At 36.2% G+C, this 52,711-nt stretch overlaps 9 protein-coding genes across 15 annotated transcripts; 6 read left to right on the top strand and 3 right to left on the bottom strand.

Moving 5' to 3' along the window:
- The first annotated feature begins 2,451 nt into the window (after positions 1–2,451).
- On the top strand, positions 2,452–7,117 carry LOC130728983 (ribulose bisphosphate carboxylase small subunit, chloroplastic 3-like). Of its 2 annotated transcripts, XM_057580575.1 has the most exons (5): positions 2,470–2,710; positions 2,957–2,982; positions 5,872–6,064; positions 6,324–6,458; positions 6,727–7,117. In XM_057580575.1, exons 1-5 carry the CDS (start codon positions 2,531–2,533, stop codon positions 6,955–6,957), a joined length of 765 nt encoding a protein of 254 aa, XP_057436558.1. In that variant the 5' UTR covers positions 2,470–2,530; the 3' UTR covers positions 6,958–7,117. The 2 variants fall into 2 exon arrangements, with proteins under 2 accessions (XP_057436557.1, XP_057436558.1); XM_057580574.1 differs by lacking the exons at positions 5,872–6,064; positions 6,324–6,458; positions 6,727–7,117 and adding an exon at positions 3,673–4,052 and having other exon boundaries at positions 2,452–2,710; positions 2,957–3,091.
- A 2,594-nt stretch (positions 7,118–9,711) lies between these two features.
- LOC130728981 (uncharacterized) lies at positions 9,712–12,005 on the bottom strand. Its single transcript, XM_057580572.1, has 4 exons — positions 11,886–12,005; positions 11,088–11,282; positions 10,925–10,988; positions 9,712–10,432 (listed from the first exon to the last, which is right to left on the bottom strand). Exons 2-4 carry the CDS (start codon positions 11,246–11,248, stop codon positions 10,139–10,141), a joined length of 519 nt encoding a protein of 172 aa, XP_057436555.1. The 5' UTR covers positions 11,249–11,282; positions 11,886–12,005; the 3' UTR covers positions 9,712–10,138.
- Positions 12,006–15,857: 3,852 nt separating this feature from the next.
- LOC130728980 (caffeoylshikimate esterase-like) lies at positions 15,858–19,665 on the top strand. 2 transcript variants are annotated; one of them, XM_057580570.1, is made up of 9 exons: positions 15,858–16,030; positions 16,167–16,360; positions 17,062–17,091; positions 17,284–17,410; positions 17,506–17,652; positions 17,995–18,125; positions 18,208–18,345; positions 18,544–18,642; positions 19,132–19,665. In XM_057580570.1, exons 1-9 carry the CDS (start codon positions 15,979–15,981, stop codon positions 19,363–19,365), a joined length of 1,152 nt encoding a protein of 383 aa, XP_057436553.1. In that variant the 5' UTR covers positions 15,858–15,978; the 3' UTR covers positions 19,366–19,665. The 2 variants fall into 2 exon arrangements, with proteins under 2 accessions (XP_057436553.1, XP_057436554.1); XM_057580571.1 differs by having other exon boundaries at positions 15,871–16,030; positions 16,162–16,360.
- An 815-nt stretch (positions 19,666–20,480) lies between these two features.
- Positions 20,481–24,034, top strand: LOC130728979 (protein ABA DEFICIENT 4, chloroplastic-like). The gene is made up of 6 exons (XM_057580569.1): positions 20,481–20,846; positions 21,428–21,638; positions 22,640–22,740; positions 22,921–23,049; positions 23,145–23,233; positions 23,663–24,034. The coding sequence occupies exons 1-6, from the start codon at positions 20,802–20,804 to the stop codon at positions 23,808–23,810; spliced, it is 723 nt and encodes a 240-aa protein (XP_057436552.1). The 5' UTR covers positions 20,481–20,801; the 3' UTR covers positions 23,811–24,034.
- A 642-nt stretch (positions 24,035–24,676) lies between these two features.
- On the bottom strand, positions 24,677–26,643 carry LOC130728978 (uncharacterized). Of its 3 annotated transcripts, none has more exons than XM_057580568.1 (3): positions 26,524–26,643; positions 25,413–25,679; positions 24,677–24,960 (listed from the first exon to the last, which is right to left on the bottom strand). In XM_057580568.1, exons 2-3 carry the CDS (start codon positions 25,675–25,677, stop codon positions 24,950–24,952), a joined length of 276 nt encoding a protein of 91 aa, XP_057436551.1. In that variant the 5' UTR covers positions 25,678–25,679; positions 26,524–26,643; the 3' UTR covers positions 24,677–24,949. The 3 variants fall into 3 exon arrangements, with proteins under 3 accessions (XP_057436551.1, XP_057436550.1, XP_057436549.1); XM_057580567.1 differs by lacking the exon at positions 24,677–24,960 and adding an exon at positions 25,023–25,057; XM_057580566.1 differs by lacking the exon at positions 24,677–24,960 and adding an exon at positions 25,142–25,308.
- A 3,154-nt stretch (positions 26,644–29,797) lies between these two features.
- Positions 29,798–33,693, top strand: LOC130728977 (uncharacterized). Its single transcript, XM_057580565.1, has 8 exons — positions 29,798–30,218; positions 30,926–30,970; positions 31,100–31,229; positions 31,759–31,822; positions 31,927–31,975; positions 32,067–32,164; positions 32,709–32,847; positions 33,163–33,693. Exons 1-8 carry the CDS (start codon positions 29,889–29,891, stop codon positions 33,307–33,309), a joined length of 1,002 nt encoding a protein of 333 aa, XP_057436548.1. The 5' UTR covers positions 29,798–29,888; the 3' UTR covers positions 33,310–33,693.
- Positions 33,694–34,831: 1,138 nt separating this feature from the next.
- Positions 34,832–36,870, top strand: LOC130728976 (40S ribosomal protein S7-like). The gene is made up of 6 exons (XM_057580564.1): positions 34,832–34,980; positions 35,339–35,423; positions 35,517–35,590; positions 35,680–35,803; positions 36,254–36,436; positions 36,527–36,870. Exons 2-6 carry the CDS (start codon positions 35,349–35,351, stop codon positions 36,644–36,646), a joined length of 576 nt encoding a protein of 191 aa, XP_057436547.1. The 5' UTR covers positions 34,832–34,980; positions 35,339–35,348; the 3' UTR covers positions 36,647–36,870.
- Positions 36,871–37,859: 989 nt separating this feature from the next.
- On the bottom strand, positions 37,860–42,877 carry LOC130728975 (mannose-6-phosphate isomerase 1-like). The gene is made up of 5 exons (XM_057580563.1): positions 42,064–42,877; positions 41,552–41,719; positions 40,019–40,231; positions 39,162–39,428; positions 37,860–38,447 (listed from the first exon to the last, which is right to left on the bottom strand). Exons 1-5 carry the CDS (start codon positions 42,379–42,381, stop codon positions 38,127–38,129), a joined length of 1,287 nt encoding a protein of 428 aa, XP_057436546.1. The 5' UTR covers positions 42,382–42,877; the 3' UTR covers positions 37,860–38,126.
- Positions 42,878–45,290: 2,413 nt separating this feature from the next.
- LOC130728974 (uncharacterized) lies at positions 45,291–49,059 on the top strand. Of its 3 annotated transcripts, XM_057580562.1 has the most exons (6): positions 45,764–46,108; positions 46,199–46,238; positions 46,325–46,462; positions 47,000–47,071; positions 48,115–48,195; positions 48,309–49,054. In XM_057580562.1, the coding sequence occupies exons 1-5, from the start codon at positions 46,046–46,048 to the stop codon at positions 48,129–48,131; spliced, it is 330 nt and encodes a 109-aa protein (XP_057436545.1). In that variant the 5' UTR covers positions 45,764–46,045; the 3' UTR covers positions 48,132–48,195; positions 48,309–49,054. The 3 variants fall into 3 exon arrangements, 1 of the variants encoding a protein (XP_057436545.1); XR_009015845.1 differs by adding an exon at positions 45,291–45,743 and having other exon boundaries at positions 45,988–46,108; positions 46,199–47,071; positions 48,309–49,059; XR_009015844.1 differs by having other exon boundaries at positions 45,774–46,108; positions 46,199–46,462; positions 46,941–47,071; positions 48,309–49,048.
- The last annotated feature ends 3,652 nt before the right edge of the window (positions 49,060–52,711 follow it).

The following is a 52,711-nucleotide window of genomic DNA, read 5'->3' as shown; positions in this document are numbered from 1 at the left end:
AAAAGTTTAAGACACATCAGCAGCTGGCACACTTTGCCCTTAATTGAATTAAAAAAAATTTCTTAGGGACCCAATTTGATGCAAAAATTTTACAGGTCCTGGAACTGATTCCCTTTACAATTTCAGGGACCTTCTGATGTATTAAGCCTATTATTAATTTATGTTGTATGGTGGGACACGGGTCCCACCCTTCAAATAGTAATTTAAGAAACCATGGGTTGGAGCAAAATCTGCTTCAGTTTCTTAGGAGTTTCTTAAGTCTGATGTGGCAGACAGGGCCCACAGGAATAGTGCTGAATAGTGCTGAATAGTGTGTTAAGAAACCAGATAAGAAATTGTGGGTTGGAGTTGCTCTAAGAATTTATAAGTCCAAGAAAATGGAGCAAAATGCTTAGAAATGAGGACATATAAGTTCACATAGTTTCTTATCTATCTTTGAAGTGATGGTTACTAGCTAGTGCTACTACTATTGACCAGTTGATAGGCTTTTTTAACCCAATATGAAGTAGACTTCAACTGCACTTCTGTTTTGCCATGAATCTACTGAAGTTTCAATACCAAATAGAAATTCACGGTATCCTTGGAAACAAATATATTTGCAGAGCTTCTGTAACAAATAATTTTTACAACTTTTGCACTCTATATTTGCCTGACCAATTTGCTATACCTTTTATTGACTCATTAGCAAAGCTGCAAAGATAATTAACTAAACATTTGCTACATACCAGTATAGGTTTTTTGTTTGAGGCTTTTCTTCACTGTCCTTTCTGCTACTCACAAGTCATAATTGTAGTTCTGAAATGGCTAATGAATCCAAAGTCGACATAAAGCCAAATATAATTAATTGGACAGAAAGCCTGAACAAATCAACAATGATTATTATCTTAATTCTTAACATGTAATATCAAACAACCAATTATCCCAAAAGCTTAAGTTGTTGGGTAATTATCATATGAATGGTTTTATTATATTCTAACACGCCCCTTCACGCAAGAGCCCTTTGGGCTTAAAGCGTGGACAGTGCACAAGCTCACCTACCATGTTCTTTTTAATTCAACTTTTTATTAGAATAATTGGAGCGGCAGGGATCGAACTCTGAACCGCTTGATCAAAGAGACTCTGATACCATGTTAGAATTAGGGACACCTAACATGTACCTTTACTTTTTTTAACATGTACCTTTACTTGATAAAGATATTTATGATTAATTGGCATGATATGCTGAGGGAGTTTGAAGACTTGAAGGTCAAAGAGCCTTACTCATTTTGGGACATATGGTTTTCATCCGTAAAGGTCTTAGACAAGGACCTGACTTTCCCGAGGACATCAGGTTGAAGGAGGCAGCATGCATCAAGCCGCTCAGGTGGCCACCGAGTACGGCATGAGGGCAACCATAATGCTCGATAAGCCGTTGTCTTAGAAGGTGATCTGCAAAAGAGGCTCGAGAGTGTGAACCAAATAAAATCTCATTGTGAACCTTAAGAGACCAAGATAAAGCCAACACGACTCAAACCTTAATCTCTCATAATACAAGTGAGCATGTCCCATTTCATTTCCTAGGCCACTTCTTATAGACCGAAGTGTGTGATTACATAATAAAGTCTCTTTAATTCCCTTTTCACAATCACAGTCTCCATCATGATCCTTGGTCTCGTCCCTCTATGGCATAGACGCGGCCGACTTCAAGGAAATGGAGACACAATCTCACCAATCTCGAGCAGACGCTTTTATTAGGCTGACCTTCAAATGAGTCTTTTTTATGAGAGAAGTTAACGATTCCTTTAATCTGATCGATGTAGGGTTGGGCTTAGCTATTGGTTGGGCCGGTCTAGTCCAATGACTTTGCTTTTCGGTTTGAAAAGTCTTACTGTGACTAGTGACTTTTGGGGTAAAATTAGGCTCACCTCAAATTGTTATCTCATGTAACAGTAGAAACGAAAGCACATTCTCAACTACGACCCAACAAAAGGGATAGCATCCAAAGCATGTTAACTGAGAAGTTTTTTTTGAATTTTTTTTTTTTGAATTTAACTGAGAAGTTACATATTGAAGCTTATGGATAAATGTGATTTCGGGGATTGAAATTACATATGGGACGTGCAAGAGACTGTCACTTGAGAGGGCTCTTTGGATTGACATTTTTCTAGCCTGAAATTCTTTTACATTTAACTTCTGTCCTTCACCTCCCTGAACAGCCAAAGCCTGAACATAGCAACAAAATTCTGTACCTTTACCTGAAAGATATTTATGGAGGCATGGTCACAAAATTCCATCAGGCCAGCATACAAATAGGACCGCAAGGAAAACACCAACCTCACCACCATCACACAAGTGCTCTCTTAGGAGGAGATAAGATTATGGCACTTCATCCACGTGGCAATATCATAGTGACTCCGATAGTAAAGGCTAACATTCAAAAGTTTACCACTCTCGTGAGGTTCATATGCTGCAATGTTTATCACTTTGGCAATATATATGCCCTGTTTGAGTATAAGCCTTGCAAGTATTTCTGACTAAGAAAGCAGAAGAAATGGCTTCCTCTATGATGACGTCCTCCGCTGTCACCACCATTAACGGTGCCTCTCCGGCACAGGCCAGCATGGTGGCTCCATTCACTGGCCTCAAGTCCATGGCTGGCTTCCCAGTTAGAAAGACAAACAATGACATTACCTCCATTGCAAACAACGGTGGAAGAGTACAATGCATGCAGGTAAGAAGCATCAAGATGATTACAATGATAATGCTACATGTTTTTGTACTATATAAAATAATAACATTTGATTAAGACAGTATTTCATCATAATCCATTCTGACACTTGAAGTTACTCACAAAAACTTCCAATAATTGAATGTGGGATAGTTTCCAAAGATGTACTAAATGACATTAAAGTCATTAGCAAATGTGAACAAGTACAAATTTATTAACCACTTTACTCAATCTTATGCATACTACTAGGTGTGGCCTCCTGTTGGCAAGAAGAAGTTCGAGACTCTTTCATACCTGCCACCACTCACCACAGAGCAACTGTTAAAGGAAGTTGAATACCTTCTTAGGAAGGGGTGGGTTCCTTGCTTGGAATTTGAGACAGAGGTCAATTCTCTTCCAACCCTTTGGTTCTTTACTTTGTACTTTGTAGTTTTTCATTATAAGCGTGTTTGGTTCTGCGGTAATAAGTCACATAATCACTTCTTGGGAGAAGCTGCAAGTAGCAGGTATGGCTAAGTGATGGCATACAATCCAAAACATGATACGTTAAGAAGCTGCATTTTGTAGCTTCTCACTATAAATGATTAGGATACTTCTCAACACAGAACCAAACACGCTAAAAGTATCGTGATTTAAACTTGTGTCACCACCGATTTAAACATGATATACATATATTATGAGCTTTGATGGTTGATTCCTTTCTTGGAATTTGAGTCGGAGATAAATTTACCTCCAGTAGGCCAACCTTTGGTTCTTTACATTCTAGATTTTCATTATGAGTTTGTTTGGTTCTGCGGCGGGAAGCCCCATAATCAATTTCTGGCAGAAGCTGCAAAGCTACAAATTGCAGCTTCTAGAGTTACCATACTTTAAATTGTGTGCCAGAACCAAACCAATCTAAACTTGCTAATATAACTTTTAGCTTTGATAGTTGATGATCTGTTTGCTGCATTTTGTATGTGCAGAAAGGCTTTGTTTACCGTGAGAACCACAAGTCACCTGGATACTATGACGGACGGTACTGGACCATGTGGAAGCTGCCCATGTTTGGCTGCAGTGATGCTGCTCAGGTGTTGAAGGAGCTTGATGAGGCTGTGAAGGCATACCCCAATGCTTTCGTTCGCATCATCGGATTCGACAACGTTCGCCAAGTGCAGTGCATCAGCTTCATTGCTCACAGGCCTGCAGGCTACTAAGTTTGAAATCTTCATACAAAAAGGCCTTGTGTTCAGTTTTTTCTTTTTCTTTGCCATCCTATATTTTGGCATCTTTTGTTCAGTTTCACATTTGCATATGCAAATGAATGTATAAGAGCTCATGAATGAATAATTTTCTTGTTTCCAAATTTCTTAAGAACACATTATCTGTGGTTTTCCTTCTAGTGGGTTTGCAATGATTACGAACAAAGGAAATAACAGTATGATATTAAGGCAAAGTATCAGATATATAAAACAGCCTCACACAAATGGATGTTCTGAATAGGTGTGTTTATAAATGTCATTGTTAAGTCAAAATGTCTATGACCAATTACACAATTGAACTATGATGTGTCAAGTTATCTGTTTGCATTAGTGGAAACAGATCCTAGTTTTTTTTTTTTTTGATAAGCACAGATCCTCGCTCGTACTTCTAGATAAAAAATAAATAGAACTCTTCTTACTGTCCGAAAAAAAGTCTGTTCACATTGCAATGAATGTTTGAGGTGTTTATTCTTCATGCCTACTACAAAGGTAAAATGGAGTTTTGTTAAAGAACATAAGAAGTTATAAGCCAAACACAATGAGCAAAATGCTTAGATAAATGGACATTTAAGTTCACATAGTTTCTGTCTATCTTTTGAAGTGTTGGTTGCTAGCTAGTACCTAATAGCTATAACTTTTGACCCTTTTATAGGATTTTAACCAGACATGAAGCATACTTCAACTGTACTTCTGTTGGCCATGTAGCTACTGAACTTTCAATACCAAATAGAAATTCACGGTATCCTTGGAAACAAATATATTTGCAGAGCTTCTGTTACAAAAAAATTACAACTTTTGCACTCAACATTTGCCTGACCAATTTGCTATACCTTTGATTGATTCATGCAAAGCTGCAAAGATAACTAAACACATGCTAATCCAGTATAGCACTTTGTTGGAGGCTTTTCTTCACTGACCTTTCTGCTACTTACAAACCATAATTGTTGTTCTGTAACGGCTAAATGAATCTCAATTCAACATAGAGCCAAATATAATTAGTTGGATTTTAACAAGTTATCTTACTATCAAAATAAAACAAATTTACCAACAGGGTGTTAGAGTAGTCGTAGGCAAGGTAGGCTCCTGTAAGGGTGATGACACAAATTCAAACTCCAAGAAAGTCATCCGTTGTGAGGGACTGTCACAGCTTCCTAAGCGAAATTAGTCTTGTTCTCGAAGAGGGTGTGGACACCTATCAAAGACCAAAAGTAAGAAATAAAACAAACTTTTTTTAAACATCAAAATTCCAATCTTGGTTAGAATCTGATTATTGGCTGATAACTAGTCTAGAGTCCATTATGTGATTTTGTTTGGAGCTTATTCCTGCTGGTAGTCATGGATTACTAATTGGCTAATCATTTAGTGGTTGTGGGGTTTGTGAATACCGGACCCTTCTGATAGCTACACTTGTGGGAAACGTTGCACTGAGATAAAGAAAAAGATAAGAGGTTCATTTAGCTACATGACTTGTACTTTTGAAAATGGAAATCCAACAAACAAAAGGGGAAGAATTGAGAAAATAAAATGTAATCATTTCAGAAAGAATAAAATATATCGTTTCCACTCTTTTTTATTTTCTCTACACTATTTTACAACTTATTTTTCTACTTATCTTTTTCCATTATATCACTTTATCAGAAGTTGCACAAATGTTGAGTAAGAATAAAATGACTCCAAAGAAGAAAAAAAATAGTGGTGTTTATGGTGATGATTTTCAAGTGTAAATTTTACAATAAAAACCCCCCATTCTCGTGTGGTTTATATGCTGCAATGTTTATCATTTCACAATCCAATGGTTGAAATTAGGCAGCATCCAAATCCACTCAATTTCAGACCACTTCATCAGAAATTATCAAAACTAAACCATTATATATACCCTGTTTGAGTGCAAGACTTGCAAGTATTTCTGACTAGAGAACTAAGAAAGGAGAAAGAAATGGCTTCCTCTATGATCACTTCCTCCGCCGTCACCACCATTAATGGTGCCTCCCCGGCACAGGCCAACATGGTGGCTCCATTCACTGGCCTCAAGTCCATGGCTGGCTTCCCAGTTAGAAAGACCAACACTGACATTACCTCCATTGCAAGCAACGGTGGAAGAGTACAATGCATGCAGGTAAGATGCCTCAAAATGATTACAATGCATCTTACATATTTTTTGTACCATAATAAGGTTACTTAAATTAATACCAAGTTTGGATCAGCTTCTATCTCCTCATAATCAATTTTGACACATAAAAGCTACTTGCAAAAGCTTCTCCCAAGAATTGATTATGGGTTTAGAATCAATTGTGGAAATGACATTAAAGTCATTGGCAAATGTAAACAAGTACAAATTTGCTTACCTCTTTACTCAATCTTATGCATACTACTAGGTGTGGCCTCCTGTTGGCAAGAAGAAGTTTGAGACTCTTTCATACCTGCCACCACTCACCACAGAGCAACTATTAAAGGAAGTGGAATACCTTCTTAGGAAGGGGTGGGTTCCTTGCTTGGAATTTGAGACGGAGGTCAATTCTCTTCAAACCCTTTGGTTCTTTACTTTGTTATTTTTCATTATTAGCATTTTTGGTTCTGCCGTAGAAAGTTTCATAATCACTTGAGAAAAACTACAAATAGCAGGTTGGATTGATGTTACACACAATCCAAAGCATGATATGTTCAGAAACAACACTTTGTAGCTTCTCTCTATAATTGATTACGAGACTTCTCACCACAGAATCAAACACGCTAAAAGTATCGTGATGATGATCTGTTTGCTGCATTTTGTATGTGCAGAAAGGCTTTGTCTACCGTGAGAACCACAAGTCACCTGGATACTATGACGGACGCTACTGGACCATGTGGAAGCTCCCCATGTTTGGGTGCAGTGATGCTGCCCAGGTGTTGAAGGAACTTGATGAGGCTGTGAAGGCATACCCGACCGCTTTTGTGCGCATCATTGGATTCGACAATGTTCGCCAAGTGCAGTGCATCAGCTTCATTGCACACAGGCCAGCAGGCTACTAAGTTTGAAATCTTTCTTCAAAAAGCATTTATGTTCAGTTTTTTCTGTTTCCAAGAGAAATGCCATCCTCTATTTTGGCATTTTTTGTTTCAGTTTCAAATTTGCATCTGCAAATGATTGGATAAGAAGAGCTCATGAATGAATAATTGCTTTGTTCCCGAATTTCTTAAGAACACATTATTGGTGGTTTATATTTCTAGTGGGCTGCAAAGTTTTACTAACAAAGCAACTAACAGTGTGGTATTAAGGCAGAGTGACAGATATATAAAACAGCATTACACCTCTATAAATAATTGGAAACAGATCTTCACATGAACATCAAAAAGTAAACAGAACTTTTCTTACTCGAAGTCTGCTCACGAATTCACGTTGCAATGAATGTTTGAGGTGTATATTCTTCATGCCTACTTCAAAGATAAAATGGAGCTTTGTTAAAGAATATAAGTCCAACACAATGGAGCAAAATGCAAATAGAGTTTTGCCTGACCAACTTGCTGAACCTTTAATTGATTTATTAGCAAAGCTGCAAAGATAACTAAACACATGCTACAGTCCAGTATAGCCTTTTGTTGGAGGCATTTCTTCACTGTCTTTCTGCTACTTACAAATCCTCATTGCAGTTCTTAAAAGGCTAATGGATTTTATCAAGTTCTCTGACTATTAAAAAAAATTACCAACAAGTGGTTGGCAAACTATACTCTCATAAGGGTGACGGCACAAGTTCAAACCCTGAAAAGATCAGCTATTGGGAGGGACTACAACGGTTTCCCGAACGGTTTGCCCTCAAATGGATGGGGACACCCGTCAAAGAAAAAAATAGGCTAAAAAAAATACAAATTTTCTTTAACCATCAAAATCCCAATCTTGGTTAAAATCTGACTATTGGCTGATAATCAGTCTGAAGTCCATTCTGTGATTTTGTTTGGAGCTTATTCTGGCTGGTAGTCATGGATTACAAGTCGGTTAATCATTTAGAGGTTGTGGGGTTTGTGAATCATGATAAATAACAGCTCAACTTGAAGCCTTTAAGGTTGTATTAAATACTGGTCCCTTTTGATAGCAACATTTGTGGAAAAGACTGCAGTGAGATAAAGAAGCAGATAAGGGGTTCATGTAGCTACTTGACTAATACTTTTGTAGTGAGAAAATCTAATTAAGAAAAATTGGAGAAGAAATGTGAAAATAAACAATAGTCATTCCAAGAAAAGTTTTGTTTATCTAAGTTACATTGTTTCTACTCTTTTTTCCTCTGCACCATTTTACAACATATTTTTCTATTTATCTTTCTCTATAACATCACTTTATCTTATTTCACTTTTCACTTTTTTTTTTCCAACCTATTTCTCAGTTCTCACCTACTTGTAGAAGAAGTTCTACTAGTGTTGAGTAAGAATAGAATGACTCCAAAGAAAGTGGTGTCTGTGGTGATGATTTTCAAATGTAATATTTACAATAAAAGCTTAAAATATGCCATATGAATAGAACTTTTCTCTGAATCTGAACAAAGACTAGTTGCTCTACTTTCTTTTTCAAATTTTAAAATTGGGGTCCATTAACATATCCTCATGAGTTTTTCCCCATACAATTTTTCCGGAGAAGAATATTTTAAATTGTTATTCAAGGAGGATTAAATTTTTGTGGACTGCACTGGCTGGCTGGCTGCTGAGTCAAGCTCTTATCATCTTACCTATAAAAGGGGGTGTTTATCATATCACCATACCTGAGGTTGAGGAAAAGGTCATGTGATATGATTTCTTTCGTTTATAATCTTAAGCTTATAATTTGTTATATAATAAAGAAGGGAAATGGCCTAAAGAGGTTAAAATAAAATAAAATCTAGATAATGCAAGTGAACAAATAACTATTTAGGATGGATTTCTGCAGATCCGGCAAGGCTTGAAGAAGCAACATCAAATTTTCGCTTTTGTATGCAGTAGATCATGTTTTGACTTTGGAGGTTGTTTCTGTTATGGGTTTAAGTGTGTGGTTTTTCCTTCTCTGGTTGTGTTTTGTTCAAGTGGATTAGAGCTTGCTAGCTATGGTTCTGCAATGAGTATCTGTGATGCTATGTTGTAATGTTCTCTAGGGTTTGATTCTCTTTACTTGTAAGTACCATTTTCCTAGCTATAGTTCTGCAAAAGACTAGTGGATTATTTAAAGCAAAAAATGTTTTTATCATTTTTATGCAGCAGGTGAACAAATAACTTGTAATCATGCCAATTCTGAAAAAACACAAAAATCAAGAATGGAATCAAACAAAAAGAAGGAGATTTTACTCCTGTGACAAAAAAAACAAAAAGAAAGAGAATGACCTACATGCTAATGAAAATGAGAAAACACACATCTCAATGCATTAATGGAGCAGCAAGGTTTTGCCGTGTGGACTCAAATATGGATCAGGGTTGAACTCAAAATATTTTCAATTAAGCATAAGTCTCAACTGACATGAACATATTACAAATGACCCAACATTATTCTCAAAGTCAACTTGTTAAACTCCCGATGCAAGAAACTTCATCTTAAAAGTTTTGAAATGTTTAGCTCAGAGTGATTATTCTATTCATAGCTCATTCTTCCTAATGAAAAAGTTCGATAAATACACTTAAAAACATAAACCTTACACAAGCAGTGTAGTCTTTTTAGAAAGAAAAAAAAGAGAGAACATATCTTCAGTAATAACATACATGGGACTGGGAGTAACAGCACCAGTAAATTAGCTTTACTCCACAAAACAGGAAAATTGATAAAGATAGGTGTAAAGTGAACACAAAACCTTGCATTTAGGATCAGATAAACAAGTCTAATAAATAGACTCTCAAAGTAACGGAAATATATTTACAGGGACAATAACCAAAATCACCAATTCTATACAGAACATTCTTGTGGTGATCACCTAAAATATTTTAAGACACTCAAACATCCGCATTATATTACACAAAAACGAGCTCTTTACATGTCAAACCTTCTCAAGAACAAGGTTTACTTTTTCTGCAACTCCCTAGATTTGTCACGAAGACAGACAAAATGAGATGATCACCATGCGAAAAACAAAACAACTGCTATTTACACAACTAACTGAATATGTTACTTCCCTCCGAAACATTCAAAATTCTCTCTAGTTAAGTCATGTGTAAGTAGTGGCACCTGGCTCCTTCTATGTACACTTCGATGAATGGAGTTTTTTTAAGCAACAGCAGTGATGCCGGAATTCTGGCGATCCCTGCTGAGACAATCAAATCCTTCTACTCTAACTGCAGCTGGTTTATGTCCAAACTTCATCCTAGCACATCCTCCTTTGCAAGATAGTGAAGATGGAGACAGTAAACCTGAAGGTGGAGAGAATGTTGGTATAAGAAGGCGCTCTTCCTCTCCAAAGCGCGCATCTTGGGTCAAGGGATTTGTGGCTCTAGCTGGAGGAGACCCAATGAAGTATGGAGATGAAGCAATCTGATTTGCAAACTCTTCTCCAGAACTCTCCTGATGAAAGATAAATATAAATAAATCAATCAGTCACATAAGATCCTTTGATACTAGCTGACAGCAACAAATTTAGGAAAATACTAAATATCTTTGAGCCCAAAACCTAAAAACAAACAAACAATAGTCCTACCCAACTAAGTGAGGTCGGCTATATTGATCACAAATCCATATTAAAGATGTGGGTCAGTTTTACATTGGTTATCGAAAGACTAATACAACATTCCTCCTTTATCCGGACTAAGGACCGGCTATGCAAAGCATTGGCAGAATTTTTTGGCCCAAATCCAATCCAGTAGAAAAGTATAAATTCGAAGAAGCCGCTATGGTAAATACAACACAAATTCCCACATAGAAATCAACATACTAATATCACAATAAAAACCCGTGCATTTAATAGACAAAAATTAATAAATTTATTCAACTTAAGAATTCTTTACCCTCCTCAAAACAAACATATACTAAACAATTTGCAACAGAGTCATCACTTACCCTGTTGTGAATAATGTCAAGTAGCTCTGCCCCAGCTTTTGACTCAGATTCCTCAGATAGTTGACTAATAAACAGCACAAAAACACAGATCAGATCAGACCCTCAATGCCTTCTTAAACACAACAATGGCGTCAAAAGGTGAACAAATATCACGAAAAGCTACCTCAAATTTAATCTTAATGGCTGCACAGGCATGTTCATTAAAGCCCCAACTCGGCGTGGCTTAGGGCAAACGACAGGGCCATTCTGATCAGCAATGGGGAGAGTGCTTCTCATCTCCTCACAGGATGACAAGGCATTCTGCTGAAGATTATAATAATTCATCTTCAAAATCAGCTCAACTTCCACTGCAGAACACCTAAACAAGGCAAGAAAATTAACATTCAGCAAAAAGTTTAACAAAAAGTTGGAACTTGGTTCCATCCACTTAAATCCCAAATAATCATAAACAGAATGAGAATTTATTCTAAGAAATCATACAACCCCACTACCCTAGCTTCAATTTACTTACAGATCCAGTTAGCCAGATCAATTCAATTCATCAAAATCAAAATGGACAGAAAAATAAAAAATCAAACTTTATGACGAAAATTCACAACCCATTTAAATCTTTTCCAATCATGCACTACCAAATCAAAAGGGTATCAGGAACTTCACAAATCAACAACAGATCCGACTGCAAACCAGAAAAAATCTCATTTTTTATCTCTTACCTTTAATCTAGATGTGGGTCATGAAGAACCAAAACAAAGAATTGGGTTACAAGCTATAATCAACATCCCCATTGAACAAACAGCTAGCAGTAACATAGGAAAAAAGTGAAGAAAATTGAATAGATCCCCCATTAGAATAATCAACAAAAAATGCTTCAAATAGAAAATTGTACAAATCTTCAGCTAGCATGTTAGATTCTGAGTACTCAGAGAAAAAGTACATAGAGAGAGAGAGAAGAGAGAGAAACCTTTGAGGGTATCCTCCAAGCGAAGAAATCAACAGAGAGCCTGCAAGGAGAGCGCATCAGAAGAAGCAGAATTCTATTTATAGCAGAGAGAAATGGTGTGTGAAGAAGGTGGGTTTTACGACGTCGTTTTAGGAAAAATATATAATTATTTAAAATTAGATCTTTTGAGATTTGGGTTAATATTCAGATATTTGAGTTAATAATAAAAAGCATGTGGTTTTTTTTAGTACAAATATAAACGGCATGTTTTAAATGGGGTAAACTTGCTTCTCGAATCTCAAGTTAATTCTCAAAACGTTTTATTATTGCCTAATATTGGATATTGTTTGGTGTTCAGCCTAGAAATTTGGATTAGATGAATAAAAGATGTTAAAATTGATAACAATCTGTAACTACATCAAATTTGATATATTATTTTTAATATCAATGAATTATTTAATTTATTTTCTACTTATTTAGAAAATCATCGACTTTTCTATATGCTAATTATGAGTTATGAGATTTCATATTAAATCAAATCGCTTTCAAAAAATATATTAAATCAAGTCGATACTAATTTCTTAATTAGTTACTTAAATATTTTTTTCCTTAATTTCTTAAGTAATAAATCCTTGAATTCCTTCGATTAAGAATATATAATGTAATTCAAAAAAAAAATACATAATGAGTTACTTTCAAAAAAAAAATATAATGTATAATGAGTTATTTGTACATTTAATAGAATATACTTTGAGTTTTTAAAAATTAAAATTTAATACCTCTATTTTTTTTTGAAATATATCTCTATGTTTATATTGTGAGTATTTTTTTCTTTCCTCTTATAACCAAAAAAATATTGTGAGTATTTTAACTATTGTTAAATTTTCATTTCAAAAAAAACTACTGTTAAATTTTTCCATCAGTTAAATTGAGTTTTATGATATTTTTAGTTAGTTTCGAAGAATATAATATTTGTACTTAATAAATTAATTTATTTAAACAAGGTTCTCACTATTTTTTATAAAATTTAAATTTAATCTAATTTGAAATCATCATAGCTTACTTTTTGTGAGTTAAATTGCTCATGCGATTCTCATTATGGTGTGGTGGAGTCAAAAGGTCTTTCTAAAAGTGTGTTTTGTATGAGTTGAACCCTAAACTTAAGGGTTCTCAGCATCAGTAAATAATGAAGATAAGAAGATTTAAAGTTACAAAGAGAAGAAAAAATACACACTAACTCTAATATTGCTTATTCTTTTTTTGGTTACAAATGGAATAATATTGCTTATTCTCCTTGTATTATAATGATAATGTTCGTCATCATTTGATTTCTTTGTTACAACGAAAAAATAACATAAAGCTAAGCAATAACATCTTGACAAAGTAAGGGCACAACATTTGCAAGTGGAAGTTTCCAAACTTACCGCCCACAATGCACTCTAGTAGAATATCTCGCCAAGGCATTTGCAACCGTGTTACGCTCCCAAGGATGGTAACGCACCGATACTTGCCAACCACAATCAAGCATCTCCTGAACCCGCTGAATCATATCTCTCTGCCAAGATTGTCTCACATCATGTGTTTCCATCACCACCTGTCCACCTCCACCATTTCCGCACAACCCGAAAAACACAACACCTTGCAGAAGCCTAGATCCCACACATGACACAAGCCTTCATAGAGGGCTTACAACTTGGCGGAGAATGCAGGGTCTAGTTTACAGAAAAATGTAATTAGTTGGCTGGTTGTTTACTGTGTGATGCTCAGCAATTTAAGTTTGAAACTCATGTTCGGCATTAGTGGAGTGTGGTAATCACCTTTATTCAGATTTGTAGGAGGTTATGTATAAGTTTTGTATAGTTTTCCTTTGGGTTTTACCCCTGCATCTTAAAAATACAAAATATCTATGAAGAAAAGTTTTAAAAGAAAAATTGACTTAAAAAATGTGTTATATGGCGTAATAACTTAACAAAATGAACGTAAAAAATTTATTTAAGAAAAAAATAGTTTCACACAAATGAATTGAATAACGTTAATAAATTCCATAACCAACAGGTGGTTAGTTCAAGTGGTACATGCTTGATTCCCCTTAAGCAAGGCATCGGGTTCGAGTCTCGTGCATGGAAAAAAAAACCTTAAAGGGAGAGTTAGCCCCACCATGATGTGAATGTCCTCGGCTCGAACAAGATTGTCTTCGAAGGAGTACACCTGTCTTAATAAGTCCTTTCACAATGGTTCAAAGTGATTATTTTAATTTTATATTGAAAGTTTGATGTTTAGCAGCAGATAAAATTGAGACATAGAACAGATAACACACCTAAACAAACCTAAGTTGGAGTTATGGGAATAATTTAATTTAATGGTAAAAAAACCATATCTAAATGTCAAGTATTCAAACCAAATGTTGAATGAGGCAACAAAAGTAGGGTTTGAATGGGGTGGCAGGCTTATCTTTTGAGTTTTGAGAGACAAGCAAAAATGATCGGGGGCCAAGCAAAGAGTCCGGTGATTGTTGCAATTATCGTATCAGAAACCAAGTTGGCATCCACTTGTAGAACTCACAACTTCCTTTGACTTTTCCGTGAAAATTGGGAACTGTTTTCCATGAAAATTATATGAAATCAAAGTGTTCTTATGTTATCATGAATCTATCAACACGCGCGTAATTTGCGTACAGAAAAAGCATTAACATTCTAAGATTTCCTTTCCCTTCAGAATGTGGCGCGTTGCTATGATTTTCATGCTTCTTTTGCAATGATCACAGCCACAGGCTACATGTTGGGGAGTCTTAGATGCAAATGATGATAGTTTGCTTATATATCATTTAGTTTTCCAAAGCATGTGCAACCTTTTTTTTCTTTTCATTTTACTCCATTTAACCTATAGCAACTGAATAATGATACTTGTCCACTCCTTTTTCACCTCCACCTCATTAAATAAGAAGAGAATTAATAGATATAACTGATATGATGTGTGATGTGACAGAAAATGCAGAGAGAAACAGGAAGAAGAAGGGGTGAAAATGAGATGTAAGAGAAAGTGAGGTATGTATATATCATTACTCTATAACAACTTCATACAATTTGATTTACGCGATTACTAGTTATATGCACTCTTGTAAATTTTTCATATATTTAGTAGAAGAGTTTTTAATCTATCACATTAAATTTATGATAAAATTTATTTTAACTGTATAAATAAAAATTTCGGTCATAAACTAGTTTGAGAGAAACATGAAAGAACTAGCGGTTAGGTTTTAGATAGTATAAAGAATAAAGAATGAACTAATTGCTTATAAAAAAAATAAAATAATTAAAGAAGGAACTAACCACACTGCTTTATGATCGTGTGATGGTTTGGTTCATATCCCCAAGTCTTCATCTGGTTCGTGGACATGTTGGATTTAATGTTGCTACTCTGGATGACTCGGGGTTGTGCTTGACCAACGACAAGTTTCATGTCGTCTCGTTCCTTTGAAGGTTTCCCTCAAGGTGATTTTTCTCATGGTTTGAACCTCTCTAATTCAGTAAGCTTTAGTCTCATCACGTATATGCTAGTTATGCCATGTCATGCCGCTAAACTTCACAATCTACGCACGCAAATCAATAAGCTCAAGAGGACAAGGCACACAACGGTAAGAACAAATAGTGAAGCACAAGCAACGACAACGGTAAGAACAAATAGTGAAGCACAAGCAACGACACCACACAACAAACGACTGAGTTTGAAGTGTTACAAACATGAGTAACACATTCTAAACAACTTATAGTCTTTAAACACATTTCAAAAGAAGATAAACAAGGAGCTGAAAATAAGACACACAATAAACGATAGAGTTTTTTTTTTTTTTGGATAAAAGAAGCAAAAGCAGAAAACAAACCCTAAATACTTATAAACCCTAAATATTTTGTTTCCTTAATTAAATAATGCCCATATTCTACAATTATTTCTCACTGAAACAATAATTATAAACCATTAAACCTTGAAGACAATACTAGTCCAATTATTTTGTCGAAGAAAAGTCAAAATCCCCCACGTTTTCCTATTGTTGTTGTTCCTCCGGGACTCTCACTGTCTCTGATTCCAATCCAAACAACTTGAAGATCAAATTCTCATGGCCCTCACCCTGAGACCCATAAAGCTTTTTGGGAGCCACCGTTTCAATGGTACTTCAAATTTCCCAGTGCTTGCATTTTTGTTCCCATAACCATAACAAGTGAAAGCTCCTTGTTTTTTCATCTGGGGTGTGCGAGTTTCCATTATTAGGCTGAATTCCAAGTGTTTTGGAATGGTGTAGTGTAGAATTCAGGGGTGCAGTTTGGTTGCAGCTGAGGAGGAAAACGAAGACAGTGGCCACATCAACCATGAAGTTTCCAGGAATTAATAATGAGTTGCAGATGATTTTGGATGCTAAAATGGACGAAGTGTCTGCTAGAAGGCGCGCTCGTGAGGCCTTCAAGGATGTTCAGCTTGGGATTGACCATATACTGTTTAAGGTATCTAGCTTAACCTTACTGTCTCTTGATTTGTTCTTTTTCTGTGGTTCTTTTATTTTTTAGATTGTTTTGTTCTGTTCCTTCAAGTTAAATTTTGATTCTTCTGTTTCTAACAACTTAACTAAGTTGAAAGTTCATAAGCTAATATTAGAAACATCAAAATAAGCTCAGAAAGCTTATAGATAAGTCATAAGATATGTTTATATGTATAAGCCCTGGAAGAGCTTATTTGAGCTTATTGCGTAGCGTATACACTTATAACAGTGTTTGAGAGAGTTATGTGACCGGCTTATGACCTTCACTCATAAGTTGTTTTGAGCTTATTTTCAAAGCTGTTCAAATTAGCTTATTAGTTTATAAATAAGAGCTTATGCTTACCTATAAGGCTATAACCTATTTTCAGCTGATTTCAATAAGATTCTTAAATTAGCTTATCAGTAAGCCCTTATGTGATGAACGTTTAAGTACTTGTGGAATAAATTTATCTTAAATAAGATCTTCTAAACGCACCATTTGTAATAAACTTGGTGACTTGTTGCTTGTTTCTCTTCAGTAGTCTTGAGGTAGTTAATTGGTTTAGTTCAGGTTAGTTGAGATGTTGTTGGGTTTGGTTATAGTTCACCCATTGTTGGTTAAAAAATTTAAAATTTGTAAAATTTACTTCCTCTGATTGTTAAGATCAATTCCTTTATGCTTTGCAGACTCCTTGCGATGGACTAAAAATGAAGGAGGTATGAAGTCTATTTCGGCAATGATTTTTCATAAATTTTATTTATGTTTCAACTGAGGATTTACCTCAAAAAATATGGAACTTAGCTTAGTTCTACTTTGACTTGGCATCAATGTCACTTTGTCATTGTCCTGTATATGCTAATAAGTTCCCACCTCTTCTGATTTTGCTTAACTTGATGTCCTTGCAACAGTCATTTGAGGTGAACTCAAGGGGTGTAGAAATTTTCTGTAAAACTTGGCTTCCCGGGACTGCTAGGCCAAAAGCGGCTGTGTTTTACTGTCATGGTTACGGTGACACTTGCACTTTTTTCTTTGAAGGCAAGTACTTGGCATTATGTTCTGGTTGTGGCAAGTAACTACATTAAGTCACATTGTGCACCACAAACTCAATCATATCGTGAAATTCTTTGCAGGAATAGCTAGAAAATTAGCATCGTCTGGATATGGAGTTTTCGCTATGGATTATCCAGGATTTGGTCTTTCAGAAGGTCTACATTGCTATATTCCCAGTTTCGATGGGCTTGTTGATGATGTTATTGAGCAGTACTGCAAAATCAAAGGTACATAAACTCACATCAGCTCATGTCTTGAATGTTCACTTAACTTCGACTTCTAAGTGACATTGCTAGTTCAGTGAAAGGACTTTGAAATTGCTTCTTTGATTTGAAACTTGTATCGTGACTTTCACATAGAAGGTGTGTTATGGGATGTATACTTCATACCTATTATACTTTCCATTTCATGTATACAATCAAGTTCATTATTTAAATATTGTACTAAATCTACTATCTGTATTTAATCTTTGTGACTTTGTCACATTGCAAAAAAGTTGATGAAAATGGAGTTTTGGATTTAGATTCAACTATTTAGTCTTACCAAAGTTTTGGTTCGTTTCGTGGCAGAAAACCCAGAATTCCGTTCTATTCCAAGCTTCCTCTTTGGACAGTCTATGGGTGGAGCAGTTGCTTTGAAGATGCATCTTAAACAACCTAATGCCTGGGATGGTGCCATTCTTGTTGCACCTATGTGTAAAGTAAATTTTTCTACAACAAATGCAAGTTAGGAGTTGTGGTTTGATTTTCTATAATCTCTGTTTGACCCCACACTCTATGTAGATTGCAGATGACATGGTTCCGCCAAAGTTGCTAGCGCAGATTCTCATTGGCATAGCAAATGTTCTTCCAAAGCTCAAGTTAGTTCCACAGAAGGATTTAGCAGTGGCAGCATTTAGAGAATCAAAGAAGAGAGAAATGGTTTGTATATATCTTAAGGAAAATGCTAACATATTCTCTTTAAGGAATCAAAAATAGAAAATTTTCTCCTAAAAATTGTTGCATCTAATATTGCTAATGTATTAAATCTTATACTTTTCAATAAGAACTTCCCATTTCTTGTTCTTTAACTAGTTCCTTTTGTGAGAACTTTGACACTTTTCTGATGTCTGTATGCAGACAGCCTACAATGTTGTTGCTTACAAGGATAAACCACGGTTGAGGACTGCTGTTGAAATGCTCAAAACTACTCAAGAAATCGAACAGAGATTGGAAGAAGTATGTTGTTCTGATCTTTTGATTTGGCTAAATATCTAAATAAAGTGCATCCTGCTAGCAATCTCTCTTCTCTCCCTGGACCATTTCATGAGACTTTTTATGCTCATTTTTTGAATATACAAGACAAATATGAGGCTGAGAGGAGCTATAGGCTCCATCTTGTTAATAACTAATGTGATATTTTTATGATTTCTGTTAAAGTTTATTTGGCATGCCTTGAGCTTATTTTATAGCAAACGATCATGCACGTGTTTGGGTAGCTTATAAAAATAGCTTATGACATGCCTATAAACTGTTGAGTTTATTTTCGTATGCTCTTTAGATTAGCTTATGAGTAGACATATATGCCTACTATAAGTTATTTTAAGCTTATTTCAGCAAGCTTCTCAAGTTAGCCTATGAAAAAGCTCTTAATTAAGCTGTTAACACAAATTTATTCTTCAAGATTGTGATTCTTGTTAAAGTTAAGTGTAATGGCTGTGATTTCAGGTGTCTCTGCCATTGCTAATCCTTCATGGTGAGGCTGATATAGTTACTGATCCCTCTGTGAGCAAAGCATTCTACGAGAAAGCTAGCAGTTCAGACAAGAAGCTTAAACTTTACAAGGATGCCTACCATTCTCTTCTTGAGGGTGAGCCGGATGAAGTAATAATCCAAGTTCTCAGTGACATCATTTTATGGCTTGATGAGCACAGCTTGAAACATTCTTCATCTTCCTCTTAATTTTCTTTTTGCAAATCTTGTGAATAGTGAAGGAAAAAAGGAAGTTACTATTGTTTGTATAGATGCAAATAAAGCTGAGTATCAAGTTTGAAACATTGTATTTGTTCTCCAAATTTTGTTTATTCAATTGCTTGGCAATATGTCCTCACTAGAAGCCTTGAGTTACACAAGATGTAAATTTGTTTGAAAGCAATGGTTTCTCCATTTCAGACCCAGCAGTCAAGTCCAAGAAAGTGATTTAGTGAAAAGTTAAGTCTATCACATTTTGAGTTGATTATGGTATGTTTGGATTTCACTTAATGCTTTTGTATGCTTTGAAATGTCCAATTGCGCTTTCCTGTGTATCAAACTGAAAGGAGCTCAAATTAGCATCGAAGCTGGTTGAAGGCAAATTGAACTAATAAACTAACATACACTTCTTCAATCATAAAACAAAATAAAAAGAGAGGATTGTATTTAAGATTATATACTTCCTTTTTTTTAACACCTTTCGTCATGTATCACAAAACTTAGTACTTTCAACTTAGACTATCAGCAATGGTGTTTAAATGGGTATGTTGAATGTTGAAATGGGTATGTAATGGTGTTTAATGGGTATGCTGAAAGTTGAAAGGGGGAGAGAGGAGTTGAAAAAATTCAACACTTGTGAAACCTGCGTTCGGTGACACGTGGCACGACCTGGTTGGTGAATGCCAGGCGCGTGCCACACACGCGCCGACAAGGCGCGTTAGCTGCAGAATTGGCAGGCTGTGGGTCCCAGGGCGTCCGGTGGTGGGACGCGTGGCACGCGTCGGTTGGGCACCGACAGGCGCGTGCGTGCCACGCGTCAGAGGAGAGAGAGATGGCCTGCAGTTGGGACGCGTGTCGGGCGTTGATTAGTCCGGACGATTTTCTTTTATCCTAATCTTTCCAACTCAATTATTAATGGTTACTTTAGCAATAACTAAAAGTGCTTTCAACTTCAATCCATAGATTGAAAAAAGTACTTTTCATATGTGTGTAAAGGAAATCCAAATAGGCCTCATTCACCGCCAAACTCATGGATTGGTTTGTCCCACAAAAGCAGCAGAAAAATTGTGGAAAACATAGTCATCCAATCCCATAAAGAAGTGCATTATCAGAATCATCTGAAAGACACAGAAAGGACAAAAATAAGTTGCATGTGGGAGATTTGAAGTTTAAATCTTTCACTGCTAATTTTAGCTAACTTGTTCTCGGTGCCCATTTCACATGCTTGTCTTCCTTCCTCTTTCTCCACACAACTCCAACTATTTGAGTTAGGCAATCACCAAATTTCCTCCTTTTCTTCCGGTTTTTCTCTTCAGTGTGAAAAATGGTCACACTTACCGGTTCTGTATTTAATAATTTATACCATATATGAAGAAGTGGCCATTGTTGCTGAATCTGTTATTAAGTCTCTTGATTTTGCTACAGTCATGTCTTTCTCCACTTGCTTTTCCCTCTCTCCATTGGCATTTAAGGTAAAGTTTCTGTTCTCTCTTGTTTTTGATTTATTCTTGGTGCTTCTAATCTCATGTGCACTTTCTTCTTGTCTTTTTGCTTTTTCTGGATGAGGTGCTTTTTGTGGACTTCTGTTTCTCCAATTTTTTTACCCTTTTATTTTCCTTCAATGGGTTTTCTGTTTGAACTTTAAAGTTTTGAATTTGAATGGATATCTGATTGAAAATGGCCTTCTGGCATAGATTTGAATCACCAAGGCATTGCTAGAGATATGAGCATTTCTGCATTTCTATTCTTTTGAATTTGATAGATTTGACAATATTGTTTGTTATTCATTCTGAGAATCTATATACTAGGTCCATGTGGTACTAATAGGGAGATTATATTCAAAAAGTTAGCTTTCTGTGTCATCAAATCCTCTAAATTCATGTACTTGCCCTCTTATACAACAACTATGGTTATTTAAGCTGAGCCTAAGTTTTAAGATCACCAGTGTAGTTCATTTATTCTTATGTGTGGATAAAATGGTGTGTATTTATAGGCTCAAGAAGTTTTTTTATAGTTGAAATTCAATTGCTTAGAGATTGATCCCTTGTGGCAGGATATAAATCTTCGCGGTACAATAGGGAAGGGATTAAATTTTCCTTTCCCTATTAGAAGTAATGGTGCTGAGATTTGTAACCAACGTATTGCGCGAAGTAGAGTCAACTTAAGCGGAGACTGGAGTTTCATTGGAGGGTCCAGAATTGTTATGAAACCGAATGCTTCAAGATGGGTTCATTATCCAAGAAGCAGTCCAATACATGCTTCATGTAATCCTTTTTCATGCTACGTTTGCTACTTTTGAAACTCACTTTTACAGTAACAAAATTTGTGTGCCATTTGCTGGTCCAAGTCTGTGTTCTGATTTTGCACATTGAAGATACTATTTAATGTCAATGAGTTTCTTACAGGGGAAGCCAGGGGTTCTGTTATAAGTTCTCTTCACTTTAAAATTACTTTCAGTGGTCTCCTGTCAATCTGATCCATGAAAGTTTTCCGTGCATGTCAATTGAAAAATATTATTGGTGCAAACTGTTTCACATACTTGTTTTTTGTATCGTGTAACTTTGCGATGTGTTGCTGAAGTTGACATGGTTTGAGTTCATGCTTCATTAAGTTTCTTAGCTTTACTCTCTTTTAAGTTTCGGAGACCAATTATTGATTGTTGCTATGATATCAAGCTCTTTTTCCCTTCTCTACAATTTTCGTGTGGCTTCTACCTGCTGACTGCAGCTATCTCTGCTGTTCTGGGTTCCTACTTTTCTGTTATACTGTAGCATATTCTGACTCTGAAAGCGTTAAACAAATTCATTTTGGTGGACTAAAAAAACTTCTATGTCGAACCGAATCACTTGTTCTGACATGCTTTATAATGTTATGTGCTTAAAACTCTTGCTATCTATTAATTCTCTTATTCATCGTGTGAGTTTCTTTTGTGAAGTTTGTGTCTTGATCAACATCAGTAGAGACCCCTCATTTAATTATGTTTGATTTTCCTCGTATCTAAATTTCCTACAATCATTATAATCAGTCTGCTTTGTTTATAAAGTCTTACTTTTAGCTGATGAATTTTTGATATTGTGATGTAAAATCTAACAGGAATGAGTGAGTCTACCATCACTTACAATTCTATGTAGTAAAGTTTGTATAATTATCTTGATCACTTTGGCCATTTATACTCCTTAATTTGACTGAATATTTCCTTCTTTGTGTATAACAGTTGGTGACTATATTGGTTTAATATATTCATTTTTCTACCTTCATGTTTAAGGTTTCGTGGGACCTCAACTTGCTAGCACAGTATTTACATGGGGAACAGTTGCAGTGCTCCCATTTTACACACTCATGGTTCTAGCTCCAAAATCTGAGCTAGTATGTCTCTTACTGTATTTAAGAAAATTTATGATCAGTGATCACAAATCTCTTCAATATATTGGTTCATTAACAACATCTTTTCATAAATAAAGATCATGTGCAAAAATTACTCACATAGTATGATTCTGTAGTTTTTATCTGATTGTCTGATTCATTTCCCTTAATGCAAAAGTGCAGACCAAGAAGTCTGTGGAAAGTACTTTACCCTATGTAGTGCTTGGTGTTCTGTATGCATATTTATTGTACCTTTCTTGGACACCTGAAACAATTCGTTTGATTTTTGCAAGTAAACACTTGCTACCAGAGGTGTGTGTATTCATTCATTGATGAATTTCTCTTCTCAAAAGAGTTATATTGTCCTATACAGCTGATAACTCTGTATATTTGCATATTTCATGCAGCTGACTAGTATAGCAAAAATGTTCTCTAACGAATTGACTTTAGCTTCTGCCTGGATTCACCTCTTGGTTGTTGATCTTTTTGCTGCAAGGTCCTGCATTTCATCTTTTTTCTTTTCCACCTTCCGCACCCTACTGTTCTTCTTTATTGTTGATATAGGAGAATTTGAATATAAGAAAAACTATATCTCTACTACTGAGATTAAAAATATATTTGATATGTAATTAGGTTACTATATACGATATCTCTGTAATTAAGATTATATTATCAATATATAAAGAGTATATGGAAACTGATCTATAACATTATCCTAATTACAGATATATATATATATTTCAGGTGTCCAAGAAATCTGAATATATATTTATTGTACCTTGCTCGGAGTAGTATCCTTATTACATATCATATATATAATTCTTAATCTCAGTAGAGATAGTATATTCTCGTATGTTCAGATTCTCCTTTAGTTGAGTTCTCATTCTTTAGTTGTTTTTCTAATAGTGTTTGTGGTTGAGTCCAGGCATATTTTCCAAGATGGACTGCAGAATCAGGTTGAAACTCGGCATTCAGTTTCATTTTGCTTGTTCTTTTGCCCCATTGGGATTCTTACCCATGTCATCACCAGAGCATTGATCAAAACTACAAGAAAAGAGGGTCATGTTCTATAGAGGGCACCTGCTAACACACAAGCAAACAAATATTTCATTTGAAGTTTGAGATTTTGAGAGTGAGTTGAAGTTGCTTATAACTTCGTCTGTAACTTATTTTTTCTCTGGTTTTCAATCCAAACATTACCTAGTTTGTTCATTTTTCAACCTCAAGTGTACCTATTACCAAGGCAGAGAGTCTCTAACACTTCCTCCTTTAAGTTGCAAAGCAAACATCAAATCAACCTTCTCCTTTGATCAATTAGCATGGGCATCTGTTTGAAATTTTGCTCTTGTTTCAAACAGAAGACCTTGGTCGGGCGGGATGCTCTAAACCAGCAAATCACTCAGGAAATTGCTTTTTTGAAAGGATTGCTTTTCCACAAAATATAATGCTTGCAGCTGTATAATACAACTGATGTAAACTCCAATGCATTGTTAGTAGTGGCAATTTATGTCCCTTCATTTTTTTTTGTCAAATTTGTGCAATATATAACACTTTTTTTTTTCGATTCATCGGAAAACAACAAATCATTATGGAATTTTTATATTAGATAATTACTTAAATCTTCCTGCCAAACAAGTACTATTTTTTAATAAACCCAGTAGTATATTTTTTTATATTCCAGGTTTTAAAACTCGGTAGAAGAAAAGAGAGAGCAGGTTGAATTCCACAAAATCACGAATAAGTTTGTTAAAAGAGATTCTTTGCAAATAAGAATGAAGTGAAGAAGATATGTTGAAGTTAATTAGCAACACCTCAACAGCATAATTAAGTGAACCAAGTCATGCATAGGTTTCAATGTTTATGTTCTTCTCTGTGGCACTGCTGGGGTTAAAGGATTAAGTTAAAAGACCATGCATCAATATCCTCATTACCGATTGGTGTCGTGGTACCACTAAAACCAATGATGACCTTCTCCGGAAGGACAATTTTCAAATTAACGTCTTGAGAAATGGTTTCAATAATACCTTTGTAATCGGTCACAACAACACTCAATGTTTGATTTATAGAGTTATATGTGATAGTTACATCCTTCACTCCCTTCAACTCTTTGTTGTTGGTCCATCCCATAGTTTTCAACAAAATCAAAGAGTTGACATTGATTCCAACATGATCAAAATTCGGCTCCCATTCGTTGATCCCATTCGTTGATGTTTTAGCATTCTCCTTCAAAATAATATCAAAGTTGTCAATTTCCAGAGTGGTTTGTTAGTTTGGAGGATTTCTCTCCCATCAACAGAACCTCAGTTCGAAACCGACACAGCTAAAAAGGAAAAAATAATATCAAAGTTAATTTTAAGTTAATAATTCAAGTTTGACATTACTTTACGTGGGCAATATACAGCAGTTGTACTAATGGTTCAAATCGTTGAAGGTTCCAAACGTTACTTCAGGTGCAAAAAGAATCAAGCATTACACGTTTAGGACATGGAACATGGCAAATAAACGGCAGAGCATATGAGGACACAAGCCAATTTCCATACAAAGCCAAAAGTCGGCACAAGGAAGAGTAATCTGTAAATTTTTCGATAAACTAGACGTTAATTGTTCAATCATAAATTACACACATCAAAACACTCAGACCGATATTACATACTTCAAAAGCTAAGTGAGCTTACTTTTCTTAGTCTTCACTTGAGGCTTCTCATCATCATCATCATCATCTGAAGAAGCTTCTAATGACTCATCCGGGACATCCTGAGGAACATTATGCTTTGTTATGAAATCCTTCAGCACGGCCATGCTTTCCTCTTTCAGGGAAACTAATTGCTCTGATAATGAAGACCCTTTGGTTGCTTGAACAGAATATGATTCTGTGCCAAGGCGAAGTGTCGCCTTCACCTGAGATTTAGGGTGCATTGCATCACATGGTTCTGTTTCCATTTCTATATTTTGAACAAGTAAAGAGAAGAGAAAAGGTTAGGTGCTTCATTACTCAAGAGTTGCGCTGGTTACTGATGCTAATCAAAGACTACAAAGTAGATACTATTATCTGAAACTTAAAACATTTTAGAAGTCATAACAGATCTACAGCAACCACAAGCCAAACGATGTTTCACACCTAACCACAAGCGCCAATGGCAGAGGTAACTTGGGAGGAATTATTTGTTAGCACATTGTTAGTAATTCAGTTTGGTAAAGTCCTATATAACTCCAAATCATTCCCAATAATCTATCATCTGCACATAGGGTGTCTTTGAAAATGCTTATTTGAACTTATCTTGTAAAATAAGTACTTAAATAAGTGGTTGGTTAAGCTAATGAAAATGACCTAGCTACAAACTCTTTTGAGTTTATTTTGATAAGTTACTAAAATCAGCTTTTGAGTTTTGAATAAAGTCCATCCCTCCCTATCTATAGACTCTTCTGAGCTTATTTCAATAAGCTTATCAGATAAACATATGAATTAACACTTATGTGATGACTGAGAAGTGTTTAATTAAGGCATTTACCAAAAAGCACCCACAATCAAGCAAGCAAACAAACTGAAAAATTAAATAACTATTTAAGCAGAATTCCAAAACTCAAACTCAAGAATAAACAGTTTAAGGTTCATACAGGCATTTCATCAAATAGTATATCTACATATGACAAGTCCTTCCCAGTTTGCACATAGAAAACAAACCAATCATAACATATTGTGCAACCAATAAACATGGAGATAATTGAATAGAAAACTCATGAACATGGAGATTGGAGAACGCAGTGAAGGAAAGAAAAAGGGTTTACCGGTTAACTTCACAAACACAGAGGAGCAGAACAACAACAACCACAACAGGACCCGATTCCCAAATTCGTGGAGCTGAATCAGACACGGAATTTATGTTTGAACCAATACACTCTGTCCAGGCCCATCTCAAACATTTTGGGCTTTCAGATCCAAACCTGTTTTTTTTTTCTTCTTCTCTTTTCTACTCATCTTTTACAAAATAATAATAAAAAAATATTTTTTTCCCTTGCTTTGACATCAAAATTTACATATCTTTTCTTATAGATGTTTAACAAGAAAAACCTAACAAAACTTAGGTGCCCACTAGGTAGTCAACTTTTCATTAACCATCCTTGGATTTTAGAATATAAGAATATTCTTTAGATTGATGGTCAAGATTGAATTTCTACTAAAAGGGTATAATCATAATACCACCATAATGACCTTCCCCCTCCCTAAACAGATGACCACCACCACCACCAACACTACTACCACTGCCGGTGTCATAAGCCGCTACCAGCGTCACCCCAGCTGAACCAACAACAACCTCTTCAGACAACCCACGATGATTCCTCCTTGAATTTCTTTGTTGCTGCTTCTCCGAGCACTTCCTCCTCGCCTCCATTCTCCTCAGCGTCTACAACTCCTTCCTCTTCCTCCACTCCTCCTCTGTCTCCGTCAAAAGGGAACGCATCCTTATTAGATGACCATCACCGCCACAACCACTGCCATCGTCGCTGCCATAAGCCACCACCTCATACCCTATCTCCTCACCTCTCGCCTGGCCCACAAACTCAGGAATCGACGTCGTTCTCTTTATCTTCTTCATCGCATTCGGGCCCACCCTAAATCGACCATTCATCGAAAGGCCAAGACTCAACTCTATCTCCTCCTCCTTCGCTGCTTCTGCTTTTTTCCCTTGCAACATGTAGCTTTGCTTCAACTCCGACATATTCAATATCTGTTTCTGGAGGTGATTGTTCATCGCCGCCATGACCCTCTTCAATATCTGTTTCTGGCGTGGTTGGGTCATCGATGAACAAAGACAATTTTTAGACTTAGAAGCCGCTGTTAGCAGCAATGGGTGGACCAAAAATAAAGTTGCCCACCGTAGTGGGCACCCAAAACTTATAACTAAAAAGAAAAATGAGCCAAAATATTAACATAATCAAATAAAATTTTATTTTCATATAATAAAACTCATTTTCCTTTTCACACAAGTTATTCTTCTTAAAAGACAATTTCAGATATTTTAAATAGAAGAAAATCATACTTAAATCAAATGAAATCATTGTGAGCTATAGAGTTTCCTTTTGAGAACTAGTTAAGTTAGACTTAAATCCAAATAACTAATTAAGTTAGATCAATTTCCCTAGCTAATTTATTTGCTTGATAATAAGTTATTGGCTTTAAAAAAGGCTCTTAAAAAACATTTTCCAAATTTTTTTTTTTGTTAAAATCACTATTTAAGTTAGATGAGCTTCACTAGTTTTTCTTCTTCTTTTGCTTAAGAGTAAGTTATTGCATTTTGTTGGCTTAAAAAACTCTTAAAAAGTTTCAAAAAAATAAATTTTTAAAATAAAACCCCTCTCAAGAAAATTTTGTATAAAAAATTATTTTATTAATATAATAATTCATCTGCTTTAAGAAAAAAATAAAAGGAACATAAGAGAGAAACCATTGGGAGCTGGAAGTAAGGGTAAATAGCCAAGTTCGTCCCTGAAAGTGTCCACCGCCTTCAACTTCGTCCCTAAACTTCTAAAATGCCTCTCACGGTCCCTGGAAGTGGCAAATCCCCTTCACGTTAGTCCCTGGGCTAAAAAACATTGACGGACGTTAACGAAAATGCTGAGTTGTCACATTAAGCGCCACTTAGATATCAATTTAGTCCCTAATGTTATCAACCTAATGTCAATTTAGTCCCAAACAGTTGAAAAGTCAACTTCTTTTCTCTATCTCACCTTTTCTTTCTCTCTCGGACTCTCCCCCACTCATCTCTCTCTTCCACCACCACCACAACACCCTTCTCCCCCCCTCTCCCCCACCACCCTTCTCCTCACCCACCAACACCTCCACCACCCTTTTCCTCCTCCAACCTCCCTCCCCCAACACCACCACCACCAGCACCCTTCTCTCACTCCTCTCCTCCTCCCAAATAGACAAACCTGTAAAAAATTATTGACTTCTTCTTCTTCTTCACTCTCCATCGCCATCTCTTCCTCCCATCTCCATCTCCATCTCTTCTTCTTCTTCTTCTTCACTCTCCCCACACTCACCAATCACCACCACCACCACCATGATGACAACCCGCTTCCCAAACATCAAACCTCTCCCCATTTTCCTCTCCCTCTTCTTCCTCACCGTTCACCCTCCAAACATCCCTCGACCCATCGGAGTCTCTCGGGTGGTCCGGCTCGGACCCGTGTACATGGACCTGCGTCGTCTGCTCCAAGGAAAAACGGGTCACCCCGATCCAAATCGGTTGCTAGAGCCTCCATGGAACCCTCCCAAACAGCACCACTCTCCAAACCCTAACCGAGCTTGAATGCTTGGAGATCCAGTTGAACAACATCTCAGGTCCTCTTCCTAGCCTCAACGGGTTGAGCTCCCTGCAAGTCCTCATTCTCAGCAACAACCGCTTCACTTCCATCCCCAACGATTTCTTCGGCGGTCTCATGGAGCTTCAGTCTGTGGAGATCGGCAACAACCCCTTCCAATGGTTGGAGATTCCAGAGAGCCTCCGTGACTCGTCATCGCTGCAAAACTTCCGTGACTCGTCATCGCTGCAAAACTTCTCCGCCAACTCCGCCAACATCACCGGGAATATCCCAGATTTCCTGGCCTGACCCACTTGCATTTAGCCTTCAATGGTCTTGAAGGTGTGTTGCCTTCGAGCTTTGCTTCATTGCAGCTCCCTAATGTTTTAGCAGAACATGACTTCGCTGACCCAGGTGTGGCTGCGCCTTGGAGGATTTGAGCTTGACCAATAACCTGTTTCAGGGAACCGTAACCCAAAGGGGTGTAGGGAGAGAATGGGTGAGGGGAGAGAACTTTGACTTTTTCAACGGTGGGGACTATACTGATGGTGGAAAGAATGTCCAAGTGGCACTTAACGTGACAACTCAGCATTTCTGTTAACATCCGTTAACTTTTTTTAGCCCAAGGACTAACGTGAAGGGGATTTGCCACTTCCAGGGACCGTGAGAGGCATTTTAGAAGTTTAGGGACGAAGTTGAAGGCGGTGGACACTTTCAGGGACGAACTTGGCTATTTACCCTGGAAGTAAAGGAGGCTGCAGTTTGCACAATTGCTTGCTTCTGCTGCGGTACCCTTATCTGATTGAAGCTAAAGATCGAAACTTTGAAGAATAACAAGAAGAAAGACAATGACAGTGGCAATGAGTGTTTGTGTTTCATCGTTCTACAACCGTTTTCCAATTTGTTCCAATTCCAAGGTTTCTTCAAAGCCTGTAGCTGTCCTTAAAATGGGTGTCCCTTACGATCTGAAACAAGGGCAGTGTCGTGTTTTCCACCAGCTCCCATCTGGTCTGAACATGGAGGTGATTGTGCAGAAGAAGAGGAGAAATGTTGAAGATTACCCACCTTTGGTGTTTGTTCATGGTAGCTACCATGCTGCTTGGTGCTGGGCTGAACACTGGTTCCCTTTCTTTTCAGCTTCTGGCTATGATTGCTATGCTCTCAGCTTATTAGGACAGGTCCTCTCTCTCTCTCTATATATGTGTGTGTGTGTGTGTGTGTGTGTGTGTGTGTGTGTGTGTGTGTGTGTGTGTGTGAATTAAACCCTTCACTTCCTTGGTATCATTGTGATTTGTGACTGATAGTAGTAGTTTTAGTGTCAAAGTAATAGTGCCAATGTGATGTCTGAATACCTTGTCGTCTCGAAAGGGATTAGTCTCCGGCTATCGGCTGGGCGAACAGTTGATGCACACAAAAAATGTGAGGTCTGAATTGTGTAACCTTGGTAACAAGCATTTCATTTTAGAGTATATAAACATTGGCTTTATGATCTACTATTTTTGGTGCCTCAAAATGTCTAACTATCTAATGCATGAATGAGGAGATTTCCTCCATTAGTTAGATGAACTCACATTATTGAGTTCTTCAATGAATATGATAGGTGCGGAATCCGAATACAAATTGTGAATAAACATTTCTGCTTGAATGCTTGTGTAAAGTTGTATGTTTTTGTGGCTATGTTAATCCCACCCTCATTAGGATTCTTACTTTGCAGAAGTGGTCTTTAGGAGGAGATATATTCAGTTGTTTTATACATCAAATTGCTGCTGCAACACCTTCATTGTGATCTTCATCTTTCAATATGTGATTTTTTATCATACTTTTGGTGATTTTATTCTTTATGTGATTGTTTGCTATTGTTCTGGCATGTATTTTACATGGGCAGGGTGAAAGTGATGCACCTGCTGATTCTGTTGCTGGTACACTTCAGGTAGAGTACGTTTCCCTTTACTAGTTAAGATTTATCATCTATGAACTGTCAATTTCTGTGTGATAATTTGGACAAATGGATTATGGCCATATACTCTTATAGTTTCGTTTGTGCCATATTCTGCAGTAGACACATGCAAGAGATGTTGCGGATTTTATCCATCAACAAGTTAGATCACCTCCTGTTTTGCTTGGACATTCATTTGGAGGACTTATTATTCAGTATTATATTTCAAGTTTAGGAAGTAACGGCCTCAAAGGTACTTTCTGGTTCTAACTTATTCTTGCACTTGCTTCTTGAGAAATGTATAAATTAGAGGACTCTCGATTGCAAGCTCCTAGAGTGGTTAGCTGTTTAGAATTATTTATGGCCGAAGCTATATTTGGTTACTTTGAATTTGACATGAAAACACCATAGTCAATGTGGCCAAATAAACAGATTCTTGCTTTTTAAGATATTGAGGACCAGTTTTGTTTTCAGAAAGAAGAACCTTTCAGGTATTGAGTGACTAATTTGTATATATAGTTGACGGTTTGATGCTTAGGGCATAAATGTGGCAATGTGGCATATGATCCTTAAGTTTCTCAATAAATTCAAATTGTAGATGTATACCCTTCATGATGTTATAGGCCTCTAGTGTATGCTTTAGGTTTCTGTTATGGTATCTGTTTTTGTTTATCTTCTTTTTTTTCTTCCCCCAACCCCTACATACACACGCGCTTCTGTTTTGACAAATTTTCTTTTTTCGTTCATTATGCTAATTCTGTTTGAGCTCGATTCTATTACAGAAAATTTATACCCAAAGCTTAGAGGAGCTGTCCTTGTTTGCTCTGTACCTCCTTCTGGTAATAGGTAACTAACAAAACTCTCTAGTTATTGTTATTTTTTAAGGTAGAGAAAGATAAAGAAACTTTAAATGACTAAAGTGGTTGATAGTTTTTATTTATATTTAATAGTGGGCTAGTCTGGCGATATCTATTTTCCAAGCCAATTGCTGCCTTCAAGGTATTTGGATTGACTTTTCTGAAAAATATCACTTTTCCTGCATTTTTTTTCTTCATATATGCATGTATCCCTCACAGACACCGTTTTGCAGGTGACGCGTAGCTTGGCAGCAAAAGGTTTTCAAAGCTCTCTTTCTCTTTGTAAGGAGACATTTTTCTCAGATACAATGGAGGATCATGTTGTTAAAAGGTTTGTTTTCCTAGAATCATTCTCTCATGAACACGACCTTTGCAATTTGAAACATAAAGGTGATGCTTAATGATATATTCAGAGCTTGTTACTAGATTTATATGGAAAATGGAATGGAACTATGGAAATGAACTAAGTCATGTACCAAAACATCGTCAATTGTAACCAGAGCTTATTAACAGAGTGGAGGTGGGGGATGAAGGAAGAAAGTCCTTTCTAAAAACGCGCTTAACATGGAACCTTGACAATGCAGTACGTCAAGTCTCAAAGCTTTGTTTTTTTAGTAGTAAACACATTGATTTACTGTGACTATGACTTTATTTGGAGTATATTAAAATAAATAAAGATTCTTTACTTGTAAAACATATTGATTTATTTGAAGTCAACAGAGAAAGAATAAACATTTTTATTATTGAGAGATAGATAGAAACAAATTATAAACCCCCTTAAAAGCATGAGAATGCTGAATTCATGTTGAACATCAACTTAATTTTTTAGTTAAACATGTTATTAGTTATGCCTTTGGCTTGTTTTCATATTTCAGATATCAAGAGCTAATGAAAGAAAGTTCAAGGATGCCATTGTTTGACTTAAGAAAGCTGAACGCATCTCTTCCAGTTCCTTCGACGCCAAACTGCCCTCTTGATATTCTTGTTTTGGGTGCCAACAATGACTTCATCGTGGTAAGATCTATGTCTACAAAATTATTAGCAACAAATAGCATGTTTGCTTTCACATTTGAACCTTCCAGAATAACTTTCCCCTTCCACAAAAGCTACTCCTGGTAGCTTCTCCAGAATCAGGTCTCCCTTAACATGAAAACCTACCGAGTTTCCAAACACACCATAAGTGCTTTTTTTCTGAAATGATATTGCATAACTCATTGAATTATTATTGCTAGGCTATCTTCTTTATCAATATTTTTATTATTTCTGCAACATTATTTGAATTTGATTTGTGTACACCTTTTTTCATTGGGGAGTGTTTGTTGGTAATAGGATGCGGAAGGACTCAGAGAAACAGCAAAGTTTTATGGGGTGTCCCCAGTTTGTGTCGAAGGAGTTGCTCATGACATGATGTTAGACACTTCATGGGAGAAAGGTGCAGAAGTTATTCTTTCATGGCTAAATGGTTTAAACAAGTAATAGTGTGTTTGGATTCGCGGTGGGAACACCATCTAAAGTTCAGTAGCTCCAGAAGCTACACTTTGTAACTTCTCCCTAAAGGTGATTATGGTTTCTTATCGTATAACCAAACACGCTATAAGAAGCAAGACATGGCAGAGGAAATCTTTTTGGTTCATTTCCCATTTTTCTATGAGGACATGCCTTTCTTTGTCTTGTTTGAATTTTCAAATAGTTAAAAATGATGTAGAAGATGCTCCAAGCTTCAAGTTGAGGCAATAGAGGAAGGTCCATGCAGGAGTGTGATTGAGCTGTATTATTACATTGATGTAGACTTACATTATTCATAAAAATATTTGCAACTTTTGGGGAGTAATGATATGTACACACTTCATTTTCTAAACACTTCATTTCCACCTATTTTTATTTTTATCTCTCTCCTCTTATCATCTATTACATCTCATACTTTCTCTCTCTTACTTTTTCTTTTCTTCTTATCTCTCTTATCATTCCACCTCTTAGAAAAGAGGTGTGAAAGAAACATTATTGATTTTTGGGCATCCAAATGGCCTTTTAATTTTAAGATCTACAAAATGCTTTAGGATTTAAAATGTGAATGAAGGACATTGACTTTGGTTGTTATACACACATAACTTCAAGTAAATAATTACAATAAGGTGTGTTTGGTATGTTGTATAGGATAAAGTTGGATTTTATAATGTCTGGGAATCAGATTCATTTTTAGCGGAGATCCTTTCGTATCGGGTGAAATCAGAGCTTGAGCGTCTGGACTCTGGGCGTTCGAGCTACAGTTTTTTAATAACATAAAGCTTGATAAAAAATTAATATTATATAACGTTTGGTTATACACTGTATAACTTATCATATCGTTTAAATTAATATAATCGCATGTTTTGTGAAGTATCGAATAATGATAGATAGTATAAAAATGAGGATGATGTTATTTGATTGACTTGAAATTATGAATGCATGTTCTCTCTTATCATAAGAAATTCAAACCGATACATGATAAAGAGCCTCAGAATGACCAATAGACAACGACAAGCTAACAATCCAGTTACCCACAACATCATGCACCAACCCCCCACAACCACTCGGTCCATATTTCCCCACGAACCCCCATCCACATTGAGAACCACCCATCCGCAAGGAAGACGCTCTCACGACACCCAATGACTCTAATCACCCCACTTCAAGGGTTCAAAATGGTGAAAGTATGTTTTCTCTTACAACAAGAAATTCTAATCTCCAAAGGTACCAAAACTCAATGCAATTGGCAAGTAGGCCATGTTTGAAAGCAATTATAATATGTTGTTAATAGAGAAAAATGGGCCATTGATAATTTGATCATCTTACATCTTGAAAGAATAATGTCTTTAAGCTATTGGCACAAGAATACCTTAGATGAAAAAAATCTTTAAAATTAAAATGCTATGCTAGTAATTTTGGTTTTGAAAACAAAACAAAAAAATATTCACCTTTTTTTTTTCAAATAAAGTTTAAATAAATCCTCTCAAAAAGAAGACTAGGTTAAAAAAAAAATACTCAAAAAAATAAATTAGGGCAACCTGAACACTAGTATAAAGTGCTTGTGTGCGCGCAGTCGCAGCTTCTTCTCCGTCGTCTTCTGTTTTCGCTGAAGCACAGAGCAAACTCTCCGTTCACCATTTGGTACGTTTTCTTTCAATCTATCCTCACATCTTCTATCTTCGCTTCTTCATCCTCACTTAACTGTGTTACATTCCACCACATACGAAACTGTTATTATTCTGAAGCGATTCCATTTCTCCTATTTCAATGTTTACCTTGATTTGTGATGTCTCTTTCAATTTCTCAATCATGTCACCATTTCCACGAACCCTTTTGAGTGTTATTCACTAAAAATGTTAGCTTTTTTGTTTTTGGGTAGTTACCTAGGTTCATTGTGATTGTTGTTTTTCCCTTAGGTTATGATTCTGAATGAAATTTAAATTTTGGATTTGAGCAAATAACACTTTACCATGATAAAATTGTGCATGTTATGAAACAGATTGACCAAAATGTTCACTTCAAGGAAGAAAATCAGCAAGGATAACAAGGCTGAGCCCACTGAATTTGAGGAGACTGTTGCACAGGTTATATTGTTGTTTCTGTTTAGGAATAATGTCAATTTAATGAGCTCTACACTATTCTCTTTATTGAAACTGCATTTTTTTATGGTTTTGTAGTACCTGTTTGATTTGGAGAACACCAATCATGAAGTGAAGAGTGATTTGAAAGATCTCTACATAAACCAAGCAATGTAAGGATTAAGGATGCTATGGATGATTTAATAGATGTATGTTTGGTTACAAATTTGCTTAACATGAAGACATGATTCTTTTTGTGCAGTCAAGTTGATGTGGCTGGGAATCGCAAGGCTGTAGTCATCTATGTGCCCTACAGATTGAGGAAGTCCTTCCGCAAGATTCATCCTCGTCTTGTCAGAGAGCTGGAGAAGAAGTTCAGTGGGAAGGTTGTTTGATATTCATGTGTCTTTAATTTTCTTTTCCATGCTTCTTTTTTGTTATTATTATCTCTATAAATAACTTTTTTTACCATATTACATTATTAGCTAGCTCTTTAGGGGGATTTGTTTTGAGGCTTGAGATCATATTCCTATGAATAACATTCCTGGAAATAACTACCAGGAATGTTATTCTCGGGTAAAATCCATTAATCTGTTTTGTAAGTGTATGTATTTTCAAATTAATTTAAAACTAATCCTAGGAATATAGGATTCTCAACCCCCTTTCATGGAAATCAAATGAAGGGAATAATGATGGTTTATGTATTCCTCGTAATAAGAGTTTTCAACCTTGTAACAAACATAAAAATATCCATTCCCTGCTTATTCTATAGAACTTGTTTCCATGACTTGAAACAAACTCCCTTCATGTATTTTGTGGATCACGACCAATTGCAGGATGTTGTCTTTATTGCCACTAGAAGGATTGTACGACCTCCAAAGAAAGGGGCTGCTGTTCAGCGACCCCGAACCCGCACTTTAACTGCTGTCCATGATGCTATGCTGGAGGATGTTGTGTATCCTTCAGAGATTGTTGGCAAGAGAATCAGATATAGACTTGATGGATCAAAAATAATGAAGGTATAGTGCCTGTGAGGTTGTTGTTAACTTAAATTTGCTTTTTCGTATCTTATTGTTTCTAATTTGGTTTTTGCAATGTATCAATTCAAGGTTTTCTTGGACCCCAAGGAGCGCAATAATGCTGAATACAAGTTGGAGACTTTTTCTAAAGTTTACAGGAAGCTTACTGGGAAAGATGTAGTTTTCGAGTATCCTATTACAGAAGCCTGAAATGCTGCTTGGTTTATTGGAATGTTTGGCGTTACAGATTATGTTCCCACACTATATCCAATTTGTTGACTTGTGGGATTTTTGTTTGATGCTTGTCATTAAAACTATATTATACCATTGAGCTATTTAGAGTGCTTCTTGAGGCCCTGAATTCATGTTGCATTATTTTCAGTTTATCTTGATACAGTATTACTTTTAGCCCCTCAATTTAAGAGTTTTTTTTAGCCCTTGTACTTTAGATTCACTATATCTTCGATGCATTTTGTTGCTGGTCTTTAAAGCAGTATGCAGAAATTAATAATTTCTGTATGCAGAAATTAATAATTTCTGCAGAGTTTGCTTGAGTAATACTCTCACAATTGAATCCAATGTGAAATTACTTTTTTCTCAAGTCTTTTCACTTTATCTTGAAGTGAGTGCTAGCACTTGCACTGGTGTCAACGGAATTGAAACAGCCTTAAATTTAAATGTGTTTGATTTACACCCAACATTTTTGCTAGTTTTGCCAATTTTAGCCCTTGTACTTTAGTTTCACAATATCTTTGACGCATTGTGTTGATTCATTCATAGAGGAAGTGAATAGAAGGGTTAGAACTTGCTAGTCTTTAAAGCAGTATGAAGAAATTAATTTGTGCAGAATTTGTTTGGGTAATACTCTCGATTACTTAGACTATCTTTATATATTCGTTTGTACCGGTGTTAGCATTCACTTTATGACAAAAAGCGAATGCTTAACACTTATTTTGAGACTAAATGAAAGAACCTCTGAATTGAGTAAAATGTTCTCTCACTCTAGATATTACTTGTAACTAAGTGTGTTTGATTTACATATATTGGCTTATTATCTTGCAAAGTGAATCCACTTTCCCAACTTTCAGAAACATCAAAGGAGAATTATTCCATTTGCATTCTGCTCAAGATTGCAAACATAGCCCAATACGAGTTTTGTTAACTGCTTCTAAACTCCCCTCAAGTCTCAAATTTTACTTAAGGGATTTTTGGCTGTTTTTATATTTACTCCACAATGTTGCAACTTGCAGTTGAAAGTTGCAACACTGGTTCAAGTTTCCATTTCTTTTGCATAGTGTCACATGTTATAATTGCTTATGACATCGTAGGGGACTAATTTAAACAGTCTTGTATCAAGACTCATGTTTCATCTTCATAATTTTAGTTTAGCTCGATCAGTTCAACAAAATTCAACACAAGCATAGACAAAAAAATATTTATAGGAACTTCATTTATTGTATGATTTGATAAACGAACATTAGTTTGATGAATAAACGAATTACAATCCCACATTTCTGTAATGATCACTTCTCTCACTTGTATGCTATCTTATAACTGTTGCTAATGTACACTAAATTGCTGCTATTACATGATGTAACACATGATCTTCATTATTTGTCTCTCTAAAAGCATAGGGCTTATATAAATAAATAAAATGAACAACAATAAACAAAGGGCATCTGGTTTTAACTTAAGAAAGCTGAAAAACTTTGCTATTAACCCCTGTTCTGTACAGGTGCAACTCGAATGCACTAGTAATGCTAACTTCAGTGTTAGCAGCTGCAAAAAGAACATCACCTTCAGTGACTGCATGTCCTATTGGTGAAGACCCTGTATTCATCATTCCTTCCCCAACTGTTATCAAAAAGATGGAAGGACCTGGAACTGCTGGGAACACCACTCTTTCCCCTTGAGGAAGAACACATCGATCAATCTCGAATTCCTCAAATGGTGGAGTGTATCTACTTACATATGGGTTTAGACGAACTCCTCGCAGAATCTCAGGAAAACCCTGCAAGATAATAGAGAAAAAATTGACCTTAAACACCAAGAGTCTCACACTCATGTCATATAATGATAGCATGTGCTTATAAAAAAAAATATAATGATAGCATGTTTGGATGAGCTTCTTTTTTCTCAAAATCAATTTTGAGATTCAGAAGCTACTCACATAAGCTTAACCCATAATTAATTTTGACTTTAGAATCAATGATATAAGAAATTTCAAACATGCACCGAGTTCCATTTCAAAATCTATATCTTCCCTCAAAGTTGAGACAATGGTAAATGTGGCTTCACTTTTCAAGTGCAAAATGTGAGTTCAGTTTTCTACTAAAATATGCATGCATATGCTCACTATTGAGCCAGTATTGCACAAACAAGTAGCACACCAACCAAACAATCCAGGCCTCAAACCATGAAGAAGTCCAGAGATTCAGGAAACAAAAGAGAAGACACCAATACGGATCAATCCATGGACGAGATGAAATTTGTAGTAAGAAAGAAAATTGACACATGCCTAAGTGGTCACATGTGACAGCATGTTTGGAAAATCAACTGCTGGACACGTCATGTAGAATCAATTTAAGATTAATGAAGCCACTCTTTGTAGCTTTTAGAATATAGAATTGATCATGGGTTTGGAAAATGAAATACAGTAAATTGCTATTAGTAAACTGAATATCGGACCGAAAAACTGCATCAACAGCCTTGATGTCTCAGTTACCTGTTTGTATGTGAGCATGGAGCAAAGAGTCTGGACATCTCTGTGTTTGGGAGTTAGGCCAGCTCGAACAACATTGTCAGAAGTTGCCATGCATTCAACGCACTCCCCGGATAAATATGCGTGTGGTTCATTTGCCCCTAGGACCAATGCTTCACCAGGATTGAGTTTGACATAGTTGAGAAAGAAGGCTGCTATGACACCAATATCAGCTGGGTATTGCTTTTCCAACCGCAACACCAGCTGTTCCTTATCTGTCAATGGCCTCACCTGATGCAAAATGAGAATATTATGGAATCATGCTGGTAAGATACAAATTTCAACCAAAAAGAAAAGAAAAACATTTAAGAGATAAACTTTGTCATTATATATAGCAGCTTAATATGATTAAAATTGGAAAGAAAAAAAAAAGGTAAGTCGTCTAAATAGTAAAGGTTCCACAGTATCCTCTATCCAACACAACCTGGAGGACTAGGAGTAACGTGTTTGGATCAGCTTCTCTTTCATCATGATTAACTATGAAACCTAGAAGTTACTTACAGAAGTTCCTCCTCAAAATTGATTCTGATTTCATAATCAATTGTAGAAAGCTTCCCAAACATGTATGAAGTCAAGGAACAAAAGTAAAAGGAGATAACAATCGGTTGCAGAATAGTAGTATTCACTTTTGACCATAAATATTATGCAACCGTATGAACATACCAAAACCACATATTTCTGATCCTCACTACAATATGTCAATTGGATGAGTCCCACATTCACAGAGATTATACATTATATACAAATAACTTTATGGTATAAAATTGATTTAACTCGTGATCTGAACTCTTAAAGCGAAACAGTGCAAGTAATCAACTAACCTCAATTTCCTTATGCAGGCGACTTTTCAATCTGTTTACTGCAACAGTTACCATCTCCTTACCAGCTGACATGAGGTGGGTGAACACTGCTTGCAAAACAGGTTTTACCTCCTCTTCACCATCCCAATCGCTAGTTTGTAAGACCAGGTTTGCATTTGCAACACCAACCAGTTCCACAACTTCAGGAACAGTACGAAGCACAGCCTTAAGCTCCTAAACAATAACAAAGAAGATTGCTTATTTGCTAACTGAATAACATTACAATGAAGCATTAAACTAAACCAGTAACAAATGTCAGTGCATCTCCCGAAAGCAAACTTCAACCCTTAAAAAGACAGACCAATAAAGGAAAAGGGGAAAAAAACTAAAAAGACTCATTGATCTACACAACAACTCAAGCACCCCTTATAAGGAACAATGAATAACGTGAACTTTTACAGTACACATCTTTGAATTAATATCGTGACTAAAAGCACAGAATTCAGTTTCAAAGTACGAAAACTCTCTACATGTAAGATTTTAGTTTTCAAGCAGTCAACAGCAGCTTTGCTAACTATAACTGGCTTGCTTGAATGAACATAGGCTTTCTAGCGCATAAGGATTGACAACATAAGGTACAACATTCCCATCTAACAGAATCATAAAACAAGCCCTGGCAACATCATGTTATAAACTCATGAGTTAATTGAATTTTTTTGTTCAAATACAAGTATCCTCCACGAGAGGCAATCCTGTTCGAGCCGAGAACATATACATCTTGGTGGGACTAGCTCTCCCAGCGGAGTTTTTCCGTTCACAAGACTCGAACCTGAACAAACTACCTATTGTACGAGTTAATTGAATGGATTCCCTGAATTCATATATCTAAGCTGCTCATTATTATACCAATGTGTAAATTCACATCATGCAGAGCCAGATTTACCAGTGAACTGAGAAAATAACAACAGACATCAAAACCCCCTCAAAGCCTAATCCAATCTCACAGATACCTCAAGTTAAAGCAGCACAACAGATGTTTGACAGTCCCAAACTAACAGATCTAAAATTAAAAGATACCATACTTCCACTATTTGCTATGCAACCAACAGTTTCATGTTTTTATCAACTCCAACAGTTATCATTTGACTGTTCTATCTTTATTAGTTGTTTGGTTGGCTATCACATGTTCCATTGCATAAGAAAGAAGCCTTTGAACAAGGGGAAGTGTGATTGACACATCATTAGGGAATTATACTTTTACAGGTGGACAGTTCTTTTCCAATCACTCAAAGTACATGAATACTTAATTTTAGCTTTTAGAAGAAGCAACTTTTAACAAATTAAATTAACAATAAATTCAAGAAAAACAACTCCTAATTTACTTACCACCAACAATTATATTACAGACAGAAAATTCAAGACAACAGCGATTTTAAATTGGACAGAAAACTAACCAGTTCCCTGAACATTCAAAAGTAATTCTTCCCAACACAATCAACTTAAGCACTCATAAAGAACTAAAATAAATAAATAAATCTCCACATAATCAAGTACCTTAAAAGTGATAAATCCACAAAGGGCCTCAAAATCTGTCATTGCCAGAGCCATCTCAGGTTTGTGATTCCCATCCTTATACATATCAGGCAGCAATTTATGCAGAGTCCTAGCCAACTCCTTATCCGGGTGAGCCTGTATGGACAAGGCTTTCCCCACAGACAGCACCTAATGCATGAAAAGCCAGATAATTCGAACACAAAATTCAAGCTTGTGCTATAATCTACACACCCATTAACACAAAAAAGGGGTCACACACTTTAAACAAGAAAGGGAACTCAATATTCAACCTTGTGCTAAATTTAAGACACCCATTTACCCAAAAATACAAAGTGGCATCACACAAACTTTAAACAAGAAAGGGAACTCAAAATTCAATCTTGTGCTAAAATTAGACACCCATTTACACACACACAAAAAGGGGGGCATCACACACACTTTAAACAAGAAAGGGAACTCAAAATTCAAGCTTGAGCTAAAATGAAAACACCCATTTAGATGATCACACGCACCTTAAACAAGAAAGGGAGATCAGCACCCCATTTCTGAAGAACCTTATCACCAAGCACATCCGGGTTCTCTGAAATCCAAGCCTTCAGGGTAGCCCTCTTGGCCCCATTGGACAGCACAAACGATGGCCCTGAATCAAGGGTACCCATCCAAAGCTCAGCATAAGGCTCCTCCGGATCGAATTCCGACCCAGAATTCAGCGAGAAGAGCCTCGCAACTTGAGAAACTCGACCAGGTAAACCCCAATCGTAATTCTTCACAGAACAATGAAGCTTCTGAAGATGGTCATGCAACTCGATACCATTCTCCAAATCTCCCATCGTTGTATGTAGCTAGCAAGAGAGAGAGAGAGAGAGAGAGGGGAAAAAGAGAGGAGAATTTTGTGAAGGAAAAGTGTTAGAATGTGAATTGGGAATGAAGGGTCATTGCAACTGGTATTTGAAGCTTGACCAAGAGAGGGAAAGTTGAGAGAGAGAGAAAGCGACAGGGGTTAGAGAGAGAGAGAAAGAGATGGGTGGGGGTGTGTGCAATTCCATCTTCTTGTGATGAATTGAATGCGTATGCGTATGAATGAATGCGTGTTGTGTAAGATCTATCTATCTGTCTATCTTATCTTGTTCTTCACACATTGCAATGCAATGCTGAATCTTCTATGTCACCATTTCTCGAAGAGCACGAAATTTCATGAATGAGGACATGGGCAAACATCGGAATCGAAACCAACCTTAATCTGCGAGTTACAGAGGAATGGGATCGATCTATGAAGTTTCTTAATCTCAGTACCGTGTTTTGTTTTGTCCTTTTTTTAGGGGTGAATGTTCCTCAATTGCGTCAATTATCTGTATAAATCAAACTTTAACGTTTTTAAATCCAAAGTTGAAGAAAAAAAAAATGAAAAGAAAATATTTTTATATTATACACATTTGTCTAACTTAGAGGGTTAGCTTTCAAAAACAAAACTTAGAGGGTTGATTTTCTTGGTATGCTATTGATTGAGAATTCGATTTTCAACTATTATTAAGGAAAAAAACTCATTAGATAAGTTTTTATCGCTTTGTACATTGACGGGTGAAGTGAAGATGCCTTGATCAAGACAAGACAATATAGATTTTTTTTTATAAATAGGAGAGTAAGTCATGTCAATTTCAAGTGATTGTTTAGTTGTTTTTAAAAACTAATTTTCAATTGTATAAATCTAGTTTCAGTTTGTTTTGAAAGAAAAAAAAAAGACTAGTTTCAGTTTATTGTTGTTTTGAGTGTTAAGAATTTGTTGTCAACTTTGTGAATTTAAATAATTATCACTATTGTAAGACATCTTCTATCAACATTTTTCCGATAGCGATGATGGATATTAGGGGGGTACAAAACTGGTTCTGACCTATGTCCATCAAACTCGCACTTTATCGGATTTGTTCAAGTCTAGGGATGAGTGTGTATTTAAAAAATTGGTTCGATCAGTATTTAGGGTTGAGTGAAAGTCAAGTACCACATGTTTTAACTCGTCCCACAAGCACGCTTAGTATTAATTGACATTTTTCCTAATTTGCTATAAGAGGTCCCATAGTTTTTTCCCTTCTATGGTTCTATGTAGTGTTTTGATGTAATTTATCTTTTTATTTTCTTATGAATTTGTGGAATATAGAAGATTAGATCATCAGATTTTGAATTAACTTTAAGCTTCAATAACATTTTGGGATACAATACTCTTTGTTATACGTTCATTTTCATGCAATAGGGACGAATTATAATTTATAAATTGTTCGGGTGAAGGACAAACAAAATCTATCCCTTGTACACTCCTAGTGGTGGTGCAGGAGTTGAAAGTTGATGTTATCTAGAGCAATGACAATGACGAAGGTGGTGGTAGTGGCTGGAGGTGTTGTGGTCAGTGGTGGTGAAGGCGGAGCAGAGGAAAGTGGTTAGGAGTATGATTCTCAACTATAGTGAATGAAACAAAATTCATTAACCAACCCCCTATGACGCTAATGATGTGGTAATTGATTAATCTCATGACTTTTAATTGTGATGATTAGTTGTCATTGAAAATTAAAAGTTTTTTCATTCCATTTAGGACACATCATAGTGTAAACACTTAGATGGCCAATCCATAATATACTATTCATCATTTTTTATTAATAAAATCATGAAAAAAGTAACATTTATAAAAGAAATAATATTATATAATTTTAACTAATATTTTTAAGTAAAGTTATATAGAGAAAAATTATAACGAAACTAATCAATTACTAACTAACTGAGGCGGAGGCTCGGTCGGTGCAGCGTGTTTGTAACGAAACTAACTAACTGACGCCATCAACTCAACTGGCTCGGTGGGTGGGTCCCATCAATTCACCTTTCTTCTCATCTGTGGTTTCGTCGACCGACAATGTCATTGCCACTCAACTCAACTAGCACCATAAACAAAACTAAATTATTTGACGTCACTTATTTTATTATGCATATAAATCCAACATGCTGCTAGTTTCCTATTGATTTAGTAACTTATATCCATTAAATAATTTTACACACATTCAAACGTGGAATTAAACAAACAAACGAAAATACACCTCTAAAAAGTATATTTAAAGATCAAACGGACAACCCAATTAAGAGGATCTTCAGGAATAATGAACGCACATTAGGAAGAGGTACTCATCTTTGCGAGGCAATCAGTATGAGCATTAGCTTCCCGAGGGATATGCTAAGGTGAGCCTCTCAATCCCTGTCCAACAAGTGACAAGCGTCCACAAACTCACCAGCGTGAACATGCTGCTCGAATTGACCATCCCCACTGCACCTTCCCGACACAACATGCTCCAAAGAAGCTTAAGGCCAAACTTAAGAGCATGAACCTCAGCACACACATGATCACCCCCACTCTGACCAACATAGAAATCTCGACGTCAAGCACCATTCAAGTCACGAACCACACTCCACATTCCCATGAAATGGAGGTCATGGCTGAAGGAGTCATCTACTAATAAATAATATCTAATTTTTAAACTCATTATATAAGATCTAATTTTTATTATAACAAAATAAAAATATAATTTTTATTAATCCCTGATGAACGTCACCAGTGTGGATATCATATCATATTATGGAGCATCTCATTTTTTAGATACTACAATATTACTATTGACATTAGGCACTCATTAATTTATCACCGAATGATAGTACATATAAGTAGAAAGATTCGGTGAACATATCTACTACATTTTAAAAGAGACTCAAGAAATCACTATTCCTAAAAGAACTTCAAATCTGGGTCGTCTATTCCACTCTCTCTCCATTTTCACTCTTTAATCTTGGCCACTCACTTGTGAGACTTTTTTTGCCTCTATTCTACTCGGGGTTCTCTGTATGGTTGGCGTCACATAGCGCGTTGATGGAGTATGGGATGAAGGTCATAATTGTTTCCCTGCTAAGCGTTCGTGAGTTATCATCATGCCTGCAGGTCCTGTCCCTGTTGCGTGTTTAAGGAGGAATTCAAAATTTTAGGTTTTCCTGTTCGACCAGGATTTGGGGTAAAATTCGTCATTCTGACCTAAGTTTCTTTAAGCCATTGTGAGGTAGGTGATGAATCGAAGGAGGAAAATAGAACTGTTGAGGAAGGTTTTGGATTTGTTCAGAATGTGTTGTCTGAAGGAGGAGAATAGATTTGTATCAGAAGCCATGTCAGGTTAGTAACAGAGGTTTGGTATGCATAGTTGTCAAGCATGCTTGCTTCTGAAACGTAATTGAATTTAATTGTATTTTTGAAATGCTTCTCACTTTCACTTGTCTATAAATATTGGCATCTTGTGTTCATTTTTGTGTTCTTGGTCAGAGCAATTTTTCTTTACTTATCTCCTCTTTCGTTTAGACAATTGTTGGTTGTTGTTAATTATGGCTTTTACTGCTGGCCCTTTCCATCCCCTTCGTAGCTTATGCAAAGGGCAAGATACATGGAAAGTTAAGGTTCGCGTTCTTTGATTGTGGGAAATGTTTCCTGTTGATGAACCTGGCAAAGCATATGCTATTAATCTTGTCTTGATCGATTCACAGGTTATTTATTTTATTTTGTATTTTTGTAGTTCTATTTCTATGTGGAATTTAAGCATATCTTATAATTTGTTCTTTTATTTTGTTGTATAGGGTGTCAAAATTGAGGCTTGTATTAAGAAGAACTATCTCAGTAAGTTCAGGAGTGAATTCTCAGAGGGTGGTGTGGTGTAACTTATTTTGGTGTTTCTGAAAACTCCGGCGCATTTCGTGCATCAGATCATGAGTTCAAGATTTTCTTCAATTTGAGGACACGGGTTGTGCCTGAATCTTCAGATGTTATTCCAACGATTGGGTTATCCTTGAAAAACTCTGCTGACATTGAAGCTACTCTTGGAGAATCAGATTTTCTCATAGGTAAGTTAACTCCTTCCATTTCAATGAAGGATTTTTTTTTTGGTATGATGATGATGATTATGAGTTTAAGTTTTATGTTTTTTATACTTATCTGTGGTGTATTACATTGTGTTGTAATTGGAATGCCTTTTTGTTGCAGTTTAATTTGTTTTGATATTATAATTGTATTAAATTAGGAATCCAAGCATTATAGAGAAATTCAAGGTAGCAGTTAGCACTCATTGTAGAAAAGATGGGAGGGTCTCTTTTTGGGTGATTTAGGGATATGTGGAGAAGACTTGTATAGACGCATCGGTAAGGAGGGAATACCAGATAAGGTAGACCAGTAGTTAGAGATAGAGGGACACCAAGAAAAATTATACGCCAAACCATGTATAGATTTGGATTTAAATTGTCTATCTTTAGACATTATTCATGATAAGATATTACGGTGTTGTTTAATCCATGTAGCTAATTCCACCTATTGGGTGATGTGCAGGTAAATAGAGTTTCCAGTTCCTCTATACTTCTCATTCCAAATATATATTTGATGTGCAGGTATGAAGACATTCTTCTATCCTTGTGGAACATTTTCAAAGAATTCTACTGTTGCAAAAATCAGACCCATATGTAAGTTAGTTATAATGTATTGTGTTAGCATTCAAGTGATGAGTCTATATCTGAGTAGTGTTTCTTGCAAACAAAGGCAGAATTTATGTAAATCAAGTTGATATTGATATTAACCTATGCCTTAGATTTGGTAGCCAATACTTATTCAATTGACCGAAAATGAAATTTTGCTTAATTTCTAATTGGCCTAATTTTCTATTAGTATAGTGCTTTCTTGCTGTTCCTACTGTTTGGTGATTTGGAATGGCTCGTGGTAGGCTTGTGAAATTCAGATTGGGGTATAGGCACTTTGGATGGCATTTAATGGTGTTGGACATTGTTTGTATTTGCAGTTGCAAGTATCTGTAATTCTCTGGTCTCTGTACTGTTGTCCTGGTTTTTCTGGTTTGGCTTCATTTTTCTGGTTTCTTTTTTCTCTCTTTTTGTATTAAGGGTTGGAGTTGGAGTACCCCTTATACTCCATTTTAATGCAATCTTTAACTTATCAAAAATTCTTTTACTAAATTCATTGCTTTGCATTTAATGAGCCTACCCACTATTAGTACTATCTTTGTGCTTTGAAAGAGACCCAAATATTGTTACTGAATTAATGAATCATTTTAGATGACTTTACCTACATTGTCCAAAAATTTGTACTTAGTTCTGTGGTCAATTTTCTTCATTTCATGATGACAACTCCTATTGTCAAGATTTCCTATCGAGAAATCTGTTGCTTTTTTTCTCTAAACATACATTAACTTACATGTTAGATGAAGATTTCTATATATAAACACACTATATCTAGGTGAAACAAGATTGGTTTGAACCAAAGTTCCTCTCACTCTAATCTATTCGTGAATATCTCCCAGCCTTGGCTCTGTGTATGTTTCTCTTCTATTTGGTCTTATAGCATGTTTTTTCCTTTAACTTCCAGATCAATTCGTTATTTATGCAAATTATTATAGATTATTATATTTTGTCAAGTATCAATTAAGAACAGTTAAATTTTTTTGGCCTCTAAGAATGCTAGCTCATCAAAGACATGATTTTGTACTCTCTTTCAGGCATCTGCCTTGAATGAGGCAACACCAGGAAGTGTTAAGTCAGTTTTCAAAGCTTGGGACGACCGTTTGAATTCTTCTGGGGTAATGCATTCAGCTTCAGTTGCTAGATATCAATATTTAAGATTCATTGTTTCTGCAGTTTTGGTCTTTAACCTGTAGTAATTTATCCTCTTTGGTCACATTGGCTTTAACAGGATCACTTGGAAACCAAGGGTGTAACGGTGGCCCAAACACTGGCAGACTTAGCGCTCTGGCCAATAAGCCAAAGCTATTCAGTGGCTTAAAGTTTTACTTTTCGAGTGATTATGTGACGAGTTATAAGGAAGATCTTGAAGATTTAGTTGACGTGGGAAGAGGTGCAGTTTTGAGAAGCAAGGATAAATTGGAAGCTAAAAGACATGAATTTGAAGTGGCTTCAAATTTGTTGATTGTTTACAATCTTGATCCGCCACAAGGAAAAAAATTGTGGGGGATGAAGTTTCAACTCTTTGGCAGAGACTAAATGCGGCAGAAGATCTAGCTGCCAATACTGGTTCCCAAGTCATTGGTCACGCATGGATTCTGGAGTCAATTGCTGCGTGTAAGTTGTAGCCTTTTGTTAGCTAAAACGCATTCTGTAGCAGATATTTTTTCCCTCTGTTGATAGGGTCTTTATTCTGCAAAAGATTTGATCACTTATGTACAGAATGTCAATTGAATTTATATCTTATGTAAGCTATGATATTGAGGGATGCTAGCAATATGTTTGACTGTTGGTTATTTAGTGAAATGTATTTGTGATTTACTAAAAAAAAAACAAGATCACTTGGAAAGCAATGAGGGTGATCTTAAGTTACTTGCATTCATTCCGTAAGTTTCTATGCCCTACACTCATCTTGTGTTGTTATATACACATGCTAAGATGGCATGTTTGGAATATAGTGGGTGGATATAGTTGTCAATTTAGTACTTATGCCATAGTTAATTTTCATTTTTCAAACTACTTCCATGTCAATTAATGGCCTAGAAGTTTGAATAATCTTTTCAACAACATAACATCTCTATGTTTGTTCGTAGATATTGGAATTAAGTGAGATTATTTTGTTTACTATTTTGTCTATAATTGTTTCACCCTTTGATAAATAGATATGAAATTTATATTATATTCTTAGTTGCTATTGAAGTATGATATTGGTGTACATAATGCCAATATGTACGAGAAATAATAAAAAAATTATCAAGTTATTTTTCTTGCTTATTAAAAATAATTTAGTTATATTTGTGTTTAATTAGACTTATAATTTCAACATTTGTACATTTCTAACAAAAACTTCAAGTTTTTTTTTAAAAAAAACTATAACATTGTCAGTGTATTGACGTTATATTGGAAAAATATGTAAAACACATTTATTATACATATTAAAGGTCATAATCGGTTTTTTATCACCTATATATTGGGAAAAAAATGTAAAACACATTTGTTACGTGATTATCTAAGTTTGGAGTTAATTTATTCAGTTTAATAAACTCAGTAAATAAATATGATTAATCGTAGAATTGCTCGTCCGTGCATCGCACGGAGACGGGCTACTATCCTAGTAAGTTAAAGATAAGGAAGTTCATGGATCAATCCCGAAAGACTGTAGTTTACCATTCCGATATTCAAAAATAAAAATAAAAAACTCATTAATTTTTCCTCATTGTATGACCTCAATCTAAAGTGAAAATAATGGGGAAATGAGAGATGGAAAATGAAACAAAGATAGGAAGGCTAAAAGAAGAAACGAGGATAGAAGAGAAAATAAGTGCAACTATATCAAAGTTGATTGCTTTATTAATCTTCTGATTAATATAAATAGTCCTAATAATTTTACTTTGGACTTTTGGAGTAAGTGAGCTAATTTAAATGATTCATGAACAAACTTGGATTATATCACTTTAGTTTTAAGTGGACCTTTAATATTTTAGATTAGTTAACCTAAAATCCTTATAATACTAAGGTTTCGATTTCACTTAGTTGGTTGTTGTGGATGATCTATGCCACGAATAGGTAATTTCTCCCATACTAATTTCTTTTGAAGATGACAATTAATGGCATTTCAAAAAAAAAGGACAATATAATGGCATTTTCCTTCAAGACTACTAATGGTTCGCTTTTCAATGCTAGACACAATTTTATATTGGCTTAAAAGCATTTGTTGCCCCTGATGTATCATGTTTGTGCAAACGACACCCTCCATCTATTTTTGTCTATGTTTGTACCCTCGATAATTCTGAAAAGTGTAACGAGTACCCTTCCGTCAGTTTGACGTTAGAAAACTAACGGAAGGGCTGACGTGGATTTTTTTTATTCTCCTAATTGCCATGTGTATTATAGTAACTAAAAAAGAAAAAAGAAAAAGAAAAAAGAGGGGAAGATAAATATCAGTTAAATAACCAACCCAACATGAAATAAGTAATTTTTTTAATTAAATCTTTAAAAAACCCTAAATTAATTTTTAAACCCTAATCCTAATCTTTCATCTTCATACTCTTAATTGTCATCATCCATAACTCTTCCCCAGACTGGAACGACAAAAGAAAAGAGCATAAATTTAACCAAGAAAATTAGCATCTTCATATTCAACCAAAAATGATAACAATAACCCAGAAAAACTCATTCTCAACCATTCATATTCATCTTCATCTTTTAAACACATGAAAAAACCCAGCAAGAAAAAGAAACAGAGAACCCAGCAAGAAAGAGAAACAGAAAACCCAACCCCAACCCTCCCTCCCTCACGCTTCCCAGCCCCAAACCCAACCTCTGAAAACCCATCAAGAGAGAATTAGAGAACCCGAAAGGCAAAGCATCGATCTTGCCTTCACTCAGGGACCAAGAAACATTTCGGTCATATGAAGAAGAAGAGGACGAGAGAAGAAGGAAGAAGAAACTGAATGATGATAAACATGGTTTCGTTCTTGCAGGACCTTCTCTTCTTCTTCTTGAGACAGAAGAGGTGAAAGAAGATGAAACTCATCCCTAAACAAAGGCCATGACTGAAACCCATCCCTGAACAAAGGCCATGACTGAAACCCATCCTTGTGGTCTCAATCTCTTCCAATTCTCTTGATCTCTTCCCGTTCTCCTGTTCTCCCACTCTTGATCTCATCGATCTCACCCAGATCTGTTTATTTCTTCACACAGATGTGAAGTGTTTCAACCAAAACTCTACTACTCCAACCCTTCTCCTCTGATATGAAGTGTTTCTTCCACCGCATCCTTATCCTCAGGTGAAGAGAAAGAAGACGAAGATGAGGGGTTTCGTTCTGGAAGGGATGATGAAGAGATTTTCATGCTGTGGCACCAATTTCATTCGACCCAAAGGAAGAAGAAGCTAGAACTGGATGTGTTCAAAAGAAGAAGAAGATGAATCTGGATGTATTTTCTGATTTTTTAAGAAGACCCTGATTTCTTCATTTAAGAAGACTCTGATTTTTTATTTATTATGGAACGCTGATTTCTTTTTAAACAATAAGAAGACACTGATTTACCCATCTCCTTGAGCTCTGCTAGGGTTTCCTAGGCTTTGCACCTGTGAGACCAGATCTGAGACCTTGTGTCTCTCCACCCCCTCCCCTTCGTGGGATAAACCTTGGTCCACCCTCCATGGATCCGTGGCATAATATTGCCCTCCGTCCGGATGAAATCCAGACCCTACCTTTTCCACTTGAAGACATAGAAACACCCACCAGAGACGAATGGTGGCTAGTGGGCAGAGTCCACACTCAACAATCAATCAACAACAAAGCTTTCAAATCAATGGTTACTGCGGCCTGGACAACAAAGCATGGTTTCGAAGTCAGAGATCTAGCAAAGAATCTGTTCACCTTCAGATTTTTCGCAGAGCAGGATCTTGAAAATGTGATGAAACAAGGTCCCTGGAACTTCAACCATCACCTGATTATCCTCAAAAAACTTAACCCTGATGAGAACCCCAAAGAGGCTGAGCTGTCCCACACCCAGTTCTGGGTCAGGATCTACGACCTTACTCTGAACTTGAGAACAGAGCAAATGGCGAGAAGCCTGGGTAACTTCATAGGGGCCTTTGTCGCATGGGATGATAAAGAGGAACAGAGGCTCGGCAACTCCCTGAGAATCAGAGTAGAGATTGATGTCACCAAACCACTCAAAAGGGGCACGGCCATCCCCAGATCTGGTAGACCCCCACTCAAAATCCTATTCAAATACGAGCGTTTGGCGGATTTTTGCTTTGGATGTGGCGCCCTAGACCACGTTCTTCGCTACTGTGATGATAAGGACGAAGCCTGGCAAGAGGAAGATGATGCCAACCTACCTTACGGTCCCTGGGTCCGCGCCTCCCCACTCAAACCAGCAAACCTTACAGTTATGAGACAAGAAGGAAGAATCTCACTGACCAAGAAGACCCTTTTCTCTGACACAGGGGAAGGAGAAAAGTTCAGGGAACAAACTCAATCAAACATAAAGGTCTCAGGAACAGGGACAGAATATTCCAAAGCGACAGAGCTCGTAGAGTTGGAAGAGACCAACATAGTGGGAAACATACCTCATTCACGCGACAAGGCACAACCCCAGGGGACCACAGCCATAAAGGAC

The sequence above is a fragment of the Lotus japonicus genome, chromosome 1 (genome assembly GCF_012489685.1).
Source record: "Lotus japonicus ecotype B-129 chromosome 1, LjGifu_v1.2".
NCBI lineage: Eukaryota > Viridiplantae > Streptophyta > Magnoliopsida > Fabales > Fabaceae > Lotus > Lotus japonicus.
Note: the sequence above shows the minus strand (reverse complement) of the source record. Positions and strands in the feature narration are given on the sequence as shown.

Coding starts and splice junctions, on each gene's coding strand:
- LOC130728983 (XM_057580575.1), top strand. CDS start 2,531: ATGGCTTCCTCTATGATGACGTCCTCCGCTGTCACCACCATTAACGGT. Junction 2,711..2,956: donor GAAGAGTACAATGCATGCAG/GTAAGAAGCATC, acceptor GCATACTACTAG/GTGTGGCCTCCTGTTGGCAA. Junction 2,983..5,871: donor CCTCCTGTTGGCAAGAAGAA/GTTCGAGACTCT, acceptor TAGAGAACTAAG/AAAGGAGAAAGAAATGGCTT.
- LOC130728981 (XM_057580572.1), bottom strand. CDS start 11,248: ATGAATTATTATAATCTTCAGCAGAATGCCTTGTCATCCTGTGAGGAG. Junction 10,989..11,087: donor CCATTAAGATTAAATTTGAG/GTAGCTTTTCGT, acceptor GCTGTTTATTAG/TCAACTATCTGAGGAATCTG. Junction 10,433..10,924: donor TTGACATTATTCACAACAGG/GTAAGTGATGAC, acceptor ATCTTTCATCAG/GAGAGTTCTGGAGAAGAGTT.
- LOC130728980 (XM_057580570.1), top strand. CDS start 15,979: ATGGCCCTCACCCTGAGACCCATAAAGCTTTTTGGGAGCCACCGTTTC. Junction 16,031..16,166: donor TGGGAGCCACCGTTTCAATG/GTACTTCAAATT, acceptor GGTGTAGTGTAG/AATTCAGGGGTGCAGTTTGG. Junction 18,346..18,543: donor AATCAAAGAAGAGAGAAATG/GTTTGTATATAT, acceptor GTCTGTATGCAG/ACAGCCTACAATGTTGTTGC.
- LOC130728979 (XM_057580569.1), top strand. CDS start 20,802: ATGTCTTTCTCCACTTGCTTTTCCCTCTCTCCATTGGCATTTAAG. Junction 22,741..22,920: donor TAGCTCCAAAATCTGAGCTA/GTATGTCTCTTA, acceptor GCAAAAGTGCAG/ACCAAGAAGTCTGTGGAAAG. Junction 23,234..23,662: donor GTTGATCTTTTTGCTGCAAG/GTCCTGCATTTC, acceptor GGTTGAGTCCAG/GCATATTTTCCAAGATGGAC.
- LOC130728978 (XM_057580566.1), bottom strand. CDS start 25,677: ATGGAAACAGAACCATGTGATGCAATGCACCCTAAATCTCAGGTGAAG. Junction 25,309..25,412: donor TCAAGTGAAGACTAAGAAAA/GTAAGCTCACTT, acceptor AAAAATTTACAG/ATTACTCTTCCTTGTGCCGA.
- LOC130728977 (XM_057580565.1), top strand. CDS start 29,889: ATGACAGTGGCAATGAGTGTTTGTGTTTCATCGTTCTACAACCGTTTT. Junction 30,219..30,925: donor CTCTCAGCTTATTAGGACAG/GTCCTCTCTCTC, acceptor TTACATGGGCAG/GGTGAAAGTGATGCACCTGC. Junction 31,230..31,758: donor AGGAAGTAACGGCCTCAAAG/GTACTTTCTGGT, acceptor ATTCTATTACAG/AAAATTTATACCCAAAGCTT.
- LOC130728976 (XM_057580564.1), top strand. CDS start 35,349: ATGTTCACTTCAAGGAAGAAAATCAGCAAGGATAACAAGGCTGAGCCC. Junction 35,424..35,516: donor TTGAGGAGACTGTTGCACAG/GTTATATTGTTG, acceptor ATGGTTTTGTAG/TACCTGTTTGATTTGGAGAA. Junction 35,804..36,253: donor AGAAGAAGTTCAGTGGGAAG/GTTGTTTGATAT, acceptor GACCAATTGCAG/GATGTTGTCTTTATTGCCAC.
- LOC130728975 (XM_057580563.1), bottom strand. CDS start 42,381: ATGGGAGATTTGGAGAATGGTATCGAGTTGCATGACCATCTTCAGAAG. Junction 41,720..42,063: donor ATCTCCCTTTCTTGTTTAAG/GTGCGTGTGATC, acceptor TTCATGCATTAG/GTGCTGTCTGTGGGGAAAGC. Junction 39,429..40,018: donor GCCTGCATAAGGAAATTGAG/GTTAGTTGATTA, acceptor ATTTTGCATCAG/GTGAGGCCATTGACAGATAA.
- LOC130728974 (XM_057580562.1), top strand. CDS start 46,046: ATGTTTCCTGTTGATGAACCTGGCAAAGCATATGCTATTAATCTTGTC. Junction 46,239..46,324: donor TATTAAGAAGAACTATCTCA/GTAAGTTCAGGA, acceptor TTCGTGCATCAG/ATCATGAGTTCAAGATTTTC. Junction 46,463..46,999: donor AGAATCAGATTTTCTCATAG/GTAAGTTAACTC, acceptor TTTGATGTGCAG/GTATGAAGACATTCTTCTAT.